We start from the raw sequence: 72,089 nt of genomic DNA, 5'->3' as shown, positions 1-72,089 counted from the left end.
AAATGTAAACAATGGTTATCTGCAGCTGTGGAATTCAACAGGTGGATCTTTGATTGGCCCATCTTGGATGTTTATAATTAATGACCAATCACAGCCCAGTTGGCTCAGACAGAGAGTCTGGGACAGCTGCCTTTGTTATCATTCTTTCTTTTCTATTCTTAGCTTAGCTAGCCTTCTGAGATGAAACCTTTTCTTCTATTCTTTTAGTATAGTTTTAATGTAATATACATAATAAAATAATAAATCAAGCCTCCTGAAATATGGAGTCAGATCCTAATCTCTTCCTTCAACATAAGACCCTTGTGAACACCGTCACAAAGGACTTGCACAGGTCTGAGTTCACAGGCCACCAGATGGTAAATAAATAAAACAATATATGCTTCCACACTAAGAGATATATTGCATGTTTTATAAAGATTTGTTATTAAAAAACCTTCTGAAATATAATAATCTTTGTAGAACATGCATATAAAATATGATCACTTTGGCCCCATACTTCATCTGTCAGAATGCGCGCAATTACACGGATTACACAGAGGAAAGATATTTACTCCTGAAGGTACCCATGTGAGGTTAAGGTATAAAATAGTACTAAGCTCACCCTTCTCTGACTTTGCTTACTTCTCATTCATGTACTTTTTTAGAAGTAGTTGTGTACTAAAGAGAAAATATAAATCATAACAGATAAGTACACAACTGTGAAGACCTTCGAATATATAGGTATTCAAAAATTTCTTCAAGATGACTAGGGACAAAAGATCTTGAAGCAGAAGTAATAGTCAAAAAATTAAGAGTCTACAAATGATCAGACTAAAAGCTCTACCTGAAACCACTCATTTTCTTCATGCTATATTAAGATAATAAAAACTACATAACCAAACATGTAAATCCAATATATTACATGAGAACTTAAGTGGAAAACTTTGGCCTATGTTTCTATATATTGTATAGCCACAAATGCATAGCTAGATGGACAGAAAGATAAACAGAAGCATAAACCAGAGACTCTCTGTGAGGGAGAATAATCTAACATCTCAATAAGAAAGAGTTCAATGGAAAAGGCAGTAAAAATATTAAAGAAGAAAAAAATCTGGATAATGTGAAAACTGGAGTTTGAAGCCTAGTAAAGAGTTCCAGCAGAGATGGGAAAATAACTATATTACATTCCTGAAGAACAGTATTGCCTGTTCTTTTGCTGGTTGCTCTGGATTTCATTTACACTGAGAAATTGGGAACAAAAAAAGTTTGCTCAAGGGCAGATTTCTGAGCGACAAAGTGATAGGAAGTGCTGTTAATTTTCTTCTTTGAACAGCATCCCATTGTGCCAGAAATGCAGTATTAGAGTTTCATATAAAAAAGGAAAAAAAATCCTATTTTGTTTTTCACAGGAACTTTTATTTTTCACTGTTCACCAACCATGTGATATTTATTAAAGAGAGTATAAATATCTGCTTTGTACTGAGGAAAGTAGCTGGGTTGTCTGCATTATTTATTAAATGCATTTACTAATTAAGAGTCATATCTTAAACACTTCAAGATGCAAGTCACCATGAAGAAATTCAGCAGCGTTCTAACATCACTGGTTTCAAGGAGGTAAAACACCAGTGCTGCATGAAGATTCTCTTTGAACAGCTGTCTAAAAGCTGATTTCAAACCATTGTACCTGACCATTCTTCACACAGTGTACAAAGGACATACTGCCAGGGTACATAGGGCAGCCCAGTTTTTACACTGCTGAAACTTTGTGTCAGGACTATCCAACACACCACCCTTACCAGCCTAATTTCTAGCTACGCAAGTCATTCCCCAATACCAAACCATCTGTGTTTGATGTGCTGCAACAAGGCCAACAGCAAAGAGAAAAGGGGCTCTCAAAGTTACTACCTTGTAGGAGTTGGCTTAGTGAGAATGAGAGCTGAAAAGGTGCTTAGCTGTATGTGATTAGGAGAGCAAGGTATTCATGTGTTTGTGGATAGAGGACGGATGCCATCATAGCTCTAGCATCAGATGCCTTGGAAGTTTGTGAAAGGAGACGGTGCAATATCTGGATTTGATAAGAACTATTTACACAGAGGAGCAATACCATGGATGGATTATAAAAGTCAGACACATGAATGATATTGCAGAGGGTGCAAAAGTACACTATAACAAACACTTTGAGGACTGGCACTTTACAATGAACTTCTTGAATCTAAGCAGATGAAACAGAGTACACAGCATCCATCCATTACTTTTTTGCAGCGTCAACAAAAAGAATTAGGAAAATGTTTGCTGTGCTGAGTTAATTAGTTGTGGGAGAGTCTTGTACCCTTTTCACTCTGAGACCTAGACACAGGAAACCATCTGTGGGAACTACCTGTGGGTCTACCTTGGATTGCTGTCAAAATCAATCTAAAATAGTTATTTATGAGAAATGATCTGTTGGAAGGTTAGTGGAGAGGTAACACAGGAATGTCACAGCTGGACTTCAGCTGACAGAGTCAGAAAGTATCATCTTTACCAGTCACAGCAAACAGCTCTGTAAGTCACTGGGTTTTCCTTTGACCCTCAGTCTTGCCCTTCTCATTCAGCTGATTTAAGCAAACATCAACTGCTTCTTCAACCACATACAAACAGTTTTGTGTACAAGGAGAAAACAGGTTATTCAGACTTTATGCAAAGCAGCCTCATCTCAACTGCTACCTTCAAGTTAGCAACATTAGTGTCTCACGTTTTCTCTACCAGTATGAATGGAGCATGGTCAGAAAAAGATTAATATTCAAACTCTCATTTTACATCCCAAGAGTCCTTACTCTCAGCTTTACCCGCCTGTTTTTTCCTACTTAGTTACCTAGTCATAACATGCCACCTCATATAAATGTCAAATAATTCATACAGACCACTGTAGTTTGCATTACTCTGATTCATCCTGAGCTACCCACCCTCCCAAGTTAATAAAAAAAAACAGAACAGCAAACAACCCACCTCAGCAAGGAGGCAAAGATAAAACTCCTTATCAGAAAAGTTTAGGAAAAAAGAACCCCACCCTTAAAACTACCCTAAAATTTTAATTGAGCTTCATTACCTAGTTAATAGTCATCTGCCCTTTGGATCTTCATATGTATACATGGAAACATCCCTCCAAGGACCAATCCAGCTCGTGTTTTTGATTACAATTTTCAGCATCTGTACAGGGCATAGCCTCTGAATCACCTGGTGCTGACCCACAGTGATTCATCATGTGAAACAATAGTTAAACAAAAAGAATTTATTTAGGAATTCTCTGGATACAACATCAGTGGAAAAAGATTACAAGTAAAATAAATATGATGTGCAGGGCCTTGAAAAATGCATCAACCAGATGCCTCTGCAGTATGCTTGGAATAGCCTTCCTGAGAGACTTTGGGAAATGTCACCTGACTAAAGATCTCTATCAATTCTGAAGACAAAACTAGCTAGAAGCTGCAATATTTTGGGACTGATAATTGGGCATCCTCTTCTAAGTATTCCATAATATTTTTTCATCATTAACTTGGTTGCATATCTAATACATAAATGCATGAAGATTTACATCTTTATCTCTTGAGTACTTTCTAGATTTAGATTGTGAATATAAATTCAATTTCCTTTGATGGCTCAGCTAATTTGACAAAATGGTTATATTTTAACCAGCTGTAGAGTCTTTATAACTGCAGGTATTTTTTTCATTTTCGTGAGAGAGGTTTGGTTTTTTTAACTGCTGGCTGACTACCTCCTGCCAAGCCTGGGTGGTTTAATGATTCCTCTAAGCCTTGTTAGAGCTGCTATTAACATATATTAAATATTTTATGTAAATCATTTACGTAAGAAGCATTCAGCCAAAGTTTTGATTATCTGGTTTTGACTTTTTTCTGTAAAACCTTTAATACAGAAGCTTTTAATGCTATTACCAAACGCTTTGTTCAGGCTACCTCAGTGAACCTGCTTCTCTAGGATTCACTTGCTATTTAACCTCATGGCATTCAACCAAGCCAAGTGCAAAGTCCTGCCTCTGGGTTGGGGTAACCCCCAATATTATTAGAGTCTAGGAAATTAAATGATTGAGAGAAACCCTGCAGAGAAGGACTTGGGAATACTGGTGGATGAAAACACTGGACATGAGCTAGCAATGTGTTTGCAGTCCAGAAAGACAATAGTATACTAGGCTGCAAATAAGGAACAATGGAGGTGATTCTGTCCCTCTGCTCTCTCTTTTGAGAGCTGCCTCCAGCTGTGGGGCTCTCAATACAGAAGGACACAGCCCTGTTAAGCCAAGTCAGAGGAGCACTTCTCCTCTTAAGAGAGGATAAGAGTGCGGAGGCTGTTCAGCCTGGAGAAAAGAAAGCTCTGGGGGAGATGTTATTGTGGCCTTTCACTGCATAAAAAGGGCTTAGAATAAAGATGGAGAAAGATTTTTTACCAAGGCATGTAGCAAAAGTTTAAACCGAAGTCTAAACTGAAGGAGGGTAGATTTAATTGAGATATAAAGAAAGAAGAAAGAGCATACTGTTGTCTATCACATATAACATGGGAAGTTTATAGCAATTAATGTTCCTAGTTCTGAGTTTCCACATTTCCAGATGGTGTTTTTAGCAACACAAGTCTGTAGCTTCTTGTTTACTTTTGCTGCTGATCTAAGAAATGGAAGTAGTTAAGTCCTGCTTTCCTTAGAATTGTTTCTGGCAACGTCTTAATGCATCATTTGCTTTCTACAAACAACTGGTGATAATACCTTCAAGAGTAGTAAGAAACATTTTCCAGAACAAGAGTAGATTGTTGTGCAATGAGGTGGGATTTATTAGCATTCTGTATATAGCAAGCAACTATTTTCTTTGAATGAATAGACTAAGGGGAAAAACTACCATGGTTCACAGCAGTGATCAAGTTTTTTTGCTTAAACTGTTACACCCACAGCTCTGGTAATGAAGAATCGCCTGCAGTAAATTTGTTCTAAAGTTGAGAAGGTTTACTTATAAAATGAAATATATTGTAACATGTATTTATTTTCTTTTTAGCGACAGCTGTTTGGCTAAATAAGATCTCCTAAAGATAACATTCTTTAATCTCCAAAGATGAGAGCTGTTGCAGATGATCCATAACTGATATTCCATATGTTCATTTAGGTAACAAGACATAAACACATCATGTTACTGATTGTTATTTATAATAATCTATACATAAAACATTTTGTGGGATCTCTGCTATTATACTTAAGATTTGAAGAAAAAAAATCTTTTACTGGATAGCTTTTTACTTCTTAGGTGAAACTAAACCAAAATGCCCCATCCCTGGAAGTGTTCAAGGCATGGTTGGATGGGGCTCTGAGCAACCTGCTCCAGTGGCAGGGGAGTTGGCATGAGATGAGCTTTAAGGTCCCTTCCAACCCAAGCTATTGTAGGATGAAAATCAAGATTGTCAAAGAAATTACTTGGTTTACAATATTTTTAAAATGCGCTTCAAATTTTAAGATACTCTTTACTGTTTTCTGCTGAGTAGCAGCGGGCATTTAGGAAGACACTTATCACCATTTTGTGCTATTTGAAATGAAGATATTTTTTCCCTATCACACATTTTCATTTCTATAACTATATTACCATATCTGCTCTGGATGGGCCAAAATCTCTTGGGTTTTGTGGGTGTGGGGGAGGAAGTAATTCCTTCTGATGCTTTTCTGGCCTGGCTCTGGAGTACATGCTTGGCATGCAGGTGAGTGTGTTAATTATTCTTTTAGACGCCAGGGACTGGATTCTAGAACACAATCTGCAATTCACACACACATCATATTGGGACGGAAGGAGGCAATTCCTGCCAAAGAGTCACTTGTGTGACCCAAGCTTTTGGGGAGCATTTGCTTCACTTCTTTCACGTGTGAAGGACGGATAAAACATTCTCCCTCTACATCCAAACCCTGTTGCCCAGCACATCCTTTTCTTCTGTGGAGGAGGGAGATCTCGGTACATGAACAGAGCTTGTTGCTAATGGCCCTCTTTACAACTCCAAAGGAGTTAAACTTACTGGGGTTAACGTTGCTTCACACATGTAAATAAAGGCTCTCTATTAACAGCTTGATCCTTGGCTTGAGTACCATTAACACAATTAAAAGCGGCATCACTCATGGCTGTGGTCTCTATTGTGCCTTCTCCTTGCCTCTGCCTCCAGTGCTAGAGGAGGTGTGGTGTCCATTGAGAATGAGCTGCAAGCACTGCAGATGCAGATCCAGGAGCTTGTGGATAAGCAGCAGGAGCTCCTTCGAAAGAAGATGAGAGTAAAGAATCTGATAAAACATTCCTCAGGAGACTTGGAGGCAGGTGGAAGTAAAGACACTGAAACCTCAGCTGAGGAATGAAAAAAAAAAGGTTTGCAAAATCAAAGTCTAATCTTTTAACAGAAAGGTGAACTAATCCAGTAGGGGAAAATGCACTTGTACAGAGTTTTGTTTGGATAATGATATTGTCCCATTTAATTTTAATCATCTGGCTGACATGCCAGGGTAATGGGGTAATGTTTGTACTTGTCTCACTGGACATTCCTAAACATTAATCTTGAGTTGTTCTGGGCAGAATTGTCTGTACTGTCAGAATGTCCTATTATAAATGCTTAAATCCTTTGCTTTCCGCAAAGTCACAATTTGATCTGTTTTGCTCTTAGAATCCCAGAGTAAATTTTTGTTGCATTATATACAAATATTATTGTATACTAAATGCTTACATAGCAATACTTATCCTTGTTTGTGTTATAAAACAAATTGCTTTGGAATTTCTCAGGATTTGATAACGACAAATTCGGACTTAGAGTTGGCTTTTGCAGGTTTGGTGTTTCCTCTTGCTTGAGTGGGTTGGACATTGATAGTGTTTGTGATGAGTTACGTAGCCTCACTGGTTAACCAAATTAATGCAGATTAGATAGGTGCTAACTGTCAAAAATAACCTAGAATGCATTTTTATTTTAGAATTAGTGCAAGTGGCAAGTGCCTCATGTGGTGGGAGGGCTGCTGTATTTCACCTTAGATATTACCTGAAGTCCTGAATGGCTATTGCTTCTTGGCCATGTTATGCCTTCCCACATATGATTCAGATTTTTTTTTCTCCTTTTTAATTTATTTACAATTTGTAAACGCCTATACCTATCATATATATAAAGTATTTTGTGGTTTTTTTTCAAATGAAATTATTCTTGTAGTTGAATCCATATTCGTCTGTATTTGAGAAGTATTACGCATATGTAAGAACGCTGATACTGTATCATTGCAAATAATACTATTAAATAAATAATTTGCTTTGTGTACTTCCATGCCTGATTTTAACCTCCTGTGCTTTGAAAAGCAATGTCTCCGCAATCAGATGCTGTGTGTGTATTGAACAAGAGCACCAGTTAAATTTGTTCCCAGTTTCAAGCTCATGGAGACCAGTGAGAGACTTCTCTTGGCTTCACAGAGCCTTGGATTTTAACTGTGCTCTTTGTAAATTTCTCAGCAATTACACCTCCAGTCCCACAATTAATTCTTGCCTTGCACATGGTGTAACCTGGAGCTCCCAGAGTTTTCCTGCATTTTAATTTCTATGGTACTAAACTAGATGCATCAGGAAGCATAATTTAAGTTTTGACAGAGTTAGATCTTATAAAAATGCAGTATTTAGGCCCTTCCTCAAGAAAAGAAAAACCTATTATAAGAATGTTCGGGCGGTGACTTTCGGGAAAAAGAAACAACTTTTCCCAGTCTTTATTTATTTTGTACATTCTTATTCTTGATGGAATACATGAACACCTTCTATCCCTCCTTTATACAATTTGTAATTGCTGCATTTGTATGACGGACGCATTTGAGTAACAACGGTAGGGCTCAATGTCTGGTTTTATTTGTTTTCATGATGGGATCTCCATTCCTACTTCTTTTGGACTAATGAGTTAACACGATCATCACCAATCTGAAAACCACCTAATTTAAATTTCTCACATTAGTTCACCCCCACTTGCAATGAGCGGTGTAGCCTCAAGGTGAATTGTGTGTATAATTTGAGTTTTCCAAGGTCCACACCACAATATGGAGCACCCGGACTCAGCTTGAGAAGAATTCGTTCTGTGCCATCGTGAATACTTGACATTACGCAAACCAAAAATCATATGTCACTAAGAGATTCAGTTACTCAATATGAAAATTACACCTTCATCGCCTATCTTAAAATGCTTATGAAAAGTGTTTCTTGATTTGGGTCTTTTTACACTTACAACCAATGCGGAAGGCTGGCTCTTGCCGCACCGATCCACTCTTGAGCTCGAAGAGGCCGCTCCTGCGGCTCGCTCTTTCCTCCCTGTCCCACGGCTTCTGCAAACGTCAACGAGGACACAATCAGGCCCGAGGAGCTCCAGCTGCCATAGGGAACCACCACCCAACAGCCCCACAGCCAGATCCTCACGCCAGCACCCCCGCGGCCCCCCAAAAGCCTCCATATTCAGCTTGACTGACCGTCGCGACGTCCGGCGCAGTCCCACGCCGTGCTGGGAGCCGGGCCCTCTGGGCAAAGGAAGCTGGGCACGCAAGGCAGCGGCCAAGAGGCTGCACCCCTGCTTACAGGGGGCTCAGGCCGCTGCCCGGACTAAAAAGTGCCCGGGACTCCAGAGCACTTACAGGCCCCCACTTACAGGGCGGCTCTGGTCCCCAAGGCCTATGGAGGCTCCTTCTCTCCACCAGTTGCGGGGCGCTCCCCACTAACGGGGCGGGCGCCCCACACAGGCTGCCAGCTGAAGGGAGCACAAAGGCTCCCAGACCCGCAGCCTGCTTACAGGCCGGTCCACACCCGGGGAGCCACAGAGCTCGGCCTTCCCCCAAGGCAACAGGAACCTGACTCTACCGTCAGGCAGTCCAGCTCACGGCCTAAAGCCGAGGGGCCGCCAGCCCAGCCCTGAGCACAGGGAGGGCACACGCCCGGCCCCATGACTCCTGGCCCCACGCCTCTGAAAGACCGGGGCCAGGGAAACCCGCCTGATTACAGGGGGTCCCTCCAACCGCCCGCCGAGGCCAGGGGACGCACAGAACCCCGCTTACGGGGCCGCCCCCCGCTGCCCGGCACCCCCCAACAAGCACTACGGAGCACAGGCTCCGGCCTGCGCCCCACTTGGGGACAGGCCAGAGCCCGGCCGCAGCGCAGCGCGGCAACGCGGCCGTCTGCAGAGCCCCGGGAGCCTCCTGTACGAGGCCGCCAGCCGTGTGGCGCCAGCCCGAAGCACCCCCAAAGGCAGGAGCGTGCCCTGCGGCACAGCACTTCTGCAAGCTGCCCCCTGGCAAGGGCCCGGGAGCGCTAGTTCCTGTCGCCTGGCTAAAGGAGCCGCCCCAGCCCTGCTTACAGGGACCTGGGTGGGGCTGCTCCTGGGGACAAAGGGTGCCGCCAAGGTCCTGACACGGGCCCCGAGTACAGGGCCCGCACGCTGGCAGCTCACCAGCACCACCGGCAGTGTGGGCGCACGCCCTGGCCCTGGCTACAGGCGGGTCACGCTGCCCACGCTGCCGCTAAGCGGCTTCGCGCCGCCCTCAGAAAGCGGGGGCAAGGCCGGAGCCTTTCTCCACCCGTGCATTTTGGGCACCCGCCTGTGGCTGCACAGAGCTCCTCTTTCCCTCCTGGGAAGTCTAAGCTACACTGGCTCTGTTGCTAAAGCACAACCACACTTCCTCACTCACACACGCTAGGGGGAAGACAGGGGAGGGGGAGGCAGGGGAGGAGGAGACAGTCCCAGAAGAGGGAGCAAGCTCTGTGCAGCCAACCTACTCTAGGGAGCCATTGCTAATGCTGAGCGGGAGAGGAAAGCGTCAGACCTGCCCCTGCACTGAGACGAGGCCACAGGGGCCTCGACGAGCGCTGAAGCGCTTCAGCACCGGCACCAGGGACGCAGGCTGTGACACGCCCCGAGTACAGGGGGTCACGCTGGCCAGGGGCCAGCAGCAGGCAGAAAGCTGCCGGGGTTGGGGAAAAGCCCTGCCCTGCTTACAGGGTAGCTGGGCTGGGGGCCGGGAGAGCTCCGTTTCCCCCCTGCGGTGCGGAGACAGGGGCTCTCACACCCTCCTTTACAGGGTCGCCCCTCTCTCCGGGCAGCCAAAGGAGCACGAGGCAAAAGGCCAAGCACAGCAAGGACCAGCCCTGCACGCAGGGAGGTCGCCCAGCGCAAAGCCGGCCGCGGCACCCTGAAGGCGCCCTGGCCTGGAAAAAGCCCTTTGCCCAGAGGGCCCCTCGCGTCCCTCTTCGGCTCCTGTGCCTCGCTCTTGCCTCGCCGTTCCGCTCTTGATCTCGAAGACGCTGCCGCTCTTGCCTCGGCGTCCCACGGCTTCTGCCAACGGATGACGACACGCTCAGCCCTGAGAACCTCCACACCCCGTGCCTGCAGGGAACCGCCACCCAACAGCCCCACAGGGACATCCCCAACCGGCTGCCCACAGATCCTTTTGGCTGCCCAAAAGCCTCACGCTTCAGCTCCAAGCTGCTGCTCTTACCTCGCGGCCGCGCTTCTGAGCTCGAGGCCGCCAATGCTGAATGCTGGCTCTTGCCGCGCCGATCCACTCTTGAGCTCGAAGAGGCCGCTCCTGCGGCTCGCTCTTTCCTCCCTGTCCCACGGCTTCTGCAAACGTCAACGAGGACACAATCAGGCCCGAGGAGCTCCAGCTGCCATAGGGAACCACCACCCAACAGCCCCACAGCCAGATCCTCACGCCAGCACCCCCGCGGCCCCCCAAAAGCCTCCATATTCAGCTTGACTGACCGTCGCGACGTCCGGCGCAGTCCCACGCCGTGCTGGGAGCCGGGCCCTCTGGGCAAAGGAAGCTGGGCACGCAAGGCAGCGGCCAAGAGGCTGCACCCCTGCTTACAGGGGGCTCAGGCCGCTGCCCGGACTAAAAAGTGCCCGGGACTCCAGAGCACTTACAGGCCCCCACTTACAGGGCGGCTCTGGTCCCCAAGGCCTATGGAGGCTCCTTCTCTCCACCAGTTGCGGGGCGCTCCCCACTAACGGGGCGGGCGCCCCACACAGGCTGCCAGCTGAAGGGAGCACAAAGGCTCCCAGACCCGCAGCCTGCTTACAGGCCGGTCCACACCCGGGGAGCCACAGAGCTCGGCCTTCCCCCAAGGCAACAGGAACCTGACTCTACCGTCAGGCAGTCCAGCTCACGGCCTAAAGCCGAGGGGCCGCCAGCCCAGCCCTGAGCACAGGGAGGGCACACGCCCGGCCCCATGACTCCTGGCCCCACGCCTCTGAAAGACCGGGGCCAGGGAAACCCGCCTGATTACAGGGGGTCCCTCCAACCGCCCGCCGAGGCCAGGGGACGCACAGAACCCCGCTTACGGGGCCGCCCCCCGCTGCCCGGCACCCCCCAACAAGCACTACGGAGCACAGGCTCCGGCCTGCGCCCCACTTGGGGACAGGCCAGAGCCCGGCCGCAGCGCAGCGCGGCAACGCGGCCGTCTGCAGAGCCCCGGGAGCCTCCTGTACGAGGCCGCCAGCCGTGTGGCGCCAGCCCGAAGCACCCCCAAAGGCAGGAGCGTGCCCTGCGGCACAGCACTTCTGCAAGCTGCCCCCTGGCAAGGGCCCGGGAGCGCTAGTTCCTGTCGCCTGGCTAAAGGAGCCGCCCCAGCCCTGCTTACAGGGACCTGGGTGGGGCTGCTCCTGGGGACAAAGGGTGCCGCCAAGGTCCTGACACGGGCCCCGAGTACAGGGCCCGCACGCTGGCAGCTCACCAGCACCACCGGCAGTGTGGGCGCACGCCCTGGCCCTGGCTACAGGCGGGTCACGCTGCCCACGCTGCCGCTAAGTGGCTTCGCGCCGCCCTCAGAAAGCGGGGGCAAGGCCGGAGCCTTTCTCCACCCGTGCATTTTGGGCACCCGCCTGTGGCTGCACAGAGCTCCTCTTTCCCTCCTGGGAAGTCTAAGCTACACTGGCTCTGTTGCTAAAGCACAACCACACTTCCTCACTCACACACGCTAGGGGGAAGACAGGGGAGGGGGAGGCAGGGGAGGAGGAGACAGTCCCAGAAGAGGGAGCAAGCTCTGTGCAGCCAACCTACTCTAGGGAGCCATTGCTAATGCTGAGCGGGAGAGGAAAGCGTCAGACCTGCCCCTGCACTGAGACGAGGCCACAGGGGCCTCGACGAGCGCTGAAGCGCTTCAGCACCGGCACCAGGGACGCAGGCTGTGACACGCCCCGAGTACAGGGGGTCACGCTGGCCAGGGGCCAGCAGCAGGCAGAAAGCTGCCGGGGTTGGGGAAAAGCCCTGCCCTGCTTACAGGGTAGCTGGGCTGGGGGCCGGGAGAGCTCCGTTTCCCCCCTGCGGTGCGGAGACAGGGGCTCTCACACCCTCCTTTACAGGGTCGCCCCTCTCTCCGGGCAGCCAAAGGAGCACGAGGCAAAAGGCCAAGCACAGCAAGGACCAGCCCTGCACGCAGGGAGGTCGCCCAGCGCAAAGCCGGCCGCGGCACCCTGAAGGCGCCCTGGCCTGGAAAAAGCCCTTTGCCCAGAGGGCCCCTCGCGTCCCTCTTCGGCTCCTGTGCCTCGCTCTTGCCTCGCCGTTCCGCTCTTGATCTCGAAGACGTTGCCGCTCTTGCCTCGGCGTCCCACGGCTTCTGCCAACGGACGACGACACGCTCAGCCCTGAGAACCTCCAGACCCCGTGCCTGCAGGGAACCGCCACCCAATATCCACCATGCAACTTCAAACATGGTAGGCAGAATTATCAACATTTGGTTTTTCAAGCTAGTTTTTGGAACGCTGTGTGTAATGATCCTTTCTTGATTGTTTGACACCTATGAGTTCCCTCTCATATATTAGTACATGAGATTTTCGTCCCTTTTTGTCATCGCTGTGTTACATTAAGTTGCATTGATAAGGTGTTTTTTTTAGCTTTAATATAATCAGTGTTCCTGGTAGATTAGGTATTATATTACACTGGTTTTTTTGTGCATTTATAATGTAGCCAATCTTTCTGATTAAGACACTTTTGAGTAGTTTTTATCTTAAGAAATAATATGAGTTTACATATAGAAATGCAAATGGGAATATCTGTTGTTTGCAATTCTGTATTGTTAGGAAGAATATTTTAAAAGCTTCACTTACATCTATAAAATCTTTTACGCATAATACCGTGATAGTATCAGATGGGAGGATTTTATTACCCTCACTCAGGTCCCTCTCTGAGGAGTTTAGAAAGCAATGGGGTCGTATTTTGCATCTCAGGACTCATTAGGAATGCTTTTCTAATAGATTTTTTTCTGCAGCTCCCACTATGCTCAGAAGAATGCTCTTCTAAAGACTCCGGGGCTTTCAGCTGAAAATGTCACCTCTTGCCCTTTTAAAATATCCCAGATTGTCTATGAGAGATGCTGCCCCCCAATGCTCTGTTACAACAGACTTTCCCTCAAATATGCTCATTTTGCCTCTCTAAATTACCCCAAATTCACCCATCTGGAAGGCTCTCATTATTTAGCTAGCTGTTTTAGCGAGGTTTCCTCAGGTTTTCTGACAATAAAGTCACTTTCACGCCCCTAAAAGAGGGTCTCTGATTTTCCCTCCAGATCATCCCCTAGCCATGTCCTATACGTCACCTAAGATTTTATCTCAAAAACGTTTGTTCTCTGCCCCATGCACTTCTCCAGATTTTCCCTCCAAAATATTGTCTACAGATTAACAGATTTTGCTCCTCAAAAGTTCTATACCATAGAAATTCCTTTTTTACTTTGATTCATTCCATTGCAGGTTAACAGAGATTTCAATACAAAAATGTTCCTTCTAGCCATTTAAATTACCGTAGGTTTTAGCACAAAATTTTCTCTGCCCCACCTCCCCAAAGTATTTCAGACTTTTCCCCAAAAGCCATACGCTTCGCTAGAGAGCCCCTGTAATTTTCTTGCCAAAAAAATGCCTGCTGTACGACCTCCATAGATGACCGCAGCTTTTGTTCCCACACGACTCAATTTTACCCAAAATATTCACTCCTTCTCCCACACTCAGGTGAAGCCAGGAAATTCCAGCATTGGTCCCCTCTGCAGCTCTTGTTGCCCCTATGAGTTACCTCATCTCTACCCCTGAGAAACTGCAACACAGCGCACGCCGGCCCTCCATTCCTCCTCTACCCCACCCGAGGGCAGCTCGAGGGAGACTCCCGGCCCGCGCCTCCCCGCCCGGCCACGCGCCGAGAGCGGCGGACCCAGCGGCTTCGAGCTCCTGCCCTCGGGGCTGAGGGGCCCGGGCTGCGAGGGAACCGCTGCGGGCGGACACCCCGCGTTCGACTTCCCGCCTCTGCGGCTGCCGGAAACAGCGGGGCAGGGCCACAGCGCATGCGCGGGAACCGCGCCCCGCGGTGCCGATGCGGTGGCGGCGGCCGCACAACAGGAACACGTTCAACCCCCCCCCCCCCCCGAGCCTCAGGGAGGGACATTCCTTACGGCGCAACCGGATCCCCATCGGGGACTGTCCCAGGCCCGCAGCAACACCCGGCAAACACGCATCCCCCTGCCCTCAGAGACCTTCACATCTGCCGCCGCCTCAGTTACATGCAGGCTACACCACATGCCACCCTCATGGTGCTCAGCCACACCCGAAGCACCTGCCTCCCCCTCAAGTCACCTTTGTGTCCCCTCACCAACATGCAGGGCACGCGCCACTCCTTCAGTAACCCCCACGCCCTCTCAGCAACACACAGGGCGTTTACCATCCCCTCTGTGACCATCATGACCCCTCAGAGGAACATGGGGCACCTGCCTCCCCTCAAAGCACTCACATATTCCCCCTCAGAGGAACACAAGCACCGTCTGAATCCTAAACAGTAGGTAACAAAAGGCTACATGTTATATTGAATCAAGTAATGGTAACGAGTAATATTGGACCAAGAGATGCAGGCGAAACAAGCAAGACAGCAAAGCCAGTGACATAGCGAGCACCATCCACACCAAAACAGCAAATTATAATACATCATGCAAACCCAAATTTCAGCTAAAAACATAACAGACTAAAAAAACCCAAGATACACTAGAAATGTCCTGAAGATAGAGGGAGGAACTTTAAATGGAAGGAACTCTACTGAAATGTTCATCAATGACCACCAGTAGACTGAGAATTACACAGGCGAAACTGACGCGGGAGTGAAATCAACAAACTCTCATAGAAATATGACACAGCTTTAGACAAACATGAATATGCTATTGATATCTTGTAACTCGGAATTTACAAATTAGAATGAAATTAAAGGCAAAACAACATTGAGTGAGGTTTGTCAGAGAGATTCACCTCACTCCCAACTCAGAATACACAAACACCTGCTCTGCAGCCCTCTGAATATAGAGCTTTGTTTCCTTACCCAGCTCTGGGCTTTACATCTACCTCCCCTCAGGAACACTCGTATTCCCTCAGTGACCCTCAGATCCCCTCAGCATCACCTGGAGAGCCACCTCTCCCTCAGTGCTCACTCTGGTCCTCACAGTTTACCTCAGGATTTCTTTCCAAATTATTCCTTCAGTCCCTAGCATATTAAAATACATTTTACCCCCCAAAATGGTCTTTTTGTGCATTAAAAATGACCTCAGGTGCTATCACAGAATTTTCTCTGCCCAACCTCCCCAAATTACCTCCGATTTCTCCCCAAAACCAATTGTCCCCCCTAAAGAAAGGTTTTCTTCCAAAAGATGTCCGCTACAGTATCCCCACAGATTACTGCAGCTTTTGTTCCCACACTCTTCAATTTCACACCAAAATATTTCATTCAATGCTCTCCAGGTGATGCCAGGGAATTCCAGTATTCCCACCCATGACGTTTTTTTTCTCCCCTCTGACTTACCTCATGGCTTCCTCCCGCAAAACGAAACACTGTGCAGACGCGTGAGGGACCTCCACTCCTCCTCTGCCTCACGCCAGGGGCTGCCCGAGGGCGCCTCCCGGCCCGGGGCGTCACCCGCCCGACGCCGCGCCGGGAGTGGCAGCCACAGGGGCTCCAAATAACCGCGCTCAGCGTGAGGGGAGCTGAGAGGGCGAGGGCGCCCCCAGGCGGCCACAGCGGCTTCGAGTAACGCCCTCAGCTCTGAGGAGAGCTGAGGGGCTCACGCAACCCCCGGGGCGGGAACCGCGCCCTGCGGTGCCCCTCAGCAACACAGCCCTCATCCCCCTGCGCCCAGACACCCTCACAGCCCCTCAGGAGCACGCTCGGCATCTGCCACCACCTCAGTTACATGCAGGCTACACCACATGCCACCCTCACAGTACTCAGCCACACCCGAGGCACCTGCCTCCCACTCAAATCACCTTTGTGTCCCCTCAGCAACATGCAGGGCACGCACCACTCCTTCAGTAACCCCCACGCCCTCTCAGCAACACACAGGGCATTTGCCATCCCTTCCGTGACCCTTATGTCCCCTCAGAGGAACACGGGGCACCTGCCTCCCCTCAAAGCACTCACATATTCCCCCTCAGAGGAACACAAGCACCGTCTGAATCCTAAACCGTAGGTAACAAAAGGCTACATGTTATATTGAATCAAGTAATGGTAACGAGTAATATTGGACCAAGAGATGCAGGTGAAACAAGCAAGACAGCAAAGCCAGTGACATAGCGAGCACCATCCACACCAAAAGAGCAGATTATAATACATCATGCAAACTGCAAAATTACCTAAAAACATAACCAACTGAAAAAACCCAAGATGCACCAGATATGTCCTGAAGACAGAGGGAAAAACTTTAAACAGAAGGAAGACTACAGAAGTCTTCATCAATGACCACCAGTAGACTGAGGATTACACAGATGAAAGTGACGCGGGAGTGAAATCAACAAACTCTCATAGAAATATGACACAGCTTTAGACAAATATGAAAATGCTATTGATACCTTGTAACTCGGAATTTACAAATTAGAATGAAATTAAAGGCAAAACAACATTGAGTGAGGTTTGTCAGAGAGATCCGCCTCACTCCCAACTCAGAATACACAAACACCTGCTCTGCAGCCCTCTGAATATAGAGCTTTGTTTTCTTACCCAGCTTTGGGCTTTGCATCTACCTCCCCTCAGGAACACTCATGGCCCCTCAGCTGATAAAGATGTTTCTGCAAACACTGAACTCCTTGCCAATCCTTTCAGCCAGTATAACCCAGCAGTAGATTGTTACCTAGTGTTTGTGTATGCATATCAACTACTATAAATTATAATAAATACTCAATGCTTTCCTTTACTCTTTCAAATGTGAGCGATGAAAAACCAATGACCCCTGCACACACAAGTAGATCAGCTGTCTAAGATGTCTGGAAATTGCAGGAAATTTGTGACTTCAGTTTCTCCTGTGTTTTTTGTGTTTTTATTGCCATTAACAAATTTTCTGTTTTCAATAGTTGCCACTCACCTCATGTTTGCAGATAAAACTACAATTCCATCATCATCCATTAACCTAACTGCCTTTCTCCCTTGCAATGATTCTTAAGACATTGTTCTAAAATAAATTATTACCAAATATCTTCTCTAAAGCACAGGTCAATGTTGAAAAAATACCACTTGAAAAAATATTAACAATATTAAATCATGGCTGAGCGAGGTCTGGTTTCCCAGGCAAGCTCCAATTTTTCACCACCTCATTTAAATCCACACAGGCCAAGAGACACCAGTGGGAAAGAGACCAAACACAAGACTGTGACTTTATGAATTCTGATCTGTGATTAAACTCTTATTGCACTTCAGTTTTCATAATACTTGGTTACTGTGCATAAAACAAATCTGGCTTCTAAAGTGCAAGGCCTTCCATGTTTGGCAGATCTCCTGAGGCTGATATAAGAATACATTATTTCAAATCCAGCCTCTGTTTCAAGCCTCTTTTCCTTTCCTATTTCAATTCATTATTTGTATGTATTTTAATGTAGTATTTAATTTTTAATTGGTAGACTCTACTGGTTACTGCAATATGATTTTCATTGTCAATACTGAGTTAATTTTATAAAATGTGAGGAAAAAAATACTGGGAAAAAAGAAAAGCTGCTGGTAAAATGCATGAGGCAAGATAAATATCCATAGATACAAGACAGATTTCACTTTTATCTCCCTGGCTGTGATAGCAATGCTGGCCATAAATCTCACTTATGAAATTATTAATAAGGGATGTAATTTGTTGATGGCTTGACCAAATTAATTAGGAGCAAGTGAACTGATGAGGTGAATGAGGCGCCTCTGAAACTAAACTACAGATCAGCGAGAGAATGACCATTTGAATTGCTACTCCTCTCTGTGTGATAAAGAACAGCTGGCCCTGCCAAAGATCACAAAACCAGACTGGTATCATTTTAAATAATGCCAAATGCCGCAACTCAGAGCAAGATGGATGGAAGGTGCTCCAATTGTAACAAAGGAAGTTGTTGTCTTGTATATCCAGGGTTCTCTTACCATTATAGAACAAGGATTCCATATTGTCAGAGCCTTGTAGCTCCTCTAAGCTCTGACTCTTCTTGGTTCTTGCAGCAGCCATCTGACTCCTGACACCAATCCACTCTTTTATACCACTTGTTCTTATTGGCTACAGGTGTGGCCTGTTAACATCAGGCCTGTTCCTAATCTTCAGTAATTGGTTCAGCTGCAACTCTTTGGGGGATAAGATTACATTCTATTCTACCTTCATTTACCCACACTGTATCCCCCTGCAGGAAGTTACAGAGCATTCTTTGCTCAAGGATATAACACAGAATTCCATGAGAAGATTTCCCATAAAGAATTACAGGAGAATTATATGGGGAAGAAGAACAGAGCAATTCTGGGCCTCCCTACCAGGAGGATCTGGGTCTGTCACTTAGGCACTACTTCAGGCTCTCCAGATGTTCTGAAAGTTATGGAATCACAGGTGGCAATGGTCAGTGTCCTCTATCCCCCCATCAAGTTGCATCATTTTTACACTTAGTATTTTCACCTGCACAGGTCAGTGGTTTCAGGAAACAAGTAATAGTCAGTAGGAACCTGTCTATAAAAACATCACTATTACTCCTTTAGATCAATCTAATATAGGATTTCTTTGCTCAGGAGAAAATGAAAAAAAAAATGTAAGACTTTGCTCTAGATAAAGGGGAGATAATTAAAAGTACATGGGCATGGTGCCGATCTCCTCAGTTTTGATGTCTGAACTGAAATATTCTTATATACATTGACACCTTTATGATCCCGGGATATGTAAGCCTTAAGGGTGACACTTCCTGAGATAGGAAATCATGTGTCTATTGTATCTTCCAGGCTAAACATTTTTCAAAACTACTGGAGGCAAATGATATACAAATGTCAGGCTTAACATTAACAGCCATTGAAATTAAGAAGGACATTCGTAAAGAGATGTTAGAATAAGTAAATAAGTATTTTTGGGGGTATGGGTCTCTGCTGTACCAGGGAGGGTGAAAAATGTCCCCCTATGGTAATCAAGCTCAAGGAACGAACACAACCAGTGAGAATTAAGTAGTACCCCCTCAAAAGAAGATAGGAAAGAAATCAGCCCAATAATTGATAGTACTGGATTGAGGGCTGTCAATAAGATAACAAAGAATTTATACCCTGTGGCAGCAAATCTATATACTTTACTAACTTGTTTAACACCTGAGCTAACGTAGTTTACTGTTTTAAACCTGAAAGATGCCTTCTTCTGCCTCCCTATCCACCAAGCCAGCCAGAAAATGTTTGCATTAAATGAGCTGATGGATGGAGAGGCAAGGAAAGCAGCAAAAGGTGAGGTAATTATGGACAGATTTCCCTCGAAAGTGAGCCAGAATATAATAATACTAATCAAAAGAGACATGCAACCACAAGGGGTGGGCTACCATTGAGAGGGAGTTGGTAATCCCTTCCCATTTTTGGTCACTAGTGGTCACTAGTGAAGGAAGAGCACTAGAAAACACACTGGAGTCTAACGCCTTAAAAGCTTTTATAAAGTGTGGCTCCTTTGCCAGAATGACCAAGGCTGCCAGTGTTACAGAGTGCATCAAAATGAAGTGTTGACTCTTAAGTAGTAGTTTCTGCAGGCTTTCTAGAACACATATCTAATTGAAAGAATCGTTGCCAGGAATTTATATGCCACTATTACTCAGGTAAACCAACAGTGTGATCCTTGCCTCCAGACTAACCCCAAAAACACCCCGAGGCTGAAACTCGGTCAGACTGGGAGAGACCATGTGCCTAGACAGCAGTGGCAAATCGACTTTTCAGAGCTCCCAAGGAAAGGGGGGTATCTGTATTTATTGGTATTGACAAATACATTTTCAAGCTGGCCAGAAGCATTCCCCACCAGAACTATCAAAGCTTGAGAAGTGACCAGAGTATTATTACAAGAAATAATGCCACAATTCGGAGTTCCAGCCACATTATCCTCAGATAGAGGATCACATTTCATTTCCAAGATAGTGCAACAGATTAGTAGCCACCTGGGCATTCATGACCAGGCCTCTACTGCAGGTAACAAAGAATAACTGCCTATCTAGACCTCCACTATGCATTTTTTTAAATACTTGATTTTTTATCAAATCTCTGGCTTACCAGAATAACATGATACAGACTTGATATACAATTTTATTTTTTTTATTTTGTACAGCACCTGGGATGGGTGATTTGCTCAGATTGTCTCTAGATGATGTTTAATCACTGTATGAATTTCAGAAATACAAGTAGGATGGGGAGTCTGGAGCAGGGAATTTTAAGGATTGATCCATGTTTAGCAGCATTAAATACCTGTTATGGCCAAACTCCACCCCCAAAAACATTTTGCAGTATTTTGGGGGTTTTCGGTCTTGTTAATCTCATTTACTGCTGCAGAAGTATCTGAAGTATGTAAGATAACTATTTTGTTTTCTTTGTTTTGGTTTTTTAATATTTAGTAGTCATTTTACCTTGCTCTCTTGTTACTTTGGTAAAAAATTATGGTTACATTCTGTAGTCTTCTTTTCATTTCAGATACATTTAATGTATTCCTAAAAACCCTTCAAGTATTGCTATATTTCCTTTTCAAAAGTTGGAGGAATAGTTGAAATCCTGCATCCCGTGCAATTTAAAAAACCTGGGGTCTTCTGTATTCAGGTAGAATGTTTAAATCTGCAGCAGGATTCATTTTGGAGAAGTCTGAAGTTCATACAGCTCTCATTCACATTCCATGGATAAGGAAAGCAAATGAGGTTGTGCACACGATGTCTAAGTCAGGAAACACTGGCTAATGTGGAAGGTGGGACTCAGAAATTTTAAGAAAGCATAGTGGAACTCACACCAGTGCTGCCTCTGTAAGCTGTCCATGTGCTATGTGTTTTGTCTTCTATAATTGTTAAGTTCAAGAATACCTAAAATATCCAGTCCCTTTATTTTGACTTCATTTTTCTTTGTATCTCTCCATACAGCTTTTTTAATATTACTAAGAGGGTTAGCAGATGACTTATTACATCTTTTTTTCCTCATTTTCCCCCATGTGTTTCAAGTGACAAGTGTGCATCTGTTTTTGTGTGTGTCAAGGTCCATGAACTGAATTAAGTGTTGATCAGAGCAGCTCTAAGTCACCTGTCTACTTGAATAGATGAAGCAGAATGAAGCTGCTCTCTGCAACACCTAACAGAAGGGTTAATGCGTCCCTGTCCTTATGGAAAGAGTTATTGAGAAGGGAAGTGGTGGAGTCACCATTCCTGGGTCTGTTCATACAACATGCAGATGTGGCACCTGAGGACATGGTTTAGTGGCAGTGCTGGGTTGATGGTTGGACTTGATGTCTTGGACGTCTTTTCTAACCTTAATGATTCTATGATTTTTTTCCCCCTGCATATTCTGGCCTCCATCTCCAACCTTCCCCTGTAACAGTGATTTCATCCATGCAGGGAGGATTTCAGCTTCACAGCCTTTGCCACAATATCCTACCTGAGGGTGGGACCCAAAGCCCGGCTGCTGAAAAACGAGGGACATGTCATCACCATGGAGGGGATAACAAACAGCAAAAGTGGTTCCAAGGTATTTACATCTGTTCTGATTTGCCATATAGGTATCTTCTCCATTAGAGCTTAATTTAATCATTTGGTATCTGCTCAAAACATGTTTTGTAGTAATTCTATCCTCAAATTGCATTTCAGTTACTAGTGCAAACAACACACTTTCCAAACAATGTCAGAAGCAAAAATGCAGAAAAAACCCAGTCTAGTCTCTATGCTTAACCTAACACACCCTTTTCATTTTGATAAGTTTCTGGCAATATTTTGACATTATTATTTCATTTTTAAAGGCGTTGAAAATATTGATATTAGCTTTTATGGTCAGTGAAATGTGAGAATATCAATAATATTCGAATTGTAGGCATTTGCCAGTCTCCTACCACAGAATTTCAAGATTCAACATCCAGAAGTGTTTGGAATGTGATGGAGCACATGTATATATGAATAAATATGTGTATGTGTGTATGTGTGTATGCATGTACACCATAAATATCATAACCTCATAAATATCTTCTCTCTTGTGTGGGAACATGGAAAAGAAAAGGAAAGCAATGTTAGAATTTTCACTGCACTCTTTAATCTTACAGGTCAAACGATCTCAGTCTTCAAAAGGAAGCAGAGAAAATGCCCAGGCTGGATCAAAGACTGTCCAAGATTCAGGGGTGAATCAATCACAGGAACAGAAACGGCCCAGCTGTAGTCCTAACTTAAAAGCAAAGAAGCCTTGGCTTCAGGCAGGTGCACATGACCAACCAGTAGTTACGGACTGAGTGTCACAGGCTACATTTAGGATCTAATCATGGTTGCTGCTCCATGGACAGTGCAGTGTGTAAGTTCAGTTTGTGCTTTAGTATTGGTATTTTTATTTTTATTTAATAAACGCTGAACAGGGAACAAATATCTTTAAAAAGTGTCAAATATAGAAGGCTAATAGAAGAGGAAAGCATGTTTCTTATCAAAATAATTGGCGCATATCTTAGGATACAGCAACGATTACAAAATCTCTATAATGACCATGTGGCCTTTTTAACTCTTTTGCAAGTGTAGTATATAGTAACACTGTGGCAGGTTCATGCAGTCTGGAAAGGACTGATAGAGGTCCAGAGGTTTCTAGGCTTCTTTCCTGTGGGAGACGCCACCCACTGCTCCCCTGAGAGTCCTCATGAGGTTTCTCTCCTTTGCAGCACAGGACTTGGTGGTCTTAGCTCAGCATGGAGACCCTGTCACCTCCTGTTCTTCTGCCTGCTGTGCAGGTGACTCTTCTCTTCACCAGTGACCCCACTGCAGCCAGGGCACTGCTGTCACCAGCCCCAGGGAGTGACATCAGACAGCTGGAGACAGGGATGCTCCAGCATCCTTCCTCTGGAGCCCCGGCTGGCTCCAAGCTGCTGCTGTGCCAGGGCTGGCTGTTCCAGCCCACGTGGGCATTGCCACCTCTGCAGTTCTGAGTAGGGACATGTGTCCCTACACCCACTGTGGCACGTGGGAGTGAAATACTGTATGTACTTATGAGTGATTATGTGTATTTATTCTTTTGAAATATGTCTGTTGCTCTTCAAATTGGACTTCTCTGGGTTGTTATTCAAATAGAAATTTATGACTTCTGTGCTTGGCAGAAGTACCTCAGTTGAAGTTTACAAACAAGACAACCTGCCAGCCTAGGAAACATTCAACAGCTACTGCAAGCCTTCTCAGGCACATATGCTGACTGCTAGATTCAATTTTGTTTTCTTACTTTTAACATCTTAGCAGTCAAAGATCAGAAAAGCATGTTCAGTTTCATTAATAAATGCAAGTTCTGGTGGTTGCATTTTAGTTCCTCTCGCTTACACTTAGAACAAATATAAAAATAATATCATTAACAACATGCTCCTCATCTTTATTTTTCTGGTAAAATTGTGACAGTGAATAAAGCCTATAGTCCTTCACCCATCCTTTAGCTGAGACCTTCACCAAAAATTGAAAATTTAGTTAAAAACAGTCATTCTCCTAAAAAAAATTAAGTGATTTGTCTGGGACAAGTCTCAATATGTACTGCCAGCTTTGTATTGAGTACAATAAATTGTCCCAAATTTGATCCAAAATAAATAAGAACTCTCAGGCAGCAACTGTAGAACAAAATCAAAAGCCAGGATGAAACAACTGCTGTCCAGGGCTGGCACTATCCAGTACAGTGCAGCTCCACCCCAACACCTGCACAGCTGAAGGGACAAACAGTTCAAAGGCTGCTCTCAACTGACATCTCATCCTGGCTTTCATTGTGCAAAGCCTGTGTTCTGTACTTAACTGAGTAGAAAATACATTTATTTCAGAAGTAAACTTATGGAGGAAAAGAAAAAGGGAAAAAAAAATGGAGTAAGGCCATGTATTTGCAACCTGCATTCCAGGTAGCAAGAGCTCTGAGCAGCCTGTGCCCTGAAACTGTTCTCTGTTCATATGAGCCAGCACAACAGAGATTGCACCATTAGCTGGTACCTGTGGCAGTAACCAGTCAGTATTTTAGCAAGATCAACCCAAAATCTTAATTGAGGATTGCATTTATCCCCAGTCCTGAGAAAACGGTTTTCTAAGATGTATGACTTGCTCTCAAAGCTTCATACAAAATGGGAATGGGGTACTGTTCAATCAAAATAATCTTCTATGTCAATATCTGGATTTAGGAGATCTTCACCATAGGCTGAAAGATCCATTTGATTTAAAATTAAGTTTTCAAAGGTTTCTTCCAAGTCTGTTTCACCGATGAGCACAGCTCCCATCATTCGGCTGTTCTGCATCACCACTTTGATGTACTCGTGGCCCTTGGTACACCTCAGCATCAGCTCGTGCTCTGAGCCCAGGCCCTGAGCGTTGTACTTCCCCAAAACCACCACCTAGCAGAAGGAGAAGGGAAAAGCTCTCATAACAACACTGCAGTGGCTTTTAGCATTTCTGCTGCTAACAGTTCTCAGCCTCAAAAGGGATGCAAACAGGGAAATATGCATCCCTAGGGTCCCTCCCCCATCACTGGCTTGAAAACACACAATGGACTCAAAAATCTTCCCCTTGAAATATCACACACATTAGCACAAATACACACAATGGACTGAAAAATCTTCCCCATGAAATACCATATACATTAGCACAAAATGAGAAAATCTAAGCTGGGATTAATTACTATAGAAAGAAACCTGCTTCTTCAATATTAATGCACCTGCTCACTGTCAGCAAGTGAATATAAGCAAGCAGTATGTGTTACTCAGTGGTTTACAACTATCAGACTGTACTGACCTTGTAATTGAAAACTTTTGTAATGTGAGCAAATAGTTCAAAGCTGAAATCCATATCAATAGACTCCCCTAAAGCTTCTGCTGCCATGCACTTTGCTGCATACCATCCCATCTGCCGAGCCTGGGTCCACAGCCTCATCTGCAAGAGAAAATTGGGAAGATTGAAGTAATGAGGCCATCCCTGTGCCATGAGCACACTCTCTGCAGTGAGTACTCAGAGCACACTCACTGCTGTTCATACTCCGGGGGGCTGGCCAGCTCATTTCCAGCCACTTCCACAGAACTCAGCCACCAAACCCCCAGGATTATCCACTGTGGGGTGTCACTCACTCAGGGTCAGCAAATGTGGTGGTGTTTGAGGGTCCCCAGGATGAGGGAAGACATGAGAATCTTGACTCCATGTTTCAGAAGGCTGATTTACTATTTTATGATATATATTGTATTAAAAGAAAATGATGTACTAAAACTATACTACAGAATAGAAGAAAGGAGACACCAGAAAGCTAGAAAGGAATGAATAATAAAATCTCGTGACAGACTTGGTGTCTGACACAGCTGGCTGCCATTGGCCATTAATTAAAAACAATTCACATGCGACCAATCAAAGATGCACCTGTTGTTGGTAAAGCATCTCCAGACCACATTCCACAGCCCTCAGATAGTTATTGTTTATATTTTTTTTCTGAGGCTTCTCAGGAGAAAAATCCTAGCAAAGGAGTTTTTCAGAAAATCCGTCAGTGACAATCCACTGTTAACCTGTCCCTCCTTGGTGTGAGCACTGGTGTGTAACTCCTGTGCCAGGACATACCTGGTGCCACACAGGGCTGGGCTCCCAGGCTGCTGTGCAGATATCTCCAGCTGCAAACACATCTGGCAGTGACGTGTGCATGTGCTTGTCCACCTTCAGTCCTCCATCCTCTCCCACAGCAAACTGAAGGGGTTCACACATCAGCAATGGAACCAGGCACCCAACTCCCTCCCCCTTAACAATCAGCTGTTCCTTTATTATTTACCATGAGACTGTGCTGAGTGGCCAGAGCTCCATGGAAAGTACAAAGCATTACTGTTATTATTATTTCTAGAGCACAGCACAGGTTTTAAAGGACTATTATTGATACCTAGGCAGGGAAGTCACAGAGCTTGCCAAATTCCAAATCAGACTGTGTGTTTGTTACAGGGACACCCAGTCTTAAGAGATCACTTTGTATTTTTGCCAAGGCAAGAAAGTATCATTGCAAAAACTTAATTCCTGATCTAAGCTTATAGCATAGGCATGGAAATACGTCATGGCTCAACATCAGATCTATGTTTTCAGCATTTCCTTCTTTCACCAGAGCACAGCCTTTTACCTCATAATCAGATGGCACCACTTAACCCAAATACCACAACATCCTGGTTTTGTTTGGGATCATGTTTTAGTAATAGCTTGTATGGGGCTATTTGTTGGATTTGTGATCAGTGTTAATAACCCAGGGATGTTTTAGTTGTTGCTGAGCAGGCACTGAACACAGAAGCAAAATGATCCTGAGGTGTGGAAATGCACATGGCAGTTATGAACTCCAGAATTACCATCCACATTTGGGTGCTGACTGCCATCAATGAACATGAGCACTGTGACAGCTCAGTGTCCCAGATGGAAAGTACTGGAAATAGTTGCTTCCTTTCCAGGAGCAAATGTCAAGATTAATAAGGTAAGACTATGGTACAGAACCAACATGGAAATTATTCTAAATTTCTGCCACATTAACTAATTATACAGATGATTTTCTCTCTTTGGTTAGGCTTAACACTGCATATGTACTATTATAAACACCTGAGGAGCAACATAATAAGCCAAGTCCACAAATCAAATACACTTGTATCATGTTGGATATCTCAGTATCAACATACCCTGCCTTATTTTGAGATGGTACACAGTATTTAAATCTTTGGCAATCCATGTCAGAACAGAAGCATAAACCAGCTGAAAAGGTTTCTTTAGCCTTACTTGAAATCAGTATACTTACATTATTGCCATCAAGAAATGGTTCAACATTTGGCACAACTCCAGTTGCACTGACAATGAAATTGCATCCATAAATTTTTCCATTAGTTAATTCCACATATACAGGCCACAGCACTGAAAAAAGAGGAAATTTTGCCCTGAGAATGTAACCAACAGAAGTTATTTTATTACTTATGTCTTGTGATAAGATATGAATAAAAATAAAACCATAAAACCTTTGAGGTAACTGAATAGGTAAAGAAAGGTTAAAATTGAAATTAAAAAGGAAAAACTATCAGAGATTACCTGAAACTTTTCTTACCATTGCTCAGAACTAGAGAAAAAAACTATTTTGGATCTCAGCTCCAACTCCTACCAATAACTTCCTTCAGAATTTTCCTAAATTAAAGCCCTCTGTGTCCTGGGGGATGTTCTCTCAAGTATGCAATTGAAAAATATTCTTTTATGTAGAAATTTACAGATGCACAGAAGTGCCTCAAAAGCAAAAAGAACAGCAGAGACTTGACTTGTGCTGAAAGTAATTGATTACTAAAATAGTATTAAAAATATTCATTTTAATTAGGAAGAAATTATAGGCATAATTATTCATTTTTAAAAAGGGATATTTTCCTCTGCTTGGAAGGTTTACTTCAGTTTGATACAAAATGTTCGTGTTTTTTTTCCTCATGTTTTAACTTAACTATTAAAATATTTAATGGATTGTGTTAGGATGGAATATTCTGCACATATGATTTTGGTTACTTTGTGGAAAAAAGTGTCTGACCCGCAAGATTTTATAATTTAATTGCAGCCCATAAATTTGATTACTGTAAACTGCTAGACCTCAAATTATAGAGAAAAAAAGATTTATTTTTCAAACAGCAAACATGCTCCAGCACAGATTTACCTTCAAGGTCTTAGCAGCACTCACCCTCATCTGCTTCTACATTTTTCTCTCCTTTAGGAAAAGTCAAGGAAGTCTGCTGCAGGTGGATAAATTCTTGCTGTAAGAGAATTTTCTCTACTTCACACAGTATTTCAATATGTACTTTGTGAGAAAACTAAAAAAAAAAAGAAACAGAATTATAAACATAATGATTAGTGATCACAAGATTGATAATAGCAAGGACATCTTCACCTAGATTGATAATAGCAAGGACATCTTCACCTAAATTGATATTACTGAAGTGGAAAACCACCCACCATATATCACAGCCCCCTACCTGGATTCCCACACTTTCCTCCTTTTGGCACAGCTCTAACCATAGCCAGTGGCAATTTAGCTGCTTTTTCAGCAGGTAGCTCATGTTCCTTTAAAGTTCACAACAATTAGATGAGGGAATTGAGTCTGCCATTAGGAAATTCACAGACAACACCAAGCTGGGGGTGTGTGTTGATCTGCTGGAGGGTAGGAGGGCTCGGCAGAAGCCCCAGGCAGGCTGGATCCATGGAATGAATCCAACGATTCGAGGTTCAGCAAGACCAAGCACCGTGTCTTGTACTTTGGCCACAGCAATCCCAGGTGGCACTGCAGGCTGGGGACAGGGTGGCTGGACAGTGCCCAGGCAGGAGGGGACCTGGGGGTGCTGATTAACAGCAGCTGAGCAGCAGCCAGCAGCGTGCCCAGGTGGCCATACTTTAGATAAAGGCAAGATAATTTAGATATAAAGTACATAGGGATGGCACTAATCTCCTCAGTTTTGATGTCTGAACTGAAATATTCTTATATACAATTATACCTTTATGATCCTGGGATATGTAAGCCTTAAGGGTGACACTCCCTGATATAGGAAATCATGTGTCTATTGTATCTTTAACCTTTTCCTGTGTTCACATTTTAAATCTATCCAGTTTCATTTCTCTCTCCCTTAAAAGCACTCGAGCTCTGCCATCTTTGCTTAGGATGAAGTGCAGTTGACCTCATTAATAGTGCCAGTTATTTTCCATAGAGTGAAACACAAGTAAGACAGATTATATTGCCTGTCCTCAGCTGCACTTTGTACTGCAACTTTTTTTTCCTCCTTTCAAATGCAAGGTGTGAATGCAAAACAATTGCTGAGTGGGCTGTTTTGTATCCTAACAAAATATAGCGAGTGATAGGGGAGTTTTATGGTATAAAAGGAAAATAAATAAAAGAAATATGCAGTACTTGGAATCGAAGGAGCTACAGAGCAGCAGAGAAAGAAAATTATCCTTTAGGAATCTACCACGTGGACTGTTATGCTGTAAGTATTTAATAATATTTCTGGAAAAAAGAAAATTACATTTTCCCAGTAATTTTGGTGGCATCTTATCTTTCCAATTAAATTTTAATAAAAAATGAAGTTACTTCAATATGCTTCAATTGATTCCATGGACACATGTCACTCCTGTTTTAAATTCCATGTCCTCTAACAAGACTTTTAATACATCTACTTATGGGAAATGGAGAGGAACAAGAGTTCAGATCATAAATTTGAGTTACTGTCTCATCATCAACTTCAGCTGAGGCAGTGACAACAATTGACATCACTGCTAGTTTTGTCCATGTTATTCATTACTCCACTCTGTGTGGTTGGGAAAAGGGGATGTTTCCCAATTTACTAATGGCTTTAGTAGCCTCCCTTGCATATATATTTTTCAAGGTTTCCAGAAGTCTTCAGGTTCAGCTGCCAAAAACTGAAACCAAGCTGAAATTGTAATCAGCTCCTGTTCCAAGCCTAGCTCCATTTCAATATCTCCTTAGGAAAGCATAACTAAAACAGCAGCAAACAGCAAAGCTTCTTCCTTTTTAATACACAATCCCTTGAGGCCGTTCAAGACATTTGTAGCCATGGGGTGGGATGCTGTTATGGATTAAAAGGTGATTAAGTTCTATGCAGAACAGAGGATAAATTGGTCTCTCCTTTGCAACACAGTTTAGAAGTATCAAAGTTCCTTATCAGGGTTTTTAAGAGTATATTTTACACAGCATTTTGCAATACTGAAATAGCTGAGGTAAATGTGCAGATGTCTTTGCTGAACATACAGCATTTTCAGAAAGCATTCTGTAGTTGGGTGTTATTCCAACAATCTCCCAGAGAGCTCTCAAATTCAGCTTCTCACCCTATTAGCCACAAATCTGAATTCATGCATGCATTTGATTTTCTTTTTCAAACCAGCAGGAAAGATGTCACTCAATCAGCAGCTGCTGGAGTAGACAAAGCTCAAAGCAATTCCCAGAAAGCTATCCCTTTTTTTGCTGTTTCTGCCCCAAATTCTAACATGAATAAGACTATGATACCATTCCAGTGCTTCTAAGAGGTCAGTCACTAATAAAGCAGTGAAATAAAGCTTCAGTAACTCTGAACATACTTCAGTCCTGTAAGGACCTGGTTTAACCTTTGCCTGAATGGTGTGAATATATTCACAATTACTGATCATTGTAAAATAGCCTGTCAGTCTTACTAACACCACTGCAATCACACTAATATGAAAACAAGCTCAAAGTCATGAGCATGTTCACCACTGGGTTCTGAATTACCTGCACAAATAAACTTTGAACATTTCTTACTGAAAGAAAAATGAAGTTTCTCTTACCTGCTTGAAATTAGTTACAGCTTTTATAACTGGGGAAGCTGTCACTAAAAAATGTCTTGTGATGGGAATTCTGCAGCCAGCTTGTAGAGAAACAGAAACCATGATGAGTCTCATCATCAGACTTGAACACAATAAAACTACTGGTGTCAAGCAGTATGTCTGAATACATGACTGGTTTTGTAGAAACACTACTTGAGGATAACAGAAGGATAAGGACTGAAGAGAATTTGGACACACAACATTTATTTCAATCACACACATATACACCTTCAAGAACTGCAGCCACAGTGTAAGGGACTATTGTCACAATATTCCAAAGGCCATCTGATGGATCAGACTGTGATCATGGGATCTCTGGACACACCCACTTGGCAGATACACATTTTTTTTTACTGCACAGCAGTGCGTAATTGCTTACAGGTTTCATTTGCACAGAGGAAATGGTGATTTCTCCTGGATATTCTATACCCTATTTAGTAAACTGATCATGTTCAGGGTGCTATTAAGCAATGCAAGACTTATAAAGCCCCAAGCCAAAGGGAAGAACTCCCATTTTCAATGTGCCTAGCTCAGCAAGGTGACACAGACCAAGACAAGTGGTGCTGTTGGGGGGAAGGGATGCCAAGTAGAGGGACCCTGACATCACCAGAGAACACTGCCTCCAAAACACAGTCTGTGTGCTGCTCTGCAGCCCTAACAGCCAAAACAGTCATCAAACTACTACTCATGTCATTTCATTCTACAGCTGCAAAGTTATCTCCAGTTACTGTTACTTTAAAACCATTAAAATCCTTGAGACCGAGAAACAGATTAATTTATTTTTAGAGCTTGGGCTCGCAGAAAGCTGGATGAGGTGCACAGCTCTAAAACATGGAGCTTATAAAAACTGAGCAGGACGAACAAAAAGGAGCACATACATCCCAGCAGCCTCCAGCTGGGCTGCAGCACAGTGCTTTAGAATAATTCCTGCAGGGATCCTGAATCCCTGAGCTCTGGGCCAGGGCACAGAGAGCCAGCTCTGTGCAGTAACTTACTCTCTTTACAAAGCATTTCATAAACTGCTTCAAAATAACCTTATCAGCTCTGAGCCTCTGGAGACAAGGCTGTCTCTGTGAGGATGTTTATCTGTGTACAAGCCTTATCTGTGCTTGTACACAGATAAACATCCTCATACTGCAGCACTGCTGCCCTGGGGCTGCGCTTGGCTCGTGTTTTCTCCAGGGACGGCCAAAAATTATAAAAATTATTTTTAAGAAAGGGGGATTAGGGGTATGTAGGACAGAGTACGGAACTACCGTACACACGCGAAAATTTGTGCAGTAACAGCGCAGATCTGTTCCCTGGCCGTGCCCTGCGGGGGTTTATCTCTCTAAGTCAGCGCCAGCCCCTCTCACCGGGCAGGCGGCAGCTCCGAGCCGCCAAGGGCCGGCCATACCAGGGCTCCCCGGGCTGGGAGAGCTTCCCGCTTCCCGCTTCCCGCTTCCCTGCGGACAATTTCCGCCCGGCAGGGAGCGGGGCGGGCGGGAGCGGCACCGGTACCGGCACCGGCCATGCCTTCCGGAAGCACGCATCCCGCCGCATGACAGCCGCCCGCCCATTGGTCGCGCCGGCCGTCAATCAGCAGCCGGGTTGTGTGGCCGCGCGGGAGCGCCGCCCCGCCCACGGCCCGCGGCTGGCGCTGATTGGCGGAGCGGCGGCGCCCGTGGCTGAGGGCGGGCAGCGGAAGGGGCGGGGCCAGCGCGCGCGGCGCAGGTGGGAGCGGGGCCACGGGGCGGGAGCCGAGGGGGATGAGGGACGGAAGATAAATGATAAAAGGTAAGGGATGCGGGGGCGCGGCTGGCACTAGCCCTCGGGACAGTTGTGGGAGCTGTCGACCCGAGCCACGGCTGAGCCCAACGCACGGGAGGACACGGCTGCGAGGCGCTGCTCCTGCTCGCCTTGTTGGCCTCACTCCCTTCCTCCTTCCATCCATCCTGCCCCGTCCTGCACTGCCGAGCGGGGCCTTCCCTTCCTGCCCTCCATCCGGCTCTCCAGCCCGGTCCCGCAGCCCCACCGAGCAGGTGCTTCAGGCCTGGCAAGCGCCGTGCCCGCGGCTGGCGTGAGGGTGAGGGATGCAGGGAATATTGCACTGTATACGCTCACTGTATGTATTTGTATAGTGTTCACACTGTACGCCTGTAAATATTCCCACACTGGAGCAGGTTGCCCAGGAGCTGGTGGAGTCGCCGCCCCTGGAGGTGATTAAGAGGTGTCTGGGTCCGGCCCTGGGTGATGCGGAAGTGTTTTGTTCACACATCGTTGTTAATATGTATTTCCCCTTCCATTTATAGGAGTGGGAAGATCCTTGTCGTGGTGGAATTAGCTGGTAGTGAGGAATTTTTCCCCCCCAGTATTTATTGTAATGTTGAATTTATTCCTTTTCATTTTTCGTTGGACTTTGCTTCCATCCATATAAGAAGTAGTTCAGGATGCAATAACAGAAAATATCAATTTCTTGAGTTTGGTGTTATTAAGGTGCAATGTGACAAAAACTGTTGTTCAAATGATGACCAATAAATTCAATTCCATGTTCATTTCCCTGATGATTATTCAAAATTGATCCCCTTCTCTAAACCAAACAGCATTTTCGCTTCCTCCTAACAGATCCTGTAGGTGTTATGGTGGCTGCCTTTCTAAGGGGCACAATATAATGTGTCCGGACTTTTCTGTAAAATAAGCTTTGAGGAGATCAAAAATGGCCATGAGCACTTGGTGAATGAGTGGTCTGCCTTAGAGCATTCCTCTTGCAGGGAATGTATGACTTGGTTGAACTTCACTTGGATTCATTTAGAAGCCTGGTGAGCTGTGGTCTTGGGAATTAGTTGTGAGTTTGTGTTTATCCATTTTGCAGGAGGGAAAAAGCAGTTGTCATCTAGTGAGCAAATTAAATTAACCAGTGCCTAAATTGTTACATCAACAGCTCTGGTAATGAAGAATCTCCTGCAGAAAATTTGTTCTAAGTTGAGAAGGTTTACTTATAATATATATTTTAAAATGTATTTATTTCATTTTCTTTTCAGTGACAGTTGCTTGGTTAAATAAGGTCTCCTAAAGATAACATTCTTGAATCTCCAAAGATGACAGCTGTTGCAGGTAATCCATGATTTATATTCCATATGGATATTTTGCTGCCTCTTCGCTAACAAGACAAAATCACCTGATGTTATTTACATTAATTTAATGTATGCGTAAAAGAGCTTGTGGGATCTGTGCTACTATGCTTAAGATTTGAAGAAAAAATTCTTTTGCTGGATAGCTTTTTATGTCACCTAAACCAAAATGCCCCATCCCTGGAAGTGTTCAAGGCATGGTTGGATGGGGCTCTGAGCAACCTGCTCCAGTGGCAGGGGAGTTGGCATGAGATGAGCTTTAAGGTCCCTTCCAACCCAAGCTATTGTAGGATGAAAATCAAGATTGTCAAAGAAATTACTTGGTTTTCAAAATTTTAAAAATGTGCTTCATATTTTAAGATACTCTTTACTGTTTTCTGCTGAGTAGCAGTGGGCATTTAGGAAGACACTTATCACCATTTTGTGCTACTTGAAATGAAGATATTTTTTCCCTATCACACATTTTCATTTCTATAACCATATTACCATATCTGCTCTGGATGGGCCAAAATCTCTTGGGTTTTCTGGATGTGGGGGAGGAAGTAATTCCTTCTGATGCTTTTCTGGCCTGGCTCTGGAGTACATGCTTGGCATGCAGGTGTGTGTGTTAATTATTCTTTTAGACGCCAGGGACTGGATTCTAGAACACAATCTGCAATTCACACACACATCATATTGGGATGGAAAGAGGCAATTCCTGCCAAAGAGTCACTTGTGTGACCCAAGCTTTTGGGGAGCATTTGCTTCACTTCTTTCACATGTGAAGCATGGATAAAACATTTTCCCTCTACCCAAACCCTGCTGCTCAGTACATCCTCTTGTTCTGTGGCGGAGGGAGACCTTGGTGCATGAACAGGGCTTGTTGCTAATGGCCCTGTTTACAACTCCAGAGGAGTTTAACTTGCTGGGGTTAATGTTGCTTCTCACATGTAAATAATGCCTTTCTTAACAGCTTGATCGCTGGCTGGAGTACAAATAACACAATTAGAAGTGGCATCAGCTCATGGCTGTGGTCTCTATTGTGCCTTCCCCTTGTCTCTCCCTGCAGTGCTGGAGGAGGTGCTGGTGTCCATTGAGAATGAGCTGCAAGCAGTGGAGATGCAGATCCAGGAGCTTGTGGATAAGCAGCAGGAGCTCCTTCAGAAGAAGATGAGAGTAAAGAATCTGATAAAACAGTCCTCAGGAGACGTGCAGGCAGGTGGAAGTAAAGACACTGAAACCTCAGCTGAGGAATGGAACAAAAAAGGTTTGCAGAATCAAAGTCTAGTGTTTTAACAGAAAGGTGAACTAATCCAGTCAGGGAAAATGCACTTATACAGAATTTTGTTTGGATAATGATGTTGTCCTATTTAATTTTAATCAGCTGGCTGACATGCCAGGGTAATGGGGTAATGTTTGTACTTGTCTCACTGGACATTCCTAACCACTAATCGAGTTGTTCTGGGCAGAATTATCTGTTCTGTCAGAATGGCCTATTACAACTGCTTTAATTCTTTGCTTGTTGTAAAGTCACAATTTGATCTGATTTGCTCTTAGAATGCCAGAGTAAATTTTTATTGCAATACTTGTATACTAAATGCTTATACTGCAATACTTCTTCTTGTTTCTGTTCTAAAACAAATTGCTTTGGAGTTTGTCAGAGTTTGATAATGAGAAATTCGGACTTAGAGTTGGTTTTTGCTGGTTTTGTGTTGAGTGGGTAGGACATTGGTAGTGCTTGTGATGGGTTATGTAGCCTCACTGTCTTACCAAATTAATGCAAATTAGATAGGTGCTGACTGTCAAAAATAACCTGGAATATATTATTATTATTGTAGAATTAGTGCAAGTGGCAAGTGCCTCATGGTGGTGGGAGGGCTGCTGTGTTCCAAGTTAGGCATTAACTGAAGTCCCCATGGCTTCTTGGCCATGCTATGCCTTGCCACATATGACTTAGATATTTTGAATTTTTTCTCCTTTTTAATTTAATTTTCAATTTGTAAATGCTTATATCTATCATATATATAAGCTTTTTTTGGATTTTAAAAAACGAAATTAATCTTGTAGTTGAATCCATATTTATCTGTATTTGAGAAGTATTATGCCTATGTAAGAATAGTAAGAATATTGATACTTTATCATTGCAAATTATGCTATTGAACAAATCATTTGGTTTGTGTAGCTCAATGCCTGATTCTCACCTCCTGTGCTTTAAAAATTAATGTCTTTGCAGTCAGCTGATGTGTGTGTATTAAACAAGAGCAGCAGGTAAATTTGTTCCCAGTTTAAAGCTCATGAAGGCCAGTGGGAGACTTTTCTTGGCTTCACAGAGACTTGGATTTTAACTTTGCTTTTTGTAAAGTTCTCTGCAATGTCACCTCAAGTCCCAGAATTAATTCTTGCCTTGCACATGGTGTAACCTGGAGCTCTCCCAGTTCTTCTGCATTTTAGTTTTAATAGTACTAAAGTTATCTATCAGGAAGCATAATTTAAATTTTTACAGTATTACATCTTTCAAAAATGCAGTCTTTAGGTCTTTATTGGAGAAAAGAAAAAACTATTATAAGCATGTTGGGGTGGGGATTTTGGGGAAGATTAAACAACTTTTCCCCCTCTTTATTTTTTTAATAAATGCTTATTATTGATGGAATATTTGGAAAAAATGTATCCCTCCTTTATGCTGTTTGTAATTGCTGCATTTGTATGAGGGAAGCATTTGAGTAACTACTGTAGGGCTCAGTGGCTAGATTAATTTATTTTCAGAGTGGGATTCTAATTTCTAGTTATTTTGGACTAATGAGTTAACATGCTCATTAGCACTCTGAAGTTCATCTGCTTTCAGTTTTTCACATTAGTCCACATCCATGTGCAATGAGATCTTTGTCCTGGAGGTGAATTGTGTTTACAATTTGAGTAAGGGTCCACCCTAGAATATGGTGCATCCAGACTCAGGTTGTGTGGAGCTTTTTCTGCCATTATGAATCCTTAAACGCTTTCTCAGATCTAAAATTGTGGCACTGCTAGATTCAGTTGTAAGAAGAAGGGATCATATTGAATATTTTAATTTGCTTATGGAATGTGTTTGTTGAGGTTTGTTTTTTTCCCTTAACAGATTTTCCATGGTATGAGAAGATAAAAACTGCACTGCAGAGCAAATTTAAACTCCAGAAGTTTAGATCACTGCAGCTTGAAACAGTAAATGCTGCCATGGCAGGGAAGGATATATTCCTTGTCATGCCCACAGGTGGTGGGAAGAGCCTTTGTTACCAGTTACCAGCTGTCTGTTCTGATGGTATGTAAGGAAAAAAAAAGGACATGATATAAAGAAATAGATTTATTTTCTCCCTTTTACAGTTATTTGGAGAACGAACCCATTTGGTGTGGGTTTTGTTTGGTCAGTTTATTTTTAATAACTCTTTCAGTTGCATTGGAAGTTGACTTATTTACAAAGGCCAAATTTACCACTCCGTGTCACTGCTCAGTTCTGTGGCAAATCAGCACCTCATGACACAGATATCCAGCTTTTGTTTTGTATATTTTCATACTCTTATCTGTTAGAGCTAAGTTGTGTTTGTGGTCTAGACCCTAAGAGGAGGTGTGTGTTGTGGGCATTTCATAAGAATTACCCCTGTGTGGTCTGGCACTCACTTGTCAGCTGTCTAGGACGGGAATCCCCTGCTTTGTATGAAGCTTGAGCTTACATTTGGCAGTTTCTTCAGAGCAGGGCTGATGCATCAGTATAAAGAATTAGAGGAGATATTTGTGACATCTGAACTGCACAATGGTTGATTGTTACAGGTTTCACACTGGTGATATGTCCTTTGATATCTCTCATGGAAGATCAGCTGATGGTTTTGGAACAGCTTGGTATCTCTGCAGCTTTGTTAAATGCCTCAAGCAGCAAGGTGTGTATAAGTTCTGTGCTTTGTGGTGAATGTGCTGGTGTCTCCCCTCTGTGTAGTTACTTGTGAATATTGAATGGATGAGGCAGATTTATCAGCTCATGCTGTTCTAGCAACAGTATCTGGCCAGGAGTGTGCTGTGATATGGGAAAGGTGCTTAAGTATCTTGTGTTCATGTTTTAGTGACAACAACACATGGGAACCAACACCATGTGTGGAATAAATAGATTTCTTGGGGCTGTTTAGAGGTTGTGAAGTGCCTTTGGCTGATGTGCCTTGCAGATTTTTACTCAGTTTCTAGACTTGGAGTAGGTCATTTTTGTCCTCTTTTACCATGTTGAGCAGTGCAGGCTTTTACATATAATTATTTATATCTTAGGGTGGTGAGCTTTTGATCCAGAGGCCCAGAAGCGACTCATTTCCCAGTGTCTTACTAGACAGTTGCTTTTTTACAGTTAATTTCCTGACTAGCAGGAGGCTGTGATCATTAACTTGCGGATTTGATAAGTGTCTGGCTTGATCCAGTGTGCCAGACTTGAAGCCTACTTTGATGCAGAGAGCTCTGAAAACTCAGTAATAAAAACTACTCTGGTGTGCAAGGAATTATTTTACACTTTTAGTATCACAGGGATGTTTGTTACATCACAGTTTATTGGGGAAATATTCATACCACCCAATGGAGCAAAGACATATTCAACACTTTGCTTCTTCAAAGTTCCAGCACAGATTTTCTAAGTATTAAAACGGCCATTTCATATACAGTAATCTTCTACAGAGGCTTATAGTGGTCAGTGCTGTGGAACACTTTATCAGTCTCTGTTAATTACATGTTATGAGTTGCTCATGACCTCCTAAAGGCCTTAGCACGAAGCACTCCAGTATGTTGTCCCAGTTTGTCGCCCCTGCTGTCTGGTTTTTTTGAACAGGAACACGTGAAGTGGGTGCACACAGAAATGCTGAAGAGGAATTCCCAGCTAAAGCTCATTTATGTGACTCCAGAGAAGATTGCAAAGAGCAAAATGTTCATGTCCAAGCTGGAGAAGGCTTACCAGGCTGGCTGCCTGGCTCGCATCGCTGTGGATGAGGTGCACTGCTGCAGTCAGTGGGGCCACGACTTCAGGCCTGGTATGCTGCTCAGAAATCCCTCTGCAGGGCTGCTCAGGCAGCAGGCAGTCAGTCATGAGCTGGGCCTCAAATAAGGCCCCAGAAATCCCTCTGCAGGGCTGCTCAGGCAGCAGGCAGTCAGTCATGAGCTGGGCCTCAAATAAGGCCCCAGAAATCCCTCTGCAGGGCTGCTCAGGCTGCAGGTAGCCAGTCATGAGCTGAAATAAGGCCAGCTGCTTCCTTCCTGTGTCAAGTGAATTCTTAATATATGACATGTACCTGTCTTAGCTCAAGGACTTTAATTTACAAATCATGCAGGAGCTAAGGTCATGCAAATGACGATTTCAACATAGATTTTGCTGTCAGTATTCTGAAAAATTACTTATTCTGCTTTTTTTAATTGGAGCTTTATAAAATCAAAGCTTTTTATGGCATCTTTAATATGGATTATAGTTACTTTAATCTGCTGTATGAAAGTGTCATTCTGAACACCACTCCCTGGCCCTTCTGATGAAAGAGGTACAGCATTTTGTAAATTAACGAGATATATTTTAATCATCTCTAAAGCAAGTGGAAGCCAATTTCCTTTGCTCACAGGGAAAGAAAGTGTGCTTCAGTCTTTTTCCTCTCTTGGAGACTGTACAATATTGTCACTTGCTGTTTCTTTGTCTATGAAAGAAAACCTGATCTGAAGCAATATTAACTGTAAAGTCACTCTTAGCAGTTTTGCTAAGAAGTGGTGCCTGAGCCAAGAGCCAGGATGGTTCAACAGGCAGTGTGGAATTTGGATATGTACCTCTGGCTGCACTTCTGTTCAAAGGCAACAGGTGATTGTCAATACTGAACCTTTAAAATTTTTTATTTTTACTGCCTGGTCTATGTATCCAAATTCCACATTGCTTGTTTTTTAGAAAAGCTCTGTTTACTCAAGAGCTCTTTGTAAAAACAAACCTGCAGAATAAACTGAATGTTGGTTAATACAATGCCACACATATTTTTCTAACTTTTGAAGAATTTCTACTTCCATTAATTTTTGCCATCTGAATTGTGGCTGGTAATTGCAGCCTTTCAGTACCTGGAGGGAGCCTCAAAGGAAACTGGAGAGGGAATTTTTACAAGAGCTTGGAGTCACAGGACAAAGAGGAATGGCTTCAAACTGAGGGTAGTATTAGGTTGGGTATTAGGAAGAACTGTGAGGGTGGTGAGGCGCTGGCACAGGCTGCCCAGAGAAGTTATGGATGCCTCATCCCTGGGGGTGTCCAAGGCCAGGTTGGATGGGGCTCCAAGCAACCTGGGATAGTGGAAAACCTGCCCTCTTATGGCAGGGGGTTGGAACAAGATTGTCTTTAAGGTGTCTTCCAACCCAAATGATTCTGTGATAGTTTTTAAAACTCAATTAGAAGACATATGTTTTGCCAAGTGCAACCTGCTTGTTACTTCCTTTGGATGTATAAATTAGTTCTGTAGTAGATTAGCAGTAATAACATTTATTGCAGTATTACCCCATTAAATACTGTCTACAAGAATGCCTTTTTCAAGTTTGCATTTGTGGCATGAGAAATCTTTTTCTCTCCCCTTTTTCTTTTCTTGCTTAGACTACAAGTCTCTTGGTATCCTGAAAAGACAGTTTCCCAATACTCCCTTGATTGGATTGACAGCAACAGCTACCAATCATGTTTTAAAGGATGCTCAGAGCATTTTGCATGTTCAGAAGTGCATTACCTTTACTGCTTCCTTCAACAGGCCCAACCTTTACTATGAGGTAGGTCTTGCTAGCTGGTTTGTGCTGTCTCCTGCAGGGAGAGGGGCAGGCAGCAGGCTCAGACTGCTTCAACCTGTTGGAAAAAAATTTTTCTGAATTATTCTGTTGTGCTGTATTTTCACTTTGGCCACGGGTTTGTTTATTGTTCTTGGTGGGGAAAGCTTACAGCTTTGTCTTGGGGTTTATTTTTCAATGGACTTTTGAGTTGTAATCTGACTGTTCATAAAAAGAATACGGTAATTCTTTTGAAAAGGTTGGAATAGTTGTGTTTATTATACTGGGAAAAGTAAAATAAAGTTGTTTGGCAGACTGTTTGTCCACTTGAACTCTGACATGTGCTTAATGTATTTTTGAGGTTCGGCATAAGCCTTCAAATAATGAAGATTTCATAGAGGACATAGTTAAGACCATTAATGGAAGATACAAAGGACTGTCAGGTAAAAAAAGTCTCAAAAGACACATTATCTTCTTAACCTTCATCATTGCAAGCATGTTGGGATGTTTTCAAATGATCTTGAAGCATGTAGAGAAATTCTGGATTTTTAATGTATGATGAAGGCAGAATTAGAATAAATGAAATTTAGTAAGATCCATACCTTGAATAATTTCTCTCTTCATTCATTAGTGTTTAAATGTCTTTACAGTTTACTTGTATCTTCTGAAGTATTGAAGTGGAATGTTGATGTCTATAGAACAAAGGTTACATAAGTAATAATAGGAAGGTTTAAGATTGTAAATGCAAGGCTCAGAAAAGGTCATCTCTGTGTTCTTAAATCACCCATTGTTTTCAGCCATGTGTCAGGATACTTGCTATCTTTAACATATTTTTTCATATTTGATCAGAAGAGTCATCTGAAGAGTTACTCAGTGCCCAGACTGGGTGTTATGGGGTGAATTACAGGTAAAAGCAGAACTGTAGAAGTTGAACTTGTGCAGTCAGTAAACTCTGTAGTGGAAATGAAGAGGAGAGACATCTTGTCAAGGCAGCAGAACCCAGGTTCTGGAGCAGCAGTCTGTCCCTGTCTCTGCTTGGAGATCTGTGGCTGTGAGGAGCAGCTCCCTGAGCACAAACTGTGCTAAAATGATTCAAAATCACATGGCTTTGTGTGTGATCCCTGGCTTAGCCCAGCCTGACTAATGACAAAAGGCAGATTGAACTGAAACCTCAGGTGAGATGCCATAGATGTCATAAGGCATAGCCCCTTTAAAAAGCTTTAATAAACATTGTCCTCCTTGAGTATTTGCAGTATGCTTCCATGGTTCTATGGATTGGCGCCTGCATTTCCTCTTTAGCCTTCAGGTCCAAGCTGATAAGTGAATTTTCATTCATAAATACCATTACTATGGACTAAATAGGCACAAAGACTGTATAATGCTTGTTAATTATTTATTTCATAAGCTAATAAAACTTTCAGAATTGTTTTTAACTACTGGGAATTGTTTGGCCTTTTTAAGGCATTATGATGAGGCGTCTTTCACTTTTGTGCAGGAATTGTTTACTGCTTTTCTCAGAAGGATTCTGAGCAAGTTACTGTGAGTTTGCAGAAACTGGGAATCAAGGCAGGGACTTACCATGCAAACATGGATCCTAAATATAAAACCAAAGTTCATAAAGGATGGGCAACAAATCAAATCCAGGTTAAGTAAATACTTTACATGGACTTATGTCTTACTTAAACAAATTGTGATTTGGTTGCTTGATGATTTCTCAATCATTTTCTTTTTCACAGGTGGTAGTGGCAACTGTTGCTTTTGGCATGGGAATTGATAAACCTGATGTGAGGTTTGTAATCCATCACTCTATGAGCAAGTCCATGGAGAACTATTACCAAGAGAGTGGACGTGCAGGTACTGCAGGAAGTGGCTTTTGCCAAGCTGCTATTGACATCCATGACACCAGCAAAACTGTCCTTCAGTTTTCCAGGCAGTTGTGCAAAGTCTCTTGCCTTTGAGACAGTTTTCAAAGGGTGTAATAAAACTGCCTCTGTAAAGAGGCTTTAAATATAAACTGAATTCATGACCAGGCCTCTACTGCAGTGTAACAAAGAATAACTGGCTATCTAGCATCTTTTTAAATATCTGATTTTCTGTCAAATCTGTGGCTTACCAGAATAGCATGACACAGATTTGATATACAATTTTAATTTTTTTATTTTGTACAGTATCTGGGATGTGTGATTTGCTCAGATTGCTTCTAGATTGTTTAATCATTGTATGAATTTCAGAAATACAAGTAGGATGGGGAGTCTGGAGCAGGGAATTTTAAGGATTGATCCATGTTTAGCAGTATTAAATACCTGTTATGGCCAAACTCCACCCCCAAAAACATTTTGCAGTGTTTTGGGATTCTTTGATCGTGTTAATTTCATTACTTTTTTAAAGACAGATATGAGTCTATGTGGAGAACAGTTTATCAAAGAACTTGAGGGGCAATTGGTTGAGATTGTAATTATCTGTTCATTTTAATGCATTGCAGGTAGAGATGACCAAAAAGCTGACTGTATTTTGTATTATGGGTTTGGAGATATATTCAGAATCAGCTCAATGGTGGTGATGGAAAATGTTGGCCAAGAGAAGCTGTATGATATGGTCTCTTATTGCCAAAATATGAGCAAGTAAGTTACTGTGGTGGCTTGGTTGCTTAGTTTTTAAATGGGCTTATTTTTTAGGGGGGTTTTAGGGGGTGTTTGGAAAAAAAAGCAAAACAAAAGAAAAAACCTGAAAACCAAAATGAACCCATCACCAAACAAAACCACCCACAAAAACAGGAGCAAGCTTGCCAGCTTCAGGATACAGTTCTGGAAGTGGTTGTGTTGAGGTGAAGTATCTGTCAACAAACACTATTTGGATTTCAGATCCCAGTCAGAGGAAATATTGGAGTTCTGTGGTTTTGGCTCTGAGCTATAGTGTTTAATGGCCACGTAGGAATCCAGGTGTGTTTACTGCTTCACCTGCTTCACTGTGATATTTGGAATATTCATGGAAAATATGTATCTGTGACCAAAACTGGTGCAACCCAGTAAAGCCTTTTGTGGCCTCAGTGTAACCATGAGTTCATATTCTTACCATTTGTCATTCTCTTGAAGCTGCAGATTGTACTCTTGTGCTTCAGCCAAACTGCCTACACCAGTATTGGCATAGCTGATAGGGAATACTGGTGTTGCTGCATTTGTTCTCTGATTTTTCCTCTGATAATTCTTTGTGCTTGTTCTGAGATCTGAGCTGTCCCTAGGGCCTTTTTTGCCATTTCATGCTGTATAAGGCAGGTGTGACAAACCCACCTGGGATCCATAGCCCCCTTCTGCTCTCTGCTCCTCAGGTGTCGCCGGGTGCTCATAGCTCACCACTTTGATGAGGTGTGGGATTCTGCCAACTGCAACAGAATGTGTGATAACTGCTGCAGAGAGAATGGTAGGTAAAGGACAGGGAACATGGGAAAAGGTGATTTAAAGAAATACCTGGTGTAGAAAAACTGAACAAATTTTGTGACCTCTGCTTGTATTACTGACTGTTTTCAAGGTGCAGAGTTTGTTATGATTATCAGTTTTTTGGTGGCCTACTGTTGCCAAGTTAGTCCAAAAGCAACACAAAAAAAGCGTTGCACATATAGCACAAAGATATATAGATATGTATTAGATAGATATAAAAAGATATATAAATACATATAAAGATATGTATATATAGCTACATATAACAACATGTGTAACTATATTTCTGTTTAAATGTTCCTTCACTTTTACTTGCAGCATGTGAGAGGCTGGATGTAACAGGATACTGCAGGGATCTAATAAAGATCCTTGAGCAAGCTGACAGCATGAGTGAGAAACTCACCCCACTGAAATTAATCGATGCCTGGTCTGGGAAAGGTGTGTCCAAATTCAGGGTGCCTGAAGTTACTTCACCCAAGCACTCTCGGCAGGAGCTGGAGAGAATTATTGCTCATTTTCTGCTGCAGCAGTATCTGAAGTATGTAAGATAACTATTTTGTTTTCTTTGTTTTGGTTTTTTAACATTAAGAAGTCATTTTCCTTGCTCTTTTGTTACTTCTGTATAACATTAATGGATACATTCTGTACTCTTGTTTTCATTTCAGATGCATAAAATTTATTCTTAAAAACCTTTCACGCATTGCTATATTTCCATTTCTAAAGTCAGAGGAACAGCTGAAATGGTGCATCTCGTGCAATTTTAAAAAGCTGAGGGTCTTCTGTATTCAAGTAGAATGTTTAAATCTGCAGCAGGATTAATTTTTGAGAAGTCTGCAGTTCATGCAGCTGTCCTTCACATTCCATGGATAAGGAGAGCAAATGGGGTTGTGCACACGATGTCTAAGTCAGGAAACACTGGCTAATGTGGAAGGTGGTACTCAGAAATTTTAAGAAAGCATAGTGGAACTAATACCAGTGCTGCCTTTGTAAGAAGTCCATGTGCTATGTGTTGTGTCTTCTCATATAATTTCTAAGTTTAAGAATACCTACAAATATCGAATTCCTTTATTTTGACTTAATTTTTCTTTGCATCTCTCTGTACAGCTTTTTTAATATTATTAATAGGATGAGCTGATGACTTACATCTTTTTTGCTAAATGTCATTTTCTTCCATGTGTTTTAAGAGATTGCCAAGTGTGCATCTGAGTGTTTTTGTGTCTGTCAAGGTCCACAAACTGAATTATATAAAGTAGTTGTTGAGTGTATTGGAGTAGCTCTAAGTCACCTGACTGTCTACTTGAATAGATAAAGCAGAATGAGGCTGCTCGCTGGAACATCCATCAGAAGGGTTAATGTGTCTCTGTCCTTATGGAAAGAGCTGTTGAGAAGGGCAGTGGTGGAGTCACCATTCCTGGATCTGTTCACACATGTGGATGTGGCACCTGAGGACATGGTTTAGTGGCAGTGCTGGGTTGCTGGTTGGACTTGATGATTTTGGAGGTCTTTTCTCACCTTAATGATTCTGTGATTTTTTCCCCCTGCATATTCTGGCTTCCATCTCCAACCTTCCCCTGTAACAGTGATTTCATCCATGCAGGGAGGATTTCAGCTTCACAGCCTTTGCCACAATATCCTACCTGAAGGTGGGACCTAAAGCCCGGCTGCTGAAAAACGAGGGACATGTCATCACCATGGAGGGGATAACAAACAGCAAAAGTGGTTCCAAGGTATTTACATCTGTTCTGATTTGTCATATAGGTATCTTCTCCATTAGAGCTTAATTTAATCATTTGGTATCTGCTCAAAACATGTTTTGTAGTAATGCAGTCATTCTGTCCTCCTCAAATTGCATTTCAGTTACTAGTGCAAACAACACACTTTCCAAAAAATGTCAGAAGCAAAAATGCAGAAAAAACCCCAGTATAGTCTCTATGCTTAACCTAACACACCCTTTTCATTTCAATAAGTTCTTGGCAATATTTTGACATTATTCTTTCATTTTTAAAGGCATTGAAAATTGATCTTAGCTTTTATGGTCAGTGAAATGTGAGAATACCAACAATATTCTAATTGTAGGCACTTGCCAGTCTCCTACCACAGAATTCCAAGATTCAACATCCAGAAGTGTTTGGAATGTGATGGAGCACATGTATATGTGCATGTATGTGTTTATACATGTATGCATGTACATCTTAAATATCATAACCTCATAAATATCTTCTCTTTTGTGTGGGAACATGAAAAAAACAGGAAAGCAATGCTACAATTTTAATTGAACTCTCGTTAAATCTTTCAGGTGAAACCATCTCAATCTTTAAATTCAAAAGGAAGCAGAGAAAATGCCCAGGCTGGATCAAAGACTGTCCAAGATTCAGGGCTGAAGAAATCACAGGAACAAAAACGGCCCAGCTGTAGTCCTAACTTAAAAGCAAAGAAGCCTAAGCTTCAGGCAGGTGCACATGACCAACCAGTAGTTATTGACTGAGCGTCACAGACTACATTTAGGATCTAATCATGGTTGCTGCTCCCTGGACAGTGCAATATATTTTTATACTCTATCTGTTGGAGCTCAGTTGTGTTTGTGGTCTGGACTCTAAGAGGTGAAGTGCCAAAGGCAGGAGTGTGCCCTGTGGCACACCCTTCTGCAAGCTGCCCCCTGGCAAGGGCCGGGGAGCACTTGTTCGTGTTTCCTGGCTAAAGGAGCCGCCCCAGCCCTGCTTACAGGGACCGGGGCGGGGCTGCTCCTGGGGACAAAGGGTGCTGCCAAGGTCCTGACACGGGCCCCGAGTACAGGGCCCGCACGCTGGCAGCTCACCAGCACGACTGGCAGCGTGGGCGCACGCCCTGGCCCTGGCTACAGGGGGCTCATGCTGCCCACACTGCCCCTGAGTGGCTTCGTGCTGTCATCAGAAAGCAGGAGCAAGGCTGGACGCTTTCTCCACCTGCATTTTGGGCACCCGCCTGTGGCTGCACAGAGCTCCTCTTTCCCTCCTGGGAAGTCCAAGCTACACTACTCTGTTCCTAAAGGGGAGGGGGGGCTAAAGCACAAACACACATCCTCACTCACACCAACTAAGTGGAAGACAGGGGAGGGGGGAGACAGTTGCAGAAGAGGGAGCAAGTACTCTAGGAAGCCATTGCTAATGCTGAGCGGGAGAGGAAAGCATCAGACCGGCCTGTGCACTGAGGGGAGGCCAAAGGGGCCTCAACGTGCTGAAGCGCTTCAGGCCTGGCACAGGGACACAGGCTGTGACAATGCCCTGAGTACAAGGGGTCACAGGGGCCAGGGGCCAGCAGCAGGCTGCAGCAGAAAGCTGCCGGGGTTGGGGAAAAGCCCTGCCCTGCTCACAGGGTAGCTGGGCTGGGGGCCGGGAGGTCCACCCAGTGCAAAGCCAGCTGCGGCACCCTGAAGGTGCCCTGGCCTGGAAAAGCCCTTTGCCCAGAGGGCCCCTCGTGTCCCTCTTCAGCTCTGAGCTCGCTCTTGCCTCGCCGTTCCACACTTGAGCTCCAAGACGCTGCCGCTCTTGTCTTGTCATCCCACGGCTTCTGCCATTGAATGACTACACAAACCCCCAGCTGCCCAAAAGCCTCCAACTTCAGCTTGACTGACCGTCGCGACGTCCGGCGCAGTCCCACGCCGTGCTGGGAGCCGGACCCTCTGGGCAAAGGAAGCTGGGCACGCAAGGCAGCGGCCAAGAGGCTGCGCCCCTGCTTACAGGGGGCTCAGGCCGCTGCCTGGACTAAAAAGTGCCCGGGACTCCAGAGCACTTACAGGCCCCCACTTACAGGGCGGCTCTGGTCCCCAAGGCCTACGGAGGCTCCTTCTCTCCACCAGTTGCGGGGCGCTCCCCACTAACGGGGCGGGCGCCCCACACAGGCTGCCAGCTGAAGGGAGCACAAAGGCTCCCAGACCCGCAGCCTGCTTACAGGCCGGTCCACACCCGGGGAGCCACAGAGCTCGGCCTTCCCCCAAGGCAACAGGAACCTGACTCTACCATCAGGCAGTCCAGCTCACGGCCTAAAGCCGAGGGGTCCGAGGGGCCACCAGCCCAGCCCTGATGACAGGAAGGGCGCATGCCCGGCCCCATGACTCCAGGCTCCATGCCTCTGAAAGAGTGGGATCAGGGACACCTGCCTGATTACAGGGGGTCCCTCCAACTGCCCGCTGAGGCCAGGGGACACACAGAACCCCACTTATGGGGCTACCCGCTGCTGCCCGGCACTCCCCAACAGGCACTGCGGAGCACAGGCTCTCCTCTCCTCTCCCCTCCCCTCCTCTCCTCTCCTCTCCTCTCCTCACACTGAAGGATCCTCACCTAAGATCTGAGCTTTCTAGCTGTTCAGTAAAATAAATAATAATGAATTGTATGACTTATTTTGACTAGTTCTTTCCAAAATAAACAATGTGTAACACACGCTAACTGCAACTTCTGTCAGCTTCTTGGATTGTCACAGCAGCTGAATGGTAAAATCAAAATGTTCTAATAAAAAACAAATGGTAATGCACTATCTAAGTTCTCCTATTTATGGCAGAAAGAAGATTTTAAAAGAGATATATGTAATTAATGTCCAACCACATGGATTTTTTCACAAACTCTGCTGAAAAGAATGCACCAGCTCAGAACACTTGTGGTCAGGTTTCAAATTCCTTTCTTCATGTACTGAGCCCTGTAATCAGCTCTGAAGTAATAGTATTTCAAATGGACTATAATGTGAGTTGCATTTTGAACTTGTGGACAGTTCTCTAATTATGTTTTCTGCAACTGCAATCAGCATGAATTTTGTTTTCAGAAGAGAGAATGGTGTTTCATAAGAAGCAGCTATAAAGCTATCTGATAAATAACTGAAAACTGAAGTGATATTTTTTAACATTGCTAAAGATTCAAAAGTATTTATATTTTCCAAAAAGCATAACATTTAGGAAGGAGTTTACTAATTTTTCCAGAATTCATAGGACTGAAATTATTAGCTTGAAGCTGTTTGATAGAGACAAGATATCTGGCAGAAAGTGAATAATCCCTCTCTCCATATAGTCATGGAACTTCTAATTTGTTATGCTATGAGAATATTTATTTGAGACCAAAAGCTTGTGGTTGCATCAAATTATATCTCATCAGAATTCAATGCTATAAATATATACATATATACACATATATATATATATACACAAATATATATGTGTGCTGCTTTCTGTGGTTTTTTGCAGAAGACTTGCAGAATGTAACTGAAGAATAGCTGGTGTACCTCACTTCATTTGTCACAAACTACCTTCTTAGATAAAGTAGATGGAATAAAGAGGTGAAAATTGAGGCTAATTCCTATTTTCCATCAAAGAAGATAACTAATACTTCATAGTGGTTCCCAACATATTTCTGTCTCAATTGCATTCCAAATAGAAATGGACAAAAAGTACAAAGAATGTTGAAGTGTTTTGCTGTCTGAACAAAATATGTGCTTTTGAGTGGAACTGAGGTAGAAATTCTTCAGTTTTTTACTTCTGGCTATTTTTCATGCAACAATATATTTGTTTGGGGTTTTTTACCCTCATAATTTTGAATAAGTTTCCAATTAATTATACACCGCTTATTGTTTTTAAGAAAAATTGTGGAAAGTTGTTGTAAGTTTCAAATCACAGCATCCCTAGTGGACAGAGTTAATCTACTTCAGCAGTTTTATGAAATATTTTGTTAATGGCTATTCTTTCACTACTCAGTTTGATGATTAGGGGAAACAGTACTCTGAAAGTGCTTAAGAAGGATAATTTTAGAATTTTAGAATAGAAAGCACAATGTTCAAGGATAGGATACATTAATTTCTAACTTTGAGTTGTGATGGCAAGACATCCTGAGTTCTTTTATAATTCCTGCATTCATTCTCAGGAATGGAATGCAGGAATTCCTTCTTGACTGCATTTGTGAGTGCACCCATTCCATCTGTTTTCTGAGAGAATGCCTGAACTCAGAATTAGGTTAAAAATATGTTTTCTGTGTCATGCAGATGATATTATTCCTTGGTGTTAAGAACTGTAACAATGAGGTTGGGAGAATAAAACCATATGAACTACATGGTCCTTCACCACAGTTACATTTTTAAAAATACCTTTTGGCTCCTGGGAAAACATATCTGAAAACCTGTTTCTTATGAAGCTGTGAACTCAGCAGAAAAATAGGCGTAGAATGACATTTCAAATTCATCATCATTTCCTTCCTTACAAAGGAAGAAGTTGTTTTGTGCAATGGGACTTAAAAGGCTGCATCAGACTGATGACACATTTCTGTTGGGGAATGTTCATGGTAATTACATGTTTACATTGCAGCACACTGCCATTAAATCCCCCTGTACTAAGGAACAGATATCAGTAGATTAAACAGTGGTAAAAATTATACAGAAAAGGGAAAAAATTAACCATTAAATCCTGGGTCACCCAACCAGAAAAAAATGGGGATTGTTCAGCTATACCCTGGATTTGTTGGACAGGTTGACTGCTGATAATGAAGCAGACCAGTAGAAAATTAAAAACATGCTTATGGGAAAAAAATCCTGGCTCTGATATGTGTTGATTGGTACTGATGTGTAGTCCTTTTCCTTGGTGTTAAGAAGTGTGAAAAGAAAACAAGTGATGAAATGTTGACTGTCTCTGCAGTCTGTTTTGCTTTTTGTTTTGCTTTCATCTTGCTGCATTTGTGACTGGAAATGCCTTTGGGTTCAGTTTGAGCAAAACTAAGGATCAAATTAAATTCCTGTGTCGCCTTGTGAATTTTAGAGAGGGCTCTTTTCTCACACCCAGAAAGATGTTTGTGTGAAAGTCTCAGCCTAAAAGGCAGAGACACAGATTGCAAAATCACAGTTTTGGACAGACTCTGACATGCCTTTTCTCCCAGAATACTTCAGCAGAAAACCACTGGATGTGAGACTGTATATAAAGCAAAGAAGTCACTTACTCAAAAAACAAATGCTAAAATGAAGTGGGTGATAGGTAAGAAAGAATAGAGGATGCTCCAATAAAAGTGGTTTATACAGGTTTTAGTAAAAAATTTAAATTACCTCATAAATACTATCAGAAAAATAATAGCTTGCTAAAAGAACCCTCAAAGTCTCAGCTAGATAGATGAAACAATTTTTGCCACAGAAGTGGGTAGGTGCCAAATTGAAACACTGATGTTTAGATTCATATACTTTGTGTGTTGATTGCCAGAAGCAAGGCAGGTAGAAACATAGAGCTGAAGAGATACCAGTGAGATGAATATACTCCTTTCCTCAATGAAAAACACTTGAAAAGGACATGGGGATGACAGCCCAAAAATATTACAAGCAGTGACAGCAACAGGAAAATAATGTCGCTGTGCAGAAAAAAAGTGCATTCATCAGACTGAAATCAAATTAAATACCGTTTTATAGAAGAAATTACTCTTTATAAATAAGCAGAAAACCCTTTCTGCTCATCGACATTGTAATTAATACTTGGGGAAATATCTTGCCAAGGAAATAGCTATCTAAGCCCACAAAGAGTAAACCAAATGCCTGGCATTGGAAAGTGACAAAAATATAGATGTTGACTAATCCACCTTTAAATAAACAAACAAGCAATTCTGTGAAGTAGGTGCATCTGTAAACCCCTGCATTTTGGATTCCTGTGAAGAAGGGAAACCCTACATATGATTGTAATCTATCTCATTGCATATGGAATCATTAAATCCAATTATCACAGGATTTGAAATCTTGTCCTGGCAAGATGTATTCTCTGCTGGTGGTGAGCCTTTGGAATTTTCCAGCAGTTTTAGCCAAGATCAGCAGGCAGTTAGAGTTGTCAAAAATTCAAATTTTTTTCCCTGTTTTAACCCTGTATCAGGTACAGCGCAGGAGCAATTTATAGTACTAGTATTGTCCAAGGAGTTTGCACCCCTGAAAATTCAGAAAAAACCATAAAGATAATATTAAAAAGAAAAAAACAAAACCAGAGCTGAGCTCCAGTTTAAATGGGTGTGCATGAAAACAACTGAAAACGCTAGTGTTTTCACAAAAAATGTACACAGCCAAGTGTAAGAGAGTAAAAGCCTATTGCTAGCTCTGCTCTGCTACATCTTCCTGCCTCTCTTTGGAGACAAATCCCCGCCCACCTAAAATATTAAATCCTGGATGCCTCTGTATAAAAGGCAATCAGTAAACCCTGACTTTTACAACACCTTCTTGGTGATTTATTTCACAGAATATTTGCATTGAGCAAGATGCAATCTAATAGTGCATCCATCTGAGATATGTACTGTCCTATTAAGACTTTCTTCTATGTTGCTAGCCTTCAGCACAACCTGATGAATTTTAACTGTATGAAGGGGTAGGATTTATCCCTAGCTAACAAAATATATCCCAAAACTCACTAATTCAATTTTGTTGATTTCTCCAAACCCTGTGGTTAAAAAATGTTTTGTCGTAAAACTATTTTTAAAGTACATCTCTTCATTGTTACCCATGAAATTAGCAGCAGTTTAAACCAGCTGTTGAGTAACTGGAATAAAGTTTCTTCTTTTTTATGTCTTTCATTTCTGGCTGCTGATGCACCCCTTGCTGTGGGTTTCTCAGACAAATTTAATAAAAAAAGGAATTGTATTTTTATGTAGCAATTTTGCCCATCAGTGGTTTAACTATGTCTCTTCTGTACTTGAAACCTGCATTATTTATAGACATAACATAGAGAACATATAGACAAATAGCATATGTGTCTAACAACCTGTATAGACTGTATAAATTCATACAGGTTGGTAGGGACCTCTGGAAGTTATCTGGTCCTGCCTCTTGCTCAAGGCAAGGGTAATTTATTTCAGGTTGCTCAAGATTTGGACCAGCCAGGAATGGAATTATATGTGGTTTTCTTCTAGTTCTGGAGAAGACCACATTAGGTCTTGAAAAAGAGCCCAGAGCCCACTGAGTTGCAGAACCCTTTGTCAGCAGACCATGATGGATCCAGGGAAAAAAATTAATCAGAAGACATTATATGAGAAGTGTTTGGATAATTGTGATAAGTTCAGACTGTATTAATGCCTTGGACAGTTAAAAAGTGACACTTTCTGTTTTGTATAAAAGTTTAAAATTTAAATGTTAAGAAATTATTAAAGTTTGGAAAAAGTGGGGTGGGATATCAAGTTATGAAATATTAAAGGATGACTGCCCAGAATGTCACATGCAAAAGCACTTGAAAAGTTACACTCCTGTCTCGCTGCTGAATGTGATTGACTGTGGGCCACAAAGATCTGACATCCAAGCATTCATATACAGCACCTGTGACCTTCTCCGTTAATGTCTTTTCTGAGTTAAAAGAAAATCTCATTAAAGGAGCACTTTTCTCAAGAATAATCTCTGAGAACTGCTGCGTCCTTGAAATACTGAGTGCTAGTAGGTCGGGAGGGATGAAGCATTGGCGGTGAGAAGGGGACACTGAGCAATGACTCTGGGGTAAATGAAGAACAGAGGAATTGTGGTGATGCCACCAGGGAAATGTTCATTCAGGCAGAGATGGAGGTGTGAAAAGAAAGGGAGTGCATAGTTTCTTACATACTGTTCATGCTATTTAGGCTTTGAAGGCATTTTCTAAGCTATTTTTCAGTCACAGAGCAGTTTTAGCATGGAATTCCATAGAGGGAATCCTCCAGTTACTGTCTAGTATTACAGTTTACATTTCTTTTCTAGATGCTGAAAGGTTTTGAAGTGTTAAATGTTATTAAAAGTTCTACCTCTGTATCTGTAAAGAGCCTTTTAACATTAAATATTAAAAGAAGATGTTGCTTTTTCTAGTCAGTGGCTATTTTTGCTAAATATTTTATCAAAATAATTTTTTTTCACTAGTAGTGAACACTGAATTCTTACCAAAAAAAGCACAAAATCTTACTAAAAGATTAAAAGTTAGCTATATTTCTTTAGATGACCTTTACTTCTTAGCACATTAAAGATTTATCAAAACCTTTGGTTTTTATTCATTGGAAAGTGCAATACATCCCAAACTACATTGCAGGATAAAACATTTTTCTTTAGAAGATGCTATTTAATATATTTTGCAGTATTCTATATGGAATACTGAGGAAAGTTGAGATTTGTCTAGCATCTTCTGTTAATGAACAGTTTTATCACAGAAGATAGTCACTGTAGTTGCTTACATTTGAACTAATTACTCTAGTGACGGTAGTTGCAGATCTTTTGCAGAAAGTCTTGTATAATTTTATGAATAGCCAAAGAAAATATATAATATTTTTATAGACAATCGTAATGAAAGAAACTTATTAGAATAATATTTATTTTTGTGTAGCATTTGAAATAGTCATGACTGTACTACTTTAAATTGTATTTAATAGATGACCTTACAGTATTGTGAAACTTGCAAATAAAAACTGCTTATTTATTAATGATAGCTTATTTATTAATCATAGCTTATGTGATGTTTTACCCAATATGAGAGCATCTAAGGACAACTTCCTATTTTTTTCTCTTTTAATCTTTTTAAAATATAACTTTTTATCAGGGATTTTTGATAATTTAGCCAAAAATGTGCCTTTGTTCTTCTTCCCACTCTGTAAATTACATGAAGTTACAGTGGATTATGGTATTTCCCAAACATCCCATAGTGTCAGTGGAGGTGACTCAAGAGCAGTAAAGAAGAAGTACGGATCACAGAGAAAGTGGAAAGTTTGCAGCTTTTGTGAAAGTTAATTGCCCGTGTTTTAAGAGCACAGCATGGGAAGGCTACTAAGTAACTGAGTTGAGGAAGCACCAACCAGAGAAAGAATTAGAAATTTTAAAAAGTGGACAGGTAAGTCAGTAATTGGGCCTAACATGAAGGTGAGTAAAGATTGCTGCGAACAAATTGGAAAGGAAGCATTTAAACAACAGATCAAAGGGTAAACACAGTATAGAAATAGAAAAGCTGATCTGCGCTAATGCCTTTTTATTTCATTTTGAAAATACATTCATGATGCCATAAGAGATCATCAACTTGTTTATGCATCTGGCATGTAAAAACATAGATTTAGCTCTGAGGGACTGGAAACAAAGGTTTTGTTAATCAAAAGTTTTGTTAATCAATATTAATAAGAATAAACAAAGGCACATCCTTAAGTTAAGATGTACTAAATACCTATAACTGCTATGTAAGAGAAAATTCAAAATTACCTTCTAGAAAAATTCCAAAACAATTACGTATCCACTGACCTCAAGCAATACAACTTCCTTAGCTTGACTGAAAAAAAACTATTGCATTTGTTGGGAGTTTTTGTTGGGTTATTTTTTTCCCCCTGAATCTGCCAAGTATTCTGAAAGTTTTACAGCCATCCTGAGCATACTGAAACCTTCATACAATGTCAGGCAGCTCCTTGCATTTTTCCAGCCTACTGAAGAGTTAGCTTTTGATTCTTGGGTTGTTTTTAATTTCTAAATTCTTACTCTGCTCTGTGGGTTCCTATTCCTGGAATAACTGGCTTTCCCTCTACCTCCCTCTCAGTGATTTGTATGTATTTCTCTTTTTCTGTGCTGTAGCATTTGTGTTTGATTCAGGCAGTTCTAATATCACCGTTGTAAAATTAAGATTTCACTTCCCTGTAGAAAGTCTAGAATGTGCACTGTGGTCTACTAGGTTTTTAAAGAAAAAAAAAATTAAGATGGCATTTGTGCTATCATGCAGTATTTGATATATAACCAAAGAGACATAAAAAATTTGCCTTTTCATCTGAACATAGTGCATTATGCAATTTAGGCAGTAGAGAATGCATGAAATTTTAAGATTTTCATGCATGGAACTTTGTCCTTTTGTTACTCTTATTCTCCTAAAAATAAAAATATACTTCTACATAAACCACTAAAAATAATATGGGGATTTGGAAAAGAAAGGCAAGGGCTAAAGAAAACTACAAAGATGCTAATCTTTGGCTGGAATTGTATTGGTGGTAACCTTCAAACAAAAAGTAAATATGATTAAATGTATTTAATAAGTTAAATATATATATATATATATATATATATGTAATGTATGCAATATATTGTAAATGCTGTAGCAGACTATATAAAATTTTAAAAATTCCATCACATTTTGAGCAAACCCTCAGGATGGCTACATGGTCACTATTTTCCTCAGAAATGTAAGGGGTAGTTCTAAGAAAGGTAGCTAAACATAAGTAAACAAAAGTATATGTAATTCATATTGCCTTTCAGCACAGGTGTTTGCAAGACAAACTGTGCTTTGTACATGAAAGGGGTCATGCCAAATATCTCCTGCATTTTTCTATTCACAATTCCTTTAGGTTTGTCAGAATATCTTACTGATGTGTTCTGAAATGCCAAGTGTTAGCATTCCTGATTGGATTGCTCTGTAAGCACTTCAGTAATTTGATTTAGGTTTTCTTGTAGTGATGACTGACCACAGGATTTTCTCTCTTCTTTCATTTTGAGAGTTAATCATGTCCTGATGAAAACAGAAATTCAATGAATTATGCAGACATTCAAATTTAAAAAGCTATAGGAAAAACCTTTGCTTACTCTGAGACAGCAGAAGAACAGCAAAAAAACCCCAGCTAAATAAGTTACCCTCTCTAAGTTACGTACCACTTCTGAATATGCACAGTCATGAATGTGTTCTTGTCACTTCAGCACAGTTCAGTCTGTAAAGGATGACACTGCAGTATGTGGTAAACCTCAGGATACAAACTGCAGACACAAACATTACGAAACCTTTCCTTGGCTAAAACCAGTTCCTTAGGAATGGCGCCACTGGATTGATAGGCACACAGTAGAAAATCCAATAGGTCTAATTTCTGCTCTTTCTTGCCATAGTAAACACTCAAAATTATTTCATCCGTTTCTCATTTAGCAGACAGAAAGACTTACCTAATCTAAACAAGGCAAGCAAGCCCACATTTTTAACAACATGCAGCAGCACTAGATTTGGGGCTTTCTGTTGTTCTACAGACATGTTCTACCCATACAAAAGGCTTCCTAAATGACCAACTATAATCTCACACTCCATTTCGTATACATTTTTAAGTAAGTTTACTAAGGTCTGTACATTTCAATCTGTTATGAAAACCCAAAATGACAGTAACTATTACTTGGGTTTTTGTTTCAAAACTGATCAGACTTTACAATAAAAAATACTTTAACAAACCAGAAAGTTTTTAAATTCACATATTTCAACATTATATTAAAATATGCTCTAGTTTAGATGAGACATTTTTCAGAAACATAGAATCTGTTGAATTTTTCACACTTTGTCTAATGAATGATCTGTTGATTTCCACACTTCAGTAAGTCTCTGTGGTCAAGGGTGCTCAGTTTACCTGTAAATAATGACCATAGGATTCAACATGACACAGCACTTTTACTGAGTAGAGAATAACAAGTTGTGAGTATAGTTTTAAAAATTGCTGTTTCTTTTTGTTCACATTAAAATAATCAGACTTGTACAGGTTTTCCCGGTAGCTGAGGGCGTGGAGCCTGAAGCCATGTGAACATGTCTGGTTTGGTATTCTATATGTCACTACCAGAGACAGGAGTAAGGGATTCTCACTTCCAAGAAGGGTGGCAGGGGTGGATTACCATCAGGAAGAAAAGGGTGGCACAGGGAGTGTCTGCTGCCATTTTGTTCTTTGTCTCAGGGATCAGGTGGCACTGGGTAGGTCCATTGGTGAGTATTGTTTGGAAGTAAATCACCTTCTTTTGCACTTTTATTGTCAATATTGTTGCTGTTACTGTTTGGTTTTTTACCTCATTGCTGTTTTCAGTAAATTGTTTGTACCTCAGCTTGGGATCTCTTGCCTTTTTCGTCTCTCACTGAAGGGCCTGGGGGAAAGCAGGAACTCGTGGTTTTCCTTTTAGTGGGAGAACTAAATTAGGGAATGCCATTTCTAAACCACGGCATGTATACAAATTACTATGACCTTAAACCATTATTTTTTTCATTGTAGCTACATTAGCATTAGCCTTTTCTCTCTTACAGTGTATTCTTCCTCAATTTTCCTTCCTTTCCTCCTTTCAAGTGTTTTTTTTCTTTCTCCAGTGAAATACTTTTTCTTTCTCCTCTTCCAAAAAATCATTGCAAACCTCTTACAAATAGAGAAATGTAGTGAGGCAGTAATTTTCTCCTTTGCCTCTCACTGCAAGATGAAGTGGTTTCAATAGTTGAGACTGTACAAAAAGTGGGTGGGAGTCAGAGTCCTCTTATTCTGCTTTTTCTTTTTCCTGGTGCAATAACCCCATCTGGCAAACAGAGACAGCTTCACTTGTGTAACTTCTGAAGAGGCTGAAAGCCTCAATAAAACCCAAAGCTAGCACTGGATGGCTGTTGCAGAAATCAAGTGTATTCTAAAGAAAAATATGAAGTCATTGTAGACACTCATGGGACAAAGAAACTTAATTAATTTGCATTTTGAAAACCAAAAGGATTGAGATGAACAGGAATTAGAGTAGACTGGGCAAGAACCAGATCATCCATTTCACAAAATTTTCCATGTTTTTTATGTCTTTTCTTGTTTCAAATCAAACTACAAACATTTTTAGAAGACCTCCAAAACAAGTTAAAACCCCAAAATGTCCAGGTCCATAAAATCAACACATTTTGGTAATATTGGAAGTTTTAATTCAATTTTTATGATTTTAAATTAATTTTAGACCTGCATCAAAAGCCTTCATTTTTTGAAATGTCTAACTGAAATAAAAAAATTCAAAATATATGCTATTTACAAAATTATGAAAATTAATTATTATTAATTATAAATTATTTGTAGAAGAAAAATTTGAAATAAGTCTTTTCATGTCTATCCTTATAATATATCTAGCTGATATATTATAAACAGCTACCTCTGTTAGTAGAACAGAAAAGATCTTCAGCTGATTATTTTGTAATTCAGTATACAAAGATGAATTTTTCCTACCTGGGTTGAGTCACTCAAGAAAACATTTTGCATGTAGTGGTGTTGGAGCGTGTGCTTTAATAATGAAGTGCTGCACCTTTCCTTGAGTGGATGTAAGTAGAAGTGACAGACATATGATAGACTAGTAGTTAGGAGGGGAAAAAGAAGGCTTCCCTTTAACACCCTCACCATTACACAGCTTTCTTTTCCCTTCCACATCTCACTTGCCATGGTATCTGATTTCATTAACATAGGAATAACCATATGTGTCAAACCATGTGTTCCATTTTTCAAATGAAAAATTGGCCAAGATTAATAGCAAAAAATAAATTTGTGGTTAAGTACATAAATTTAGAAGTTAAATGTCAGGATAAGCAATAAAATTTCTGTTTCTGGCATTTATTTTTTTTTTTCTATTTGCTTTTAACTGTGTTACAAACTGTGACATCAAAATGCCTGCATCCTTGGAATGTATGCTTATGACAAAAGCTGAAATAAAGAAATAAAAATGTCAATAAAGAAATAAGAATGTCAATGAAGAAATAAATCTGATCAATCTGTCAACCAATTCATTAGTCCCACATATTGTGGGACCTCAGGTGTGTCTCTCACTTCCTGAAATGGGCATTTGTCTTATCTGTGACCTAATTGCTTTAGAAATTAGAATTGAGGTGCGTGAGCCTTCCCTTCTTTATCATATCTGAGTTTCCATGGGAGTAAAATCAAGCTGTGCACACCAGAAATCACACATGCCCTGCTTCAACAACTTCTCTGATCTGAATAATCTGGGGCACAGGATGGGCAACCATGACTGAGAAAACCTGTCACATACTTATTGATTGTTTTCACTTAAATGTGATTGGTATAACCTGCCAAACTAACTACCATAGTATATCCAAATTTGAAAATCTGGCTTTTTCACATAGTAATTTCTGCATTATGCCTGTTAGGCATAGTTTGTAGTAAGAGTATCTTGCTATGTGAGGATTATTAGTGAACAACTTTCAGTTTTTACTTTGAGAGTAAAATGAAACTTGCCTGTCACAGGAGAGCTGCTTAGCTCAAGATGTTGCAAATATATTGCTCCATCTACCCCATGTGCTCTGTTCCAAAGCATCTAATCCACTTAATCCTAATCTTGTATGACTTCAGAAACACTTTGACAGAGGTAAGGATTAGAAGTCACTATGCACAGTATTCTAAGTGAAAGACACCTAAACAAAAGAGTATGGAAAAGGGGAATTCAGAAATTCTGTAAAAACACCTTTTTTAGGACAAAACAAGTAACAAGTTTTGACATATACTTTGCTTCCTCATGGATTTTCTCTGGCAAGAGGAACACACTAGAACTGAGTTCTTCAAATCCAAGCTGGAATTTTGAAAAACTAAAGGACATGGAAGATTTCTTTATGTACTTCATTATTTTTTGTTTTTAGTTTTGGAAATACTCAACATCTACTCTGCTAACATTTTGGTTCATTGACTGAGTTTTTTAAAGTATCATCCATAAAACTGATATGTTAATATGGTTAACTGTTGGCTACCCAAATGATTCTGTGAATACTCACACTTATAAAATGTGCTCACAAAAGCTCATAAATTGGGGTACGGCATGGCAAATTTCAGCCCACAGGAAACCCTCTGTTGAACCTTAACAGCAGATTGCAGTGATGCAGTTATGCCTGGAAGAGTACTATGAATGTTGACACCATACTCTATTTGGAGGTTGTTTCAGCCTGAAGTCTTTCATGCATGATGATACAAGTTGCTGCATGCAGAAATCCCAGGGAACTTTATTGGAAGAGATTACAGGACCGAAATTATGGCATGTGACGGGAAGGTTCCTCAGGGATGAAGAAAACGTGGTTGTTATATTTGACTGAAATACAATGAACATATTGTATTACATTACCCTATATAGAAGAAAACCTTCAGTACTGAATGATTTGTTATTTTTGGGGTGGAGGGAGGAGGAGGGAGACAGTTGGGCAGGGGACTAGGCAAAGACAAATGTACAGTTGCCAACACATATGGAATCACAACATTGCTGGCAAAACGAAACATCATGCAAACTGCAGTATGAGTTTCATTTAGAATTTTTATAAGGTATTGTGTCAGTTTTGTACTGCTTTTTTTGGTAGCAGGGGAGCCACAGAGGTGGCTTCTGTGAGAAGCTGCTAGAAGTTTCCACCATGTCTGGCAGAGCCAATCCCTGATGGCTGGGATGACAGACATACTGCTGGCCAAAGCTGGGCCAGTTAGGGAAATTGGTAACACCTTCTCTGATAACATATTTAAGAGGAAAATCAAACCAAAGTGCACAGGATTTTTCTTCTAGTCAAAGAAGAGGAGGAGGCGAGAACATGTGAGGGGAAGCAACATGGCAACACCACAGTCAGTGGGGAAGGAGGGGAGGAGCTGCTCCGGGCGCCACAGCCCAGATTCCCCTGCAGGCCGTGATGAGACCACAGTGTGCCCCGGCAGCCCTTGGGGATCCACGGGGAACGCAGAGATCCACCCACAGCCTGTAGGGGAGGTGCCCGTGCTGGATGGGTGGATGCTGGAGGAGGCTGTGATCCAGTGGGAGACTCAGTGGAGACTGGGCCCTGCTTCCAGGCTGGGGCAGCCTGGCCTTGGAGGAGTGCACCCCGTGGAAAGAGAGACCCACATGGATAGAGTTTCCGAGGAATGTGTGCCTGTGGGAGGGACTCACATTGCAGCAGTTCTGGCAGGACTGCTGCTTGTGAGAGTGGATCCATGTTGGAGAACCTCATGGAGAACTGTCTCCTGTGGGAAGGGACACCACAGTGCAGCAGGGGAAAGACTCCTCTCTGTAAGCAGTGGAAGAAAATCTTCAGGTGATGAACTGACCAAAACCCCCACTCCCTGTCTGCCTGTGCTGTCGGTGGGAAGGAGGGAGGGCTTCTTTTACTTAACATTATCCTCCTCTGATTCTGTTAGTAATGAATTCACTTTTTAAGTTTTGCCCTTGGAGTGCTTTCTCCCAGTCCATATCTCAGCTAATGAATCTTTTGTTAATCTTTTTTTCTCCCCTCTGCCCAGCTGTGGCAGGGGAGGGTGAGTGAGTGTCCTTCAAGGGGGCCTGGCATTTGGCCAGTGTCAATCCACAGCAGGTACCTGCCAAGATGAAAAACAAGAAAGCACAAAAATTAAGCCTTGTCTTGTTTTTTAAAATTTCTTCCTTCACTTGTTCTATGTCACAAGTGCTTTTTTATTTTTAGCTGACTCCCAATAATATCCTTAATTCTGTTCATTCAAATTCTTGTAAAATTTTCTGAATGTTATTCAGTGCTCATTTTTATTAAACCAATAATTCTTTGGCTGTTTTCAAACCATGATGCCTTCAGTTCCATCTGTTCTAGTCATACTTTTAAACCTTTGATTTTCATACATGATGACTTAGTTTGGGCTTAACCCCAGTTGGGAATTTTTGAAGTAAATCAGCTTGTGTAATTAAAGAAGAGTTAAACTACTAGGGGATGGCTGAAATAGTCAATTACATGCTTCAGTTTTTGCTTCCTAAGCAAGGTAGATCATTTGCAGATTTGCCAAGACATTTTCTTATATGAAAAGGAAAAAAAATTAGAAATGTTCATGCCTCTTTCAAAGCATTCCCTTAAACTCTTCCTGGTGTAGTATTGACTAAACAGAACTGTGTTAGCAATTATTATGGCATCTGTTGTGCCATGATCCCGCCCTGTCATATTGACTTTCTCTGGAAGACCCTGTTCCACGTTTGGATTGCCTGTCTGCAGCCAGGTTGAAGAGGAGGTCTGTGCATCTCTGGAGACTGGATTACTGTTTTGAAATTTCTGCTTCCTCCAGTGAGACGCATCTGATAGCCCAAAGAAGTCTGAGTTAGACTGAAAGGAGATATAACCTAGGGATAGGAGTTTAAATTAATAGACATTTATATGAATGACTGCAGGTTTTCGATAATGCATACATGTTTCTCAGCCTCAAAAGCCAAGACATCTGGCCCACACTTCTTGAATGGAAAAAAAATACCTTCCCACCCCCACCCTCAAAGCTGTCAAGTTACCTATTTTGAGCTTTACATCAATGTGGTCTAAGGTCTTCCCATAAGTGTTAAGCTTCTGAATGGCTTAGGGAAGAAGGAAACACTGTAACCCCCTGCACTTTACAGACCTCTTTAGTAGGTGGCTAAATGATACCTCCTGTGGTGGGTTCCAGCGTAAATTGCTAACCTACTCCCAAGGGAATAAAAGCAGTACTTCTTACGAATTAAGTTTAACAAAACAGTCCAATTTTTTTGAAAGCAAAGTTTAACTGCCAAAAATCTATAGTGTGATCCTTTGGAGCTTCACATCATAGCTCAGCTTGTTGGCAGTCATATTCAGTCTGGGTCCAGGTTAGGTAATGGCATCTCAGCTAACATTTTCCTGGAACACTCCTAGTGCTCCAAGCATTTCCTGAAATAGGCTTCAAGTTCTCACTGGTAATGGATATCTAGCTTAATAAAGTCCAGGATACTATCAGAAAACATCTTGAATTGGTCCTTAGTATCTCTATTGCCAAGCTGCTGGTTTTTCTTGCCTCTGCCAGACATGACATCAAGACAAACACTGGCTAACCAAGCAGGGGAAGAATAAAGAGTTGTTCACCCTTTTTATGGTCTGGCCCCATGTCCAAATTTGTTCAAGGTCTCCTCGTGTTCCAGGTTGAAGAATGACAAAAGGGAGGAAGACTGTGATGCAGAAAAGGAAACAAGGCACCAAAGTTTCACTGCCTCCTGCTTTCATACGAATTCCATATTTGAGAAGCAGGGGGAAGTTCTTGTGTGGATATCTGCCTTTATGGCTTAGCTGGGTTGGAGATGGATGAAGCTGGTAAGCCTCTGGGCCAACTCTTCTGTTACTTAAAGTACTGAGTTAGATGCACTTCCACACACTGTAAGGGGAGGGACCTCCATCCCCATTTTCCAGATGAGTCGGTAAGGACCAAACTATTACTTAGAGAAGTACTTAAATTCACCACTTATAGTGGAGAACTTCCATAAGTTCTAGGATCTATCTGAAGGTGTTATTCCAAAAACCTGGATTGATGATTCACCATTCTCTCCATCTTCTCCAAATAACTGAAGTCTGTGCTGCTTATAGGAGAGCCCTTTTTGAGTTTTGTGGATGTTTGATATTTGTGCTAAGATACCTCTTTCTTCTTGCACATGATAGAGGAAATTTATATCTACACCATGAACTTCTATGCATTGACTCTCTCCAATGGACTGATTGCTTTGGAGAAGTGATATGGGAGATGTTGCATTTCTGTCTTTCTATCATAGCAAACTTTTATTACCCATTTGTCCTCATTTTATGGACAAACATAAAATGGCTGCCTTCACCATCGAGCAGGGAAATGGCCCACATCTCTGTTTTCATCTAGGGACCTTCTTCAGCTGTATATTTGTACATTTTCAGGCTATCCTGAATTTATTTCTATGTTGTCCTTAGTGCTATACTAAGAAACATCACTTGAGCTGCTCTTATAACTCAACCCAAATACTTTTCTATGTTAGCATACCTTTTAGATAATTTATGAAAGTTGTAAGCTGAATCACACTAGTATAACTAGTATAACTTCAGTATAACTGAATCACACAAGTATATCTTTCTGGTTATAAGTCTCTATAATTGTTGTTTTTCTTGTTTGCCCTATATCAACTTTTACCCTTATCACCCAGGATATGGAATTCTTTATTCAGATCAGTGTTTATAGGATCAGCACATAAACCAGTACCTGGTAAATATATTCTAAAATGGCAGACTCCACGAAGAGAGCTAATAAGTAAAATGATTTCAAGTTGCTTTATATACTTCTCAGCTGTTTTCTACTCCTCCCAAATAAATTAGTAATTCAAACTTGCTGGATTTTTTTTTTTTTTTTACACAGAGAGATTAATTCAATTCAGTTCAATGTAATTGCTTTTGAAATTAATTAGGGAGATAATTATAAATTGCACAGTTCAACAAACAGTGATGAATTCAAAATAATTTTGGTACTATAAAAAAGTCATGCCTCTAATAACAAAGATTTCTTCTGCAAGATAAAATTACACAGTTCTTTTGCAGTAGAAAGAATATTCATAATATATTATATATTTGAAGCTTGTATTAAAGTGTTTTATAAGGCAGTAGAGATAAATATGCCACCACAACACATACAGATAATCATACCAACATGAAAAGTATTTCCAAGTATCAAATAAAGAGTCTGATTTACAATAAAGCCCCATATTTAACTTCTAAAAAATGAATCCTCTTCATCTTGGATCCAAGTAAATATATTGGACAAAATATGTGAATAGTTATGGAAGATCTTTAACAGTTTCCAGACAAAGCTCTTTATGCATATAAAGGGGAAAAAAATTAAGACATTATTTAAGGTTTCCTTTAAAAGGGCATGTTTTTTGTTTGTTGGTTTGTGGGATGTTTTTAACTCTGGAATGTAACATAAGAAGTCAGAACCTGAAAGCTTGACATTTGCTTGTTTTGTTTCAAGCTTTTCCAGTCCTCCATGTTTCACAGGGAAAGCAAAAATTTATTTTCTTTCTGTCTTCCTGAAGCCTTTCTGCAATCACAGCAATCTTTTTAGATATTTAAGACTTGTTGCTGTAATCTGGAAATTTATATTGCAGATCAAATGAGTTATAAACCAGGTCAGCTTACTAAATTAAAAGGCAAAATTGTTATTTATTTATGGATGTATCATTTTTAACACCATGACCAATAGAAAAAGCGTTCTCAACTTTTTGTTCACAACACTTTTATGTTTCTTAACTAGCTGTCTATCAGTGTGGAGCACACTGTCAAGTACAAATGAATTATAGTATATTTACTTTAGCTGGCAGAAAACTTGAGATGGTAAATGAGTATTTGGGGAATAGTGCAGTACAAGGTAACCTTCCAGCAGAGGTTGACTGTGCCATTATGTGCAAAAGTTTCCTTTTCCACTAAGTTAAAGTGGAAAATTAAATTAATATAAAGAGAGGGTGGAAAAAAGTGATCTGCATGTGGATAATCTAAAATAGATTTAGAATAAATTCATTTTTTTTTCAGGAAAGAGAATAAAATCTTATGATTTCAATGAGGATCAATTTGGCAAGCTTCAGTCTGTTTCCTGCACTTCGTGTTATCCCATTGACTTTTATTGTTTTCACCTGTTATCAGAAGTTTCTCTTTTTTTTTTTTAGCATTTCATTTCTTCCATCTCTTCTCCTGTCTCTTTGCTTCCTGTCTCTTCCCTGATTTTGGGATTTCAACAGGAATAATTTTGGCAAGTTTTTGTTCTTTTTGCTGCACCTTCCATGGTTTTGTGAGAATAAAATATGATCTTTGAACAAGTCAGTCTGATCCATGAAGCTGTGGTATGTTTTAGCACAAAATAGAATCTGAGTTTTTGTCCAAGTTCCTACGCACTCAAATGCAACTCAAAGTGATATTTAAAAGCTTGAGCAATAACATTTCAGTTCACCACATGAAAATTACTTGTAATTAAATATATTGAAGTAACAAGACAGAAAAAGAGTCCATGTTTGGAAAAAAAATGGGAATGATGACGTACATGGAGGGAGAAAAGACTCAAGTTAGCCAATGCTAATTTTAAAGAAAAAAATTGCATTCTTTTTGCATATGCCTGGCTTATTATTCAAAAATTTATATTTGTATTTTTCTATCCATCATGCAAATATTAACTTGGCAAAAATTGATCTCTGTTGGATAGGATATTTGCACTGTAGTAGAAAAATATATCTTGGTGGGGAGGATGTCAGGTATGATTAAGAAATAACAATGGGCTTATGTTTTCTTAAGAAAGTATATGCTTTCCCTTACTGAACTTATTATAGTAGAGTTAGAAAATGTCAGAACTTGTTTAGGTAAAGGTTTATTTTCTATGTTCAGAACTGCATCTGTAAGAGTTTTTTTTGTAACTAATTTAAGTCATCTTTTTAAATGTATTCTGTAAGAATCAGAAATTCCTCATTATCAATATTTTTAAAAAAGTAAATAAATAACACAAATATGCTTTGTCACCTTAGGAAAACCTATAGTTGTAATTTGTAATTCCTTGTTGCAATTTTTGTTTGTAATTTTTTTGTCACATCTTCAATACCACTGGGTTACTTTTCCTTTCTGTGGATGTAGAGCCCATTACCACAATCACGTGCCATGAATATTTAAGCTATTTCTTAAATCACCTTGGAAATACCTATGAGTGTTTTGTCTCAGCTTTGTATCACCCTGGTTTCCACAGTGCGGGTCCCTCCTTCCATGGCTGCCATCCAGCTCTTATCTTAACCTGCAGGCAGGCTGCAGGTGGGGCGGAGGCGCTGCAGAGGCATCCTGGAGCCCAGGCCAGACCCAGCCCTAAGAGAAGAACACCAAGGTTTATTTTCATAAAAGAAACATTTTGACTATATCATAGGTATGGAGAACCCCTTAATTTCTCAGGAAGGAAAATTCCATTTTAGTTACATAGGTGCCTGTTTGGAATTTAGGAACAATCAAGCCTTGATAGCCAAGCCACCCACCTCACTAGGTAGTCTTCATTTAAAAGTCCTTTAGAAAGATTTGTTGACTGTGTTTTGCCTTAACAGAGTCCTTGAAGGCATATTATGTTGGCCCATGGACACTTGTTGTCCACCAGGACCTCCAGGTCCTTCTCTGCAAAGCAGTTTTCCTGGAGGTCAGCCCCCTGCCTGTACTGGGGTGCCTGGGGTTATGTAGTACAATTAAAGGATTTCAGTGAGAAATATCTTATGCAAGGTCAAAGAGCCAAAGTAGTTAAGGTATAGGAAAAAATCTGACATAAAATTTCCCATCCTAAATTGTTATAAAACCAAGTATATCCATAATATATATAATTAAGAATAAAACTTCTCAGGCATGTTTTCAAATTAGTTTGATTAATAATTTTTGAGAAAAATAAGTCACTTTCAAAATTCAGGCATGTATGCAGGTAGAAAGAAAGACTACTCTCTCACATATGCACGACACAAATATTATATTCATGGCTCATTGAGAGTTCAAAAGTAACACCATTTTCAATAACAGAGAAACAGTCATTTCTCTTAGAAAATGGCCAGTTACTGCAAACTAATGTGTTTATAGCAAAAGTTACACATGCATGTCATTGGAAGGAATTTCCTATATTTTGCAAGGCTTGATCTCAAAACTTTTCATGAAATTTGTACATTTGTGCATTGTAGTGTACAAATACATTATTTCATTCCCACTCAGGACAATAATGTTACTTTTGGAGAAGTTAGTATGACATCCCTAAAGATGCTAATTTTCTTTGAAAAATTTTTGGGTTGGAAAAGCTGCAGAATCAATATTTTCTGCAGTCTTGAGAATTGCTGACTTGATCTGCACTAGAATGACATGAAAATGAACTTTAGAGTCTTTGCAGTCTTTAATTTATATCCTAAGCAGGATGTAACTTTTCAGATTTAATGGTCTTTTTTTAATGTGAAACAATGTAGATAGCTGTTGAAGAATGAAATGGAGGTGGTGTCACTATTTTATAGTCATGAAAAGAGGGAAGGAAGTTGTGGTCATGCAAACGTGCTAAGCAAACTTGAAAAAAACCCAAGATCACGGACGAAATTGAAGTTTCACAGACCTGGAAGGATGTTTCTAGGATTAAATTGGATCCAGCTGACACATGTAATGCCTCAGAATTTAATAATCTGCATTATTCAAATAATTTTCCCAAGTTTATTAGTGCTTCATCCTGCTGATTGTGTTAAAGCTTCATTTAGAATATTTGTTTAAATAGAAATTAGAGTGTTAATAGTTCCAAATAATTTTGAGGATTCTACTCTGACATGGAATCCAATGAAAGAATTAATTTGTTCCTTTCCTCTAAGATTTTCAATGATCATAATGAACTGATTAGCTTTAATGAATGCATAGTCATAGTTTCCCCCCCCACCCCCAGAAAAAACAATTCTAAGGGGTTTTGTAATAATTATTCAGAAAACACCAACTAATTCAGTTATCTCACCAACTAAAAATGAAGGCATCATCTGTGTTTACATTTTATTTAACAAGAAGTGACTTTATTCAATAACATACTATTGCAATGGTTTTCGACAGGTATTGCAAGATAGCAGTAAAGGCAAGCAGAAGTGTGAATTTTAAGTAGCAGCTTTCCCACAAGTCCTTATTCTTTTCCCTCTTCTTTCTCTTCTTCCACTTTCTCTTCTGTTTTCGTCAGACCTAACATCACAATATCACTTTAATTTACAAGGGAAATTTATATTGATTTGATTGGAAATTATTTCAGATCACTGATTTCCTGTTCAATATGCTTGTATTACTTTAGTCTGTAGCTAGTCTTGTCAAGAAATAGATTAGGAATTGCAAGGTGCTAGCTGTACATTTAAAAATCCAGTTGTATATGCTGAGTTTGATATTTTGCAATGATAACATGTCTTTTCAGGTTTACATTCCCTTTGGAATAATGCTATTCATTTAAGGACAATTCAGATGGGAATGAAAGTATGGTTATCTTTTCCTCTGCTGGTTAGTAAAACTGGTATTTAAGAAGAAATAAATGTTAAGCCTAATGCTGATAAGTGCCCATGATCAGCTGATTGTCAGCTTGGCCAAGCAGAGCCCTAAATTGTCACACTGTGGGGTACACTGACAGTAACTTAATTGTCTGAAAGTATAAATCTAAATAATTCCTTTTCTGATTCCTCTATTATTATTAATGAGATGCAGACACTAAAGGGAAGCAATTAATCTTAAAATGTCTCTCTCCACTAAAGATTAACAGAGTTATTCACCTCAGCTGTATGATTCTCAGATGCCTGAAATGGGGCAAATGAATGTAGCTTACTGCTTCTTTAAGAATCTGGTGCTGAGCAAGGAAGATAACATGATGTACCAAGTTCTCTGTACACCCCTTTCCTTTATAAAATGGTGATCCATAAGCACAAATATTTTCAGACCTATTTTATGGTTTAACATCTGATTTCTGCTTTCAAGTGTCACTTTTATATATATGTATATTTTATATATTATAATATATAGTATATTAAATTCTCTGACGTATAACATCCCTCAGAAGTAAATTTTATTATGGGATCTGGAAAGGCTGTGGGTTGCGCTCTTTCTATATTCCCACATGTTAATCCTTCCCTTCTGATTTTGCAATGAATCACAGGGTGATAGTTTTCTCACGGAAGGAGACAATTTTATGGCCTCTGTGTATGTTGCAATACCACTTGAAAAACATAGTATCAGGCTGCTATTTGGTAGGGTTGTAGTGTATATATAAAAATGCAGTGTTACAAAATATATAGTCTGAATGGAAACTCTGCAATGTATGAATAATTTTCAACCAAGCATGTGTCTTCCTGAATAAAAGAGAACATCTAAGGGCAGAACCAGAGTATCAGGGAGCTTAAGAACTGCCCAGCTGCAGACCAAGGGGAAGCAAAAATGGAACTCATTTAAGCAATAGATCATTTTATTTTTGTTTCTCTCTCGTAATGTGCAAAAAAGTAAAAGATGCTCATTTTGAGCATCTTTTTGAGCATCATATTTTGAGCAGAATATGATATGAGGTAGAAGACCAACAGAGCTGTTCCTTCTCAGTTTAATTGGTTGCATAGGAACCTATTTAAATTCTCAAAAACAACTAGAGCTACTGACAAAAATATTCCTTAAAAATAGTTTCTCTGGCACCTAATACATGGGACTTACAGGACTATCAGTTTGTGACTCTGCACTTGTTTGTCACCGAGTCAAACAAAGTAAATTCTGGAGATTTCTATAAAAAGCGCAGTAAGTCTTGATCAATGGCAAGAACTATCACTGCATTATTTCATAACATGATTGCTCTTGTAAAAAAATTTAAACTGTGTGTTTATTTACTTTACAGAGAAAATAGAGAAAAACAGCAGAGTACTGGCATAGGATGTTTTTGCTATCATACACTTGTACCTCTCCCCTATTTCTGCCACATAAACCATGTCCAGACTTGAAGTCCTGTTCCAAATGCTAAAGAAACATATTAATGTTTGTTGTAGGAAAAGAAAAGCCTTATATTTGTTAAAGCAACCGAGAAAGGAAAACTATTTTTTTACATTTTTGTGTGTTCTGCAGAAATCTATCAAGATTGGCACCTGACCCACTGTAATCTTCAGAAAACTTTGCAATTATTTACTTATCTTTTCTTGTTATATGTAAAAAGCTTCTCAAGAATACAATTAGAATATTGTTATATTTATGAGCTGAATTTTATATTTACATTATTGGATATTCATTTTCTCATATATTTTATCAATATGAATATCAGAAATAAAATCTTCAGCTGGTTAGATAATTTCATTCAAGAAAGATTGTGTTTCAGGACTTTGGAGTAAGAATAGCATATTTTAAAAAAGCTGAAGTTGGATGAATATTATTAAAATAAACTCCAGGGTTTAAAGCCAAATTTCATGCTTTGTTGATCAAACATAAGAAAGACTTGTATGTCCAAAACACAAACTCAAATAATTAATTCCACCTGTGAAAACTGAGGAAGAAGTATAGTTTCTTTGTTTTTTTATTTCTTTTCACACTAAGTTATTTTTTTCAACAAGAAAGCAGCAATGTATTTGAATTTGCTGTGACTGTGAGTGAAAATATAAGCAGGTTTAGAATGTTGATTATGTGTTATGCTCTCTCCAGTAATCTGCATTCAATTTTTAAGGTGCAATTTTCATGGGCTTCTTAAGCTTCAGGTATTTTATATTAGTTCCTTTCTGCTAACTTTTAATGTGTTTAACTCAGTGTCTTGGAAACCTGATTATAGCCAATAATCTTGTGGATTAAAAGTAGATAAAGGTAACTGAAACTTACTCAAGGTCATGGATGTCTTAATGGAATTTTCAGTTTCTGTTTGGAATGTGAAAATCCCTGAATTTTCAGTCCATGTCCTGTATAATTCCTTTACCAATGGTGGAAAGCGAATATGAGGAAAAACAGCAAGTCATGGTTTTATTTAGAGGGAATAGTGTAGAAATTTTTTAGAACACAAGTAAGATTGAAGAAAATCTCAGTTGTCCTTTGGTGGTAAAAAATACAACGTAATTATTGTCACTTGAGAATAAT

The 72,089-nt window shown here is 41.2% G+C and overlaps 2 protein-coding genes across 3 annotated transcripts; one reads left to right on the top strand and one right to left on the bottom strand.

Annotated features, from left to right (window-relative positions):
• Positions 1–24,269: 24,269 nt before the first annotated feature.
• On the bottom strand, positions 24,270–32,707 carry LOC128938943 (pyridine nucleotide-disulfide oxidoreductase domain-containing protein 1-like). The gene is made up of 7 exons (XM_054279602.1): positions 32,130–32,707; positions 28,401–28,488; positions 28,109–28,238; positions 27,200–27,312; positions 26,002–26,124; positions 25,195–25,332; positions 24,270–24,797 (listed from the first exon to the last, which is right to left on the bottom strand). Exons 1-7 carry the CDS (start codon positions 32,705–32,707, stop codon positions 24,549–24,551), a joined length of 1,419 nt encoding a protein of 472 aa, XP_054135577.1. The 3' UTR covers positions 24,270–24,548.
• RECQL (RecQ like helicase) lies at positions 32,478–46,617 on the top strand. 2 transcript variants are annotated; one of them, XM_054274043.1, is made up of 15 exons: positions 32,478–32,550; positions 33,795–33,867; positions 34,933–35,130; positions 36,976–37,155; positions 37,662–37,768; positions 38,692–38,890; positions 40,465–40,631; positions 40,987–41,068; positions 42,121–42,269; positions 42,362–42,479; positions 43,108–43,246; positions 43,951–44,042; positions 44,378–44,597; positions 45,657–45,786; positions 46,356–46,617. In XM_054274043.1, exons 2-15 carry the CDS (start codon positions 33,852–33,854, stop codon positions 46,542–46,544), a joined length of 1,986 nt encoding a protein of 661 aa, XP_054130018.1. In that variant the 5' UTR covers positions 32,478–32,550; positions 33,795–33,851; the 3' UTR covers positions 46,545–46,617. The 2 variants fall into 2 exon arrangements, with proteins under 2 accessions (XP_054130018.1, XP_054130026.1); XM_054274051.1 differs by lacking the exons at positions 32,478–32,550; positions 33,795–33,867 and having other exon boundaries at positions 34,612–35,130.
• The last annotated feature ends 25,472 nt before the right edge of the window (positions 46,618–72,089 follow it).

This window comes from Melozone crissalis, unplaced genomic scaffold (genome assembly GCF_028551555.1).
Source record: "Melozone crissalis strain CALT ecotype California unplaced genomic scaffold, PUWL_Pcris_2 ptg000004l_1, whole genome shotgun sequence".
Lineage (NCBI taxonomy): Eukaryota > Metazoa > Chordata > Aves > Passeriformes > Passerellidae > Melozone > Melozone crissalis.
Note: the sequence above shows the minus strand (reverse complement) of the source record. Positions and strands in the feature narration are given on the sequence as shown.

Bases quoted from the DNA above. Each gene is read 5' to 3' on its own strand.
- LOC128938943 (XM_054279602.1), bottom strand. From the start codon at position 32,707: ATGGATGGAAGGAGGAAGGGAGTGAGGCCAACAAGGCGAGCAGGAGCA. The intron at 28,239-28,400 runs GTAGGGGGCTGT...TTTTTTTTTTAG, and splicing joins AGGAAAGTGTGGGAATCCAG to TTTTCTCACAAAGTACATAT. The intron at 27,313-28,108 runs GTGAGTGCTGCT...CTCTTTTTTCAG, and splicing joins AAATGTAGAAGCAGATGAGG to TGCTGTGGCCTGTATATGTG.
- RECQL (XM_054274043.1), top strand. The intron at 40,632-40,986 runs GTAGGTCTTGCT...TGTATTTTTGAG, and splicing joins GGCCCAACCTTTACTATGAG to GTTCGGCATAAGCCTTCAAA. The intron at 44,598-45,656 runs GTATGTAAGATA...TCATCCATGCAG, and splicing joins CTGCTGCAGCAGTATCTGAA to GGAGGATTTCAGCTTCACAG.